The following is a 72089-nucleotide window of genomic DNA, read 5'->3' as shown; positions in this document are numbered from 1 at the left end:
ATGAACACTAGTCATACTAGGGTGCAATAGGGTGCCCTGAGCCTACGCTTGATTCGGTGGAATACGAACCATACCCCCCAAACCGCCCTAAGTAACAAAAAGACCCGGAAACACATAATTCGTAAAGCAACTAAGTATAAGTCGACTTGCCGGCCAATTTGAACTTTATGCTTGTTGCGGACGTACGGCGCAACCGGACCGTAACCCTACAGCACATAAGCGGACGTGCGGACGGTACCATAGGAATTCCCCTATGTAAACAAATTGCACGTGAGAACAGAAAAATCCGGAGTTCGCATATATGTAAATTTGGCAGCCATCTTGACTGATATCTATTAGGTAAGTTCGGTATTCGACACGTTGAAGTTTTACGGCATTGGTATGACGGAATGTAAACAAAGTAGCCAATAGCATTTTGGCAAGTGGAAACGTGGTGCATTAATGACGGTTATTTGGTTTGAGTAAACAAACTGTTTGCTCGGCTCAGTATAAAAGCGGCTTACACTATAAGCGCAGCGCAGAAGTTGCAAATCGTGAACGAGTTAATTATCGATTGCTTGGCATGGTTTGCCGATATTATTGAGCGAGAGGCTCTGGTTAATCGTTATTAAGCGTCGTTGCGTTTAACTTTGCCGGAGCGATTGAGCGAGAAGCTCTGAATAGTCGCTGTTACAGAATTAGAGTTATTTGGCTAAGTTTTGCCTGATTTGATTGAGCGAGAAGCTCTGAGTAGTCTTTGCGGTTCGGTTACGTTACTGATCACCGATCGCTGTGGCAAGTGAGCGAGAGGCTCTGGAACTTGCGTTATTCGATCGAGCAAGCGGCTCGGATTAGTTATAGTTGGCAGAGTTGCCTGTACCGTTGAGCATTGAGCTCGGATTGGGGTCTAGCGCGTTTAAAATCGCTAGACGGTTAGTTAGGTAATAGAGCAATCGCTCTGATAGTTTGCGGGATTACCGACGTTTATAGCGGGTAGATAAGCGTGTAGAATCGTATCGTTCCGCTGGAATTTGGTTAAACGTAGAGTTTGTTGTGCTTAAGGATTACCAGTCAGTACACTGAGTAGTTCTTAAGTGTATTCTAGTTAGTGCTGTAAACTGGTACTATAGTTGGATTACCATTGTATAGTTTGATTTTTTGTTGTTATATTTACTATTATTCCGTTAGTTACTTCGTATTTGGTTTATTAATTGAATCGTTGCACTAACTGTTTTGATCGAGCCGGAAGAGCAAATAAACGGGCAAATAACAAGAACGAACCACCAAATAAAAATACCTTTCGAATTGTGAGATCTGGGCGCTAGTTCCCGTTCTAGGCTGCCTAATAAAGTTCAGAATCTTACAGTTAATAAAAATGAAATTCAATACGAATTACTCTTAAGCGACCGAACTTACGAAGCTGAGGCTTTGGAAGAAATTATCTTCCACTATGGTTCGAGAACTCAGCGCTCAGTGATCTGTCTATGGTTCTTTGCAGGTGAATTTCAAAATTTTTTTGGTTTGTTAATTGTCTTACCATATTATAATAGGAATGTTTTTACATGTCTGCTAAAAAAATCAGGTTTTCCTGCGATCAGTTTTCTCACTTTTATGTGCTTAGAAACACAAACATTCTTTTTTTGAGTTGACACAATTTTTTTGCCTTTTTAGAGATTTTCAAAAGCTCTCATTTAAGCTTCATCTAAAGAACATTGTTTAGAGCAAAAAGCTATGATCTTATTGGGTCTACTTGAATTGTGAGTGCAAAAACAGCAAAAATATCATCCGATTCACTGTCACAGTACACTTGCGATCTGAATAGTTTCACTGTGCTTTGCCAAAAGCGATAGAGCAAAAACTGCATGATAAGGCTCAAACGGGTGAAACGCTTTTTTCGCGGTTCAAAAGTAAAATATACGAAATAGAAACGCTGTTAAAATCTGCGTACCCGAAGCCTGCCTTTTTGGGGGGATTCACGTAATGTCAATTCTCGCCTACGGATTTCCCGTTTCCTGTGCCCCAAAATCAATTTACAGGTTGCCAAAATCAGCAGTTTTCTCATCTTTAGCTTAGTTGAAATAATTTGAAGCAGTTGCGCATCATAACGCTTATGAAACCTCAAAAGTATAGATTTTTTCATTAAAAGCTGTGACGATGAAAATCCGAACATTACGTCAATTCTGAGACCTATCCTTTAGTCCTCACTAGTTAGCGACAAATTATGTCGATTTTTCCCTAATTAGCCCAAAATCAGCTTTCTAAGCGCTGCTAATCTGCAGTAACCAAGAAACTAGAAGACATCCGAGTAATCCAAATTTTTGTTAGGAATTGTTCTCGGTTGATTTTGCATTTCTCGGACCATTTTGCATTAAATTTAAAAAAAACAAACAATGATACATGATTTGTAGGGCTAAAAAACAGTGATACTATCAAACAAGCTATGACCTTGTAATTTCATTTTTTTTTGCTCTGAAAGTACCTTCTCCCTTTCACTTGAAGTGCAAAGAACTTGATAATTCGTTTCTGCTCCATTTTTTTTCAAAGTTTTAGAAGTCCTGGATTAGACATTCGCAATTATGTAAAAATTTTCTCCTTGTGAAGTTCTGTTATGGACAAAAATGTAGTGCTTCCTATTAATCGGCAGCTCACTTTGTTTGCCAAACTCACTCTCCGTTTTTTGCATAATAATATTTTTTTCATTTATTTCACTCTTCGCTGCGTCAACATTTTATGAGTTTATCGAAATTAGTTATTCCGAAGATTAAAAATTTTATGTTTTCGGGAATCAGTGCATTTAAGTCCTAAAATCTAGAAACACAGTTTGCCCAAAATTGATCCAACTGTTTTAACAAAAATTTTGTAAATGCTATTTCAATCTTTACATTAGTAAAACCATCGAATCTTGAATGCAATAAAAGTGAATAAACCAAGTTTAGCCAATTTCTCTCAATACGTATTATTGAATCCGGTAGCTTACAGCTAGACACAACGCAAAAATATTATGTGAAGAGCAACCAGCTCAACTAAATATTTCTAATTTTTCGGCGGTGGTGTGTTTTTGAATTTGAGCTCTTAATTGTTACTTGGCAATGGATGACAATTAAAATTAACAACTGATATAAAACACTATATTGATTTGGTAGTAATCGATGAGATCGATGCCTGCACATTTAAGATATCGATGCCTGCACAAAAAGTTTTTAATATAAAATTCACAAAACATCGCTTTGTCTGTAATTGACAATGCAAGGCATGTATAACTGTTCGATAAACAAAGGGTTTAATCTTTTTATTTGGACATCAATATAGGTCATTGAGAGTGGTGTTGCCTGGACGTGTTTTGATTGAACTTATGAAGATACAAAAATATTATCGTTTTCCAATGAAAGAGAGCCTTCAAAAACAAATCTGGAAAGATTAAACCATTTTGCAAATTCGGAAGAAATTATCGTCCACTGCGGTTCGAGAACTCAAGGCTCAATGCTCTGCCTATGGTTCTTTTCAGGTGAATTTCGGTTTTTTTGCCAACTGTGTCGAAGGATTATACCAGTTCATATTAGGTATGTTTTTACCTGTCTTCACAAGCAATTAGGTTTGCGTGCAGTCCGTTGTCTCAATTTTGTGCGCGTAGAAATACAAACATTCTTTGTTTTGAGCTTACACAATTTTTGGCCTCTTTAGAGATTTTCGCTCGAAAACTGTCATTTCAGCCTGATCTAAAAACTATTGTTTAGAGCAAAAAACTATGATATTGTTTGGTCTACTTGAAGTGTGAGTGCAAAAACAGAAAAATTTTCAACCGACTCACTGTCACAGGACACTTCCCATATGAATAGGTTCACTGTGTTTTGTGTAAAGAGATAGAGCATATAATGCATGATAAGTCTCAAACGTGCACAAAAAATTTTCGTGGTTTGAAAGTATAATGTCCGAAATAAAAACTATTGTTATATGGGTACCCGAAGCCAGTTTTGTTGAGGTATTCACGGAATATCAGTTCTCTTCTCGCCTACCGGTTTTGTTTTTTTTTGCGCCAAAAACAATGTATACGTCGTCAAAGTAAGCAGTTTTCTCATCTTTAGCTTAGTTGAAAAATTTTGATGCAGTTATGCATCTCAACGCTTCTGATACCTCAAATAATGGATAAACTTTTTGATTAAAGGCCGTGCAGATGAACAGCCGAAAATCACGTCAAATAAATTGAATGAGTTTTAAGGGATCTATCCTTTATATTATTGTCCTTACTAACTATGAACAAATTTGATCGATTCTTCCCTGATGAGCCCAAAATCAGTTCTCTCACGCTGCTTATCTGCAATTGCCAAAAAGTTTGAAGACAGCCGAGAGTTTCAAATTTTTCGTTGGAAATTGTTCTCTGTTGATAATGCATTTTCGGACTGTTTTGGGCCGTTTTTGCATTATATGTAAAAAAATGAACATTGGTACATAATTTGTAAGGTTAAAGACTGGGATACTCTTAAATCAATTTCCCGATCAATTTCATGTTCTGCGGTATTATTTCGTTATCTTCAATTTAGTTCGGCGGTAAAATTTCGTTATTTCGTTTGAAATCATTGTTAGATATTTTTTTCTCTCGATCTGTTATTCAATTCAACTTGGTCAATACAATTCTCAACGTTATCAAAATTTGAATAGATTTGTCTATTTACGTCTCATTTTCAGGATTACACTGTGTTCTTGAATTCTTTTTTTCTCGTTAAATCGTTTTCCAAATACCTTTGCACAGATATTTTGAAGTCCGCAATTATTACTATTCTAACTGCTGCACTTGTAAGTTTGTGAATAGATACCCAGTTCTGACTACAATTTCTACACTGGTTATTCACCCAGCGACTGTGGTCACTTCTAGTTTGCTGCCTTGGATATATATAATCGCTCCGCAATATCGATTGTTGAATTGAAAATGCTGCTCGAATTATTCGATGATAACCGTTGCTGGTTTAACTTCCCATCGTCATGTTTACCGCAATGGTTAGAGCCTGATCTGATTCTTCTGTTTCGAGAAAAATTGCACTTTGGATATCGTTGTCCAACAAATTTGTGATGAAAATCTCTCTAGCCACTTCATTTTCGCCGTTTGAAAAATTTGCATTTTTCGACTGATTGTTTAAAAATATTGTAAAATTTTTCCATGTTATCACATTTTCTGCTTTTGTGAACTTTTATCGATAAAAACTTACGCTTCTTGGGCATTTGAAAAAGCATTCCAACCTTTGCCAGGTTTTTCTCGTGGTCTAGTTGTAAATGTCATTGTGTGGAAATATTTGAGAAAGTAGTCGCCTTACTTTTGTCCCAAGACTTAGGTAGAACAGAGCAACTCAATCTTGGTCATTCTTAGCCAAGAGTCAATCACTGGAGAGGATTGTGACTACCATGTTTTTTGGCATTTTAGTTTCCCATAGTAACTTTAGTTAAATGTTCCTTATTTGAAATTCTCTGTAAAAAATTTCAGTCGGATCTTCTGTTGGACCGTCATTTGACGGTTCTGTTGGGAGTTTGACTGCCGTAAGTTTGTGATTTATAAGAAGATCTACGGCAAAGTTTCCCTCACCAGAAGTTCAAAATTTATTTTGTTTCTCCATTTTTCGACCTTAATGGTGGCTCTCTTGTTGCAGCTTTACGCGTGGTTCCTGGTCTGTTGTCATCAACAAACGATAACGCACAACTTTGATTTCCAGAGCGGAATTTGAAATGATTTAGAAAAAATACCGATTAGATTGCACGTTGCAAAATCGCATTTTACTTTGTCTCAGAAATTGTTGAGAATTTGTTTATCCAAGTAGTGGATTTTGTGCTGCAAATTTTCTAGCTAAATTGGGTTAGCAAAATCGCTCTGCGATTGGCCTCCATTTTTTCTAGCTCTTCTATGCCTGATTTTGCTGGTCTAAACTGATTTTAAATTGAAACAACAGAATAATAAATTGTTAAAATTGAAAATGAAACTTCAAGGCAATTAAGAATTGAAAATTAATTCACCAGGTCATTTAAATAGAATTGTAAACCTTTCTAGACGTTTGAACAGACCACAGATAGTTGAGCAACAGAGAGTGAGTCTTATGAACAAGCTTTAAAATTAAGTTGAAACTTTTACAACGGAAGTATGAACTATTTGGGTTTTGGCATACCAAATTGGGAATTTAATGAGTAGTAACTAAACAGAAGAATGAACGATTGGAATTAAATTTAAGGTAAATGTACATCAGAACAATCTTAAGGTTGATGGTACTGTCTAGTACACCACAGAGACGTCTGTATTGACGAGCGACAAGAATTGGAGCAAATTCGTGCTAGCCTACACTGATTAGAGGAAATCTAGGTATTATTATGTATAATACCAATTTCTTGCAGTTGAATTGCAGTCCACGCGGTATATTATCCAAATCTCGCCATCAAAGGTAATTCGACAGTCACTTGATATCATCTTCATTCCTCCTGTCATGCTTTTCCGTCGTAAATCTGTTACTAGTGTCATTTGCTGTATTTTGTGCAGCTGCAAGCAATAAAGGTGACCTTTTTCCTTGGGTATCAAAAACACCCTGAGCTGTAACGGTCTTGTATTTTTTTTATAATTCTTTGTCTGTTACAGCAACAAAAGGACTTTCCGATCTTTGCAGATGCATGACAATTTAGAAAAAAAGTTCTGTAATTCCGAGTTCTTGGCCGAGTGCTAGCTATCCAAGTGATAAAACAGACAGACTCCAGTTGATGATGCTGCTGATCTCTGAACGATAATACCTGGCTCATCTTGTATTAAAAAGTAAAAGAAGGCAATATTGGTACAATTGCATTTCAAACTGTCGTTCGCTTTCTTCCTGCATCGGTTCTTGCTCATCTTCTTTTAAATCAGCTAAAAGGTGTAAAATAGTTGTTACTTTTTGGCGGCATTCAACTCTCGGAAACTTGCTGTCCAGATCTGCCTCGTTGCAAATTTGTCCCGTAGTTTTGAAGGAATGGGATACCCAGATACTGCTGAAATTTGCATCCCGAAAAACACACCACCATAACGTTAAAATTCGTAATGTAGATGGGCACATGCAATTTCAAAACATGATTTTGCTGTGTCACAAACCTGTCAGCTGAAATCCAAAATGCCATGAAATATAATAGTATTAAAAGCGAAAATCAAACATTTTTCCCTGATGAAATTTTTTTATCGTGAACTGTATTACCGTAAAAGATCATATGAAACCAAACTAAAAAAAAACAGTCTATAGGCTTGGAAAAAAATTGTAGGCCGATAGACTTAGATTTACTTTGGTCTCTTAGCTAAAAGTGAATTGGAAAGACTCAATTATAGAATTGCAAAAACGGTAACTTTGCCACTTCAGTTCAAATTATCCGACATTCTACCTTCAGATCACATGACAAATTGTTATTTAACACGTTCAATTTTGGTATCTTTACCTGATTTATGCAAATTCATTGCTAATTTAGCTATTTTGTGTCAACCATTTAGAACATTTTCGGGATGTCCAATATTCAGTTGGACATCTGAATATGACACAAGTTTAGAAGTAATGAATTCTCAAAAAGCATAAGCAATGGGAAACACACAGAATAAATCTAATATTTGGTGGCCCGAGTTGATTGTGATGCGTCTAGAGCTACATTGGAAGTGGGATTCGAAAAATGAGCACACAAAGGTTGGAAAACAATTCTAACTGCATTACGATTCCTCAACTCAAATGAAGGCGGCCATTGAATAATCCCGAAATATTAAGATTTACCTGTTTAACCAAATGATTCAAATACTTTCGTAAAAATTTTTTACAAAGTCATTTCTTGTCAATCCACATTCATTGAATCAGCTCACAAGGAAATTTGAAATCTTAAGTAAGTGCCCTTAAAAATTGACCTTAATTTTGATCATTTATGGTTTGCAAAAAAGCACCTCACAATAACACTTACCGCCAACAAAACTATAATAAAAGCGACAAAAATAAAGATCTTCACACATACTACTCGTTCAACTCTAAATTTTTCCGGATGTGTCTCGTCAGGAAATGTTCGAGAAAACCCTAAATCAACTCTCCGGAAAGCATTTTCTGGCCCAAAAATTTGTGAGAAATTGAACCAACTTGAACATCGTTGCAATTGCAACCTCATAGAAGGTGCATAGAGCCAAAACAAGTTAAGTTTCATTGTCAAACAAGGTAAAATCGCTGTACGAAAAAGAATATCAACATGATTGTTGGTCCCGCCAAAAATGAGAAAGCATTTGATTAGCGGATAAAATGATACGAGCTATAAGACGATACCTTTCCAGCATTTAAAATTGCTAATTAAACCTTACCTTGGTCTAAAAATCTCACAAACTAATTAGATGAAGAAACAGTTACTCTCTCAGGAGTCCTCGATGACAACAGTTATATAGCACTCGAAAACCTTGATAACAAATTAGAAACAACAACGTGCAAAGTGCTAAGAAATTTAGACGCCAGCTTCTAGATGCTAGAGACAAGGAATAGTAGACATTCTGTATCCTAAGATGAGGAACCTGTCCTCGCAGAACAAATGCCCACTGTAAGTAAAACTAGCACGAAAGTTCTCGGTATCCAAAAGACCTGAACGTCAGCTCGAAGTCTTAACCAAAAATCTGACTCCAAGCTTCACTGTGATAAACACTTCAGCAACAACAACAACAACAACAACAACAACAACAACAACAACAACAACAACAACATAAACTAACACGAACCCGTCAAATCTGCCTTTTATGTAAGAACGTGATAATAGAAAATTCAGTGGCAAATCACAGAGATTGATACTTTTCATGTTTTATTCGTAGCAATTGCCCTTTGATTACAAAAAGCAGCAGAGAACAAATATGTTAAAAATATTTTGGACATCAACAACAAAAGAGCGTAAAGGTAGTGGTTACCTTTTAGCGGCATTCAACTCTTGGGAACTTGCTGTCCAGAACTGCCTCGTTTCATCTTTGTCGCACAGCTTTGAAGGAATAGTAAACCGAGATAAGGCTGAAATTTGCATCCCAAAAAAACATGCCACGATAACATTAAAGTTCTTAATGTAGATGGGCACATGCAATTTCGAAACTTTATTTGGCTGTGTCACAATCATGCCAGCTGAAATCTTAAATGCCTTGAAATACATAGTAATAAAAACAAAAACAAGCATTTTTTTCGTGATGACATCTTTATCGGGAACTGTAGTACTGTTAAAGATCATATGAGACTTTAAAAAACAGTCTATAGGCGTGCGAAAAATTGTGGGCGAATAATTTTAGATTTACTTTGGTTACTTTGCTAAAAGTGAGTTGGATAGAGTCGTTTAAAGAATTACAAAAACGGTAATTTTGCCACTTGAGTTCGAAATAGCCGATATTCTACTATTAGGTCCCATGACAAATCGTTATATAATACGTCCATTCTTAGAATCTTCACATAATTTTGGTAAATTCATTGCTAATTAAGCTATATTGTGTGACATATTTAGAACCTGGTCGGGGAAAAACCAATATTCATTTGGTCATTTGAATACGACAAAAGTTTTTAAAATATGAAAACTCAAAAAGCACATGCAATGGAAAACACGCAGCATAAATCTAATTTGGTTGCACGAGTTGGTTGTCATGCGTCTAGAGCTACATTGGAAGTGGGATTCGAAAAATGATCACACGAAGGGCGGAAACAATTCTGGCTGCGTTGCAATTTCTCAACTCAAATGAAGACGGCCAGTGAATGAGCCCGAAATGTTAAGATTAATCAGTTTAAACAAATGATTCAAATATTTTTCGTTAAAATCTTTTATAAAATCTTTTATTTTTATTCCACAGTCATTGAATCAATTTTAAAAGAAATTCAGAGGGCTCAAAGATAAATCCTCAGCTTCATATAACTCTATTATTGCTTGTACCCTAACATCACACAAATTGCTCGCGAACTCACTTCGACACCGATATAGCACCAACGAGACCAAATCCACGGAAAAACATTCAGTCTGAATTTGATGAGCTGAAATTGTCAACATCTATCGGTAAACGAAAACATATTTCACAAATGACCAACATACAACATCGAAGACAAGCAAACGATCTGAACAGCAAGCGAAAGAAACTTGGAACGCTGATATCTGAAAAGTTGAGAAGTAACATTAACCTTGAATCTGCCTGAAAATTCACATCTTGGATAAAACTAGCCTCAATTAAAGAAAAAGAAACAACAAGGTCAATTCAGACATCAAAATCACAACGATTGGTTGTTTATAATCTGAACCAATGAGACAAGTTGACTACGAAAAACGGGAGAATATATATATATATATATATATATATATATATATATATATATAATCACCCCGTAATTGCATTATAATCACATTCACCCCGTAGTGGCATTACAATCGATTCATTTTTCATTTGTTTCTGAATCCAATATTTTTCAGAAACTCAATCAGAGTATTCTTAATTTGTTCAATTTTTTCGGGGATTAAAATCCCTAAACAATCATTCTCTTCATTTGACGTCTTTGTGATAACCTGTGTAACTCTAATTTTTTAATTAAGGCAACTAATTTGCTGAGCGATTGTAGCTGAGTATTTTTTATTGGGGATTCTCACCGGAAATTCTTTTTAAGTTAGCCACCTCAGTTTTTTAGCCTTCTAAGTTGATCTTACTCTCCGTAATTATTTGAAAACCTTAAACACGTGTCACCCAATTGGAAAATCATGGTACGTTTTTCAAACGCTTCACGTATAAAAAATCTGTTTTCAAAATTTCCAGCCTTTTTCAAACCTTTTTGACAAAAAAAGAACGGAAACTGTAACCAAATGTTAAGAAGTGTTAAATTTCTCAAACTGTAATGCGGTAACCGGGTTATGAAAAATGAATACGTCGAACAAAATAGTTATAGAGTCACAGTTCGTAAAAGTTTTGTTAATATCAGAGAAAAAATTGAACTATCAGAAAATTATATTTTCAGTTAATCCAAACTGACAATATGTTGAAATAGGTTTGGTTTTCAAAAGGCTTTCCCTTGAAACTTTTTCAAACTGTAATAGTTTAGAGCAGTGATCTGAATTCAGAAAAAAAGGAGGCTTGATAATGTGCTTTTGTACATAAGGTTCCGACCCCGCTCATCCATTTCTTGACTTAATTCGCTACCAATTGAGGAAGAGATAGAAAACGCTTAAAAACCAACATATCGGTCAAAAAATCACTAATGAAAAAATAATGCCAAGTTAGAGAGCCCACAAAGCTTGTTGCTAATATGATTATTAGAAAAGACAATCGTAATAATCAAAGAACAAACAATAATGACGACCAAAATAACAAATTCAAACTAGCATCAGATAAAACCTATACAAAAAAATGACCTATAAATCATTAGAAACGATATGCGACGTGTCCCCAATGCGACATATATTGCGTTCAATAAACAACTAACAATAATTACGAACAAAAATCGATGTCTTGATATAAAAAAACATAACAAAACAAAACTTGCGTCAGCTAAAACCATTAAAAAATCAAATTAAACTATATCTCATTGGAATAGATATGGGACCTATCATCAATGCGACTGGGTGACAAGTTGACAAACAAGGTGACAAAAAGGGCGAAGACGAAAAGGTTTCCATTTCTGGAAACAATTAACATAAAAGTGTTTAACATCATTAGTAATCAATTAAAATCACTCAAATGTTCGTTTATATCTCCAAACAAACCAATTGAGACCTGTCATAGTCCAGTTTACGTCATACGACTGTAAAGAAAGGAGAAATAATGGCAAAATTGGGAAGTTTAAAAAAACGTTGTGCGAAAACGGCAGTGAAGCCATAAAAATCATAAACTTGGTACTATGAGCAATAAAAAAAGATTCAATTGCAAAGTATGTCAAAGCCAATGGGACATACCTTTAATGTTGTAATTTTAAAAGGAAACCAAAAAACCTTTAAAACTTAAAGTTTTGTAAAATCTGAAACCGTTTATCGTAGTAACAGTTGAAACAGCCTAGAAACAAATGGTTGAAACTAAAATTGATATAAAGATTAAACTATACCCCACTGGAAACGGGTTGTGACCTGTCTTTACAGAGACTAATCTACAGATCGACAAAAACTGATTATAAAAGAATGGCGTAGCTCAAAATTCACAAATATTTTCCAAAATCATAGCAGACTTAAAATTTCACGAACAAAATTAAGTAAATTGCAACACCTCAGGAAACCAATTGCGCTTGGTATAGATGAGACTAAGTCAGGCGACTCCAAATTGAAAACAATTACAGGCAGAGTTCGAGACTCCACAAACAATTTTATGGCAACACAGTGTTCAAGGCACCATAATTATGCGATGCTATCTGCAAAAACTGCAAATCACTAATTGGTTCTCATCTTAACATCAGCGGATGTTCGTTATAAAAGGAGTACGCAGAAAGAACAACATAATGAAGCCCAAGAATTGAACAGCATAGAAGTCTCGAAATTTTTTCATATGAAACTAAATGGTCGAAGCCATCAGTCAAGCCTTATAAGCACCCAAGAACGTAAAGTTTGAATTAACAAAAGTAGTTAGAACTTCATGTGACTGAAATTTAGTTACAAGGTGACCGAAAAAAGAGCTAAAAAAAGCATTTGAAAAATTGTTGAAATGTGAATTTGAAAGTCTCTAAAAATAATAGCTGTAAATGGACATCTTCAAATAGAATCAGTTATACGTCCTGGGGAAGCAGTTAAGACCTATCGCAATCGAAAATATGTCGTAAAAAAGACAACTATCTACTGAATTTTGCGAGAGAGCAGTGTTTTAGCCCAAAAGAACAAAATACAAAACAAAAACCTTTAGCATGTTCAAATAGGCCTTTTTTCCAAGTGTTGAGTTTTCTAACTATACTCTGCTTCGATTGGACATGTCATTTATGAGATAATTTGTCAGGGATACAAAATGAATTGAAAAATTTTGCTCAAAAATAAAAAAAATACTGAGAAATCAAAGTATCAAAACCAAGAAAGCATTAGAAAATTTAAAAACGGTTACAGGAATTGATGTATAACTCACAAAATGAGATTCTGCCTGTTTGTACTAAAACTAAGCAAAAAGATGAGAGAAATAAAATAAAATAGTGGCAAAGTTCAAAACTTCACTGACAATTTTTTAAATTAAAAGATTTCAAAGTCATTAGAGACATTGGATAACAACTGAATGAGTTGTCGAGATTCAGTTACACCTCTGAAAATGTCAATATAATCTTTTTCTGAGGAGACTAATTTATTGGAATACAAAGTATAACAAATGAAAGCAAAACATAATAAGTCCGTGAAAATTGACGAAAACAATTGTTCAGGGCCATAAACCATAAGCTTAAATCTGCAACCATTATATATGGTAGTTGGATATCAATTGTTGTAAATAACATCTGTCAATAATTGAGCTCCAATTTGAAATTCATGCCAGTAGTTTTTATTAAATTTTTAAATGCGGCAATAATTTTTTAAAAAAGCTCGCCCAATTAAAATCTGAAAAATTTTTTTTACCGTAAGACCCTAAGGATCCATAGTAAAATAAAGAGCAGCCCTGATGTTGCTGCACGGCTAGAAAAAAAAGCAATTGTTCAAATGTTTGCTAAAAAGATTATATTTTAATTAAAATTCTTCAGAATATTAAAAAAAAGGCTTTTTTTAACTATTGAGTTGAAATTTGCAATTAAACAAAGTTGTATTTCTAGAAGAATCTACAGCTAGAGGGAGTGCAAATAGCTCAATTTTTGAGCTTAAAAAGAACATGACAGCAGTTTTAATTCTCCAATTCCAGAAACTTTAAAGAAACTGGGCTAAAGAAAAGCTTGTTTTGTCCCTTTTTTGACAAAAAGATTCTAAATTTTGAAATAATTAGCATAACTTCACCCGGAAAAAACTCGTATCAAACAATTTAACAGCTCTACTCTATCATCAAAGATAAAAATCAGTGACACTACCGTTAACAGTTGTAATATATTTTTACAAAAATAACGTTAACTTGGGTCAAAGATACGGAAAATGTGAACAAAAAAACAACGGAATATTGCCGCAACTGAAACAAATAGCTGTAAACGGACATCTTCAAATAGAATCAGTTATTTATCCTGGAGAAGTAGTTGAGACCTATCTCTATCAAAAATCAACGTTTTTTGTAAAACATCAAAAAAAACTAAAGGCAAAAAAATCTACTGAATTATGCGAGAGAGCTGTATATTAGCCCAAAAGAATAAACTACTAAACAAAAACCATTAATATATTCGGATACGCCATTTTTCCAATAGTTGAATTTTCCAACTATCCTCTTTTTCGATTGGACATGTCAATTATGTGATAATTTTTCAGGTAAACAAAATGAACTTAAAAATTTTGCTCAAAAATAAAAAATATATTTTGAGAAATCAAAGTATCAAAACCAAGAAACAATTAGAAAAATTAAAAACTCTTACAACGAGTAATTTATAACTCACAAAAATGGGTTTCTGCCTAATTGTACTGAAACTACGCAAAAACATGAGATAAATAAGATAAAATAGTGGCAAAGTTCAAAACTTCACTAACATATTCTTAAAACAAAAGATTTCAAAGTCATTAGAGACATTAAATAACAACTGAATGCGTTGCCGAGATTCAATTATACCTCTGAAAAAGTTCAATTTAATCTTTTTTGAGGAGACTAAGTTATTGGAATACAAAGTATAACAAATGAAAGCAAAACATAATAAGTCCGTAAAATTTGACGAAAACAATTGTTCAGGGCCGTAAAACATAGGGTTAAATCTGAAACCATGATATAAGGTAGTTGGATCTCAATTATTGTAAATAATATCTGTCATTAATTGAGCTCCAATTTGAAATTTATGCCAGTTTTTTTCATGAAATTTTTAAATGCGGAAATATTTTTAAAAAAAGCGCAACTAGCTCAATTGTTGAGCTTAAAAAGAATATGACAGCAGTTTTAAGCTGTCCAATTCCGGAAATTTTCGAGAAAAGGGACTAAAAAAACATAGTTGGTCCCATTCTTGACGAAAAGTGTCTGAATTTTGAAAAACTTCTCCCCAAAAAATCTCGAATCGAACAATTCAACAGCTCTACTCTATCTTCAAAGATAAAATCAATGACACTACCGTTAACAGTTGTAATATATTTTTGCAAAAATATCAAAAAATTGGGTCAAAATTACGGAAAATGTGAAAAAAAAACAACGGAATATTGTCGCAATTAACAAATTTTAAACCTTGGTAACTACTGGTAAAAATTGAAAATCAAAGAGTTTTTATAATTCCATATTTTACGCTGAACGGGCTTTCTAATGATATCACTTGCAACTCTCTACGATGATTATATTGATCGGCCAAAATCGCCTGAACAAAAACCCATTTGAGTACATAGTTCCTCCCCCCACTAAAGTGGTGCGAAACAACAAACAATGCAATCATTGAGAGATAAAGTGTTTCTTTTTTGTATTTAACAATCTTTTCTTTTTTGGCGAAAAATCTTTTAGTCTAGAAGTATTGAAAACAAGCTGACGTGTAAGTTTTTTGGCGTGAAATAACAAAATTGGGGAAAATTGAAGACACCTGCTTTCCCGATTATTTTCTGTTCCAGTAGTTCAACTTTTTTTATGGTCAAATCTAGCTGGTGATTGAGGTCGCTGTTGATTCTACAGTCTGCGGGTTTCGAATAATTCAAATCTTCTGGTACCAAGATCCGCTAACTCACTTTTCAAAGACAGTGGATCTAACTGATCTTTGGGACTAAATTTTAAAGTTTATCAGTTGAGTTTTTCCCAACAAACGAGTACATTGATACTCCTAAATTTTGTTTTCAAAATAAACTTGAAAAACGTTTTCCCCGACAATTAGGTTTTAACGATATTTAAGAGACCGAGTTGTAAAATCGTCTTAATTGATGTCATTTACACTAATCTACACTCGTGACTTGAATTCTTCTTTCTATCAATGTTTTTGAAACATTTATCCAAAAACGGCTGTTTAATCCTACCGCGCCATGCACAGACTCGAATGCGCCTTCTTGCAACTCTTATGATTGTTGTTTCATTTGCTGAATTCCAAAAGAATGCAAAATCAATCAGTAGATAGAAATGAATTAAGTAATTAAAACTAACATAAAACTTTTCAACAAAGCAATTTATTAAGTTTGTACAAAATATTTTCTATTGCTTTATAATTGTGTAAGAACATTTTTAAGGTCACGAGTTTATTATGGGAAATGCTCTAGATCTGTCATTCTGCATCTGTCGTCAACAAAATGTCACCGCATTTCGTTAATTGCTTGATTGTTGGCTGCCTATCTCTTAGAAAAAAATTCTGAAATTAAATTTGAAGAATTAATCTGGGCATCAAAAGTTTTTGTTGAGTTTTTCTGCAATAAATTACATCAGGACACCAATATCCCAATGCTGTTTTGGGTCTGCATCCGGAAGGGCGGATTTGGGTTCTGATGCTTCTGGGGTTGTTAGAACGGACGAGGGGAGGGTAATAGAGGGAATTAATTTGGGTAGTTTGGGAAGAATTGGAGCATCGTCAATTTCAATTTAGCAAACATCATTGGCCGCGTATGGTGGTAGGGAAGCGACACTTCGTCCTAAAGCTGAGGGCACAGTCGAGGAGATTCCCATGCGTGGGCGAGAGTGGTTCTGTTGTTGCTGCTGGGAGTTAGAGGCGGATGTTGGCACGGATCCACTGCACGATGTTGTACCAACACCACCACCAGTGCTTGATGCTACGTCCGCTACCCTGGAAGACACCGGGTGGCCAATACTGGCTCCACTTCCAGACACCCCAGGGTTATTGTACATCAGTGTGTTGGGTATGTCTTGGTTGTTATACGCATTTCCCGGGAACTCGGCGCTGTAGTTGGCCTTGCTCGACTTGGGATTGTGGGTACCCCCGTTGTTGTTGTTGGGAAGTGTACCCCCGGATAAAAAAGACGCTGAAGTGGGTAGGGTGGCTCCTTGGCTATGGGGGTGTTGGTGATGGTGCTGTGAGTTGATAAATGAATGACGGTTAGCGGACCCCTTGATGTTGTCGGGGCCATTGGGAGGGGGGTAACTGCAGTTGTATTGATTGACCCCTCCGGCTGACACTGACTGTTGAGGGGGAGGGGTGTTGCTTTCAGGCTCTGAGTCTAAAGCACACATTTTCCAAGATTAATAAATGCACACTTAAGAAAGGTAAAGAACAAACTAAAGGTGTCAAATTGGCAAAAACTGAAGTGGTTTTTCTCAATCAAAGCCGTGAAAACAGTATTCGAAATAGCGTAACCAAGTTAATATTTAAATCAAGTTAAATGAGCCGCCGCGGCGCCAGGGAAAAGTTCAATTAAGCCACAAACGTTAAATGCCTTCTATTATTCCTCATCAGAAAACTTAGAACAAACTTTAATCAAATCATGCGGTTAGCTTCGAGAAAACTCAGAGAGCATAAAACACATGTAACGCAAATTGAACATTCGTTTGTCATTAGTACATATAGACGACTTCTAATCATGAGCTAGCGAGAGCCATAGAGTAAATCAGTTGGTCCTTTTCTCATCTCTTTTTTCTATTTACACTCATGGGCTAATTCAAAGCACAAGGGATCAAAGCAAATCTTCACACCTCCCCACCCCCACCTTCGCGCCTCCTTCATGGTCCAAATATTATTATATGCCAATTTTTCTTTGCACATTTTGCACAAACTTCGTATCGGGTATGGATTGACAAAAAGTCAGTCTTGAAATGCCACTCTAATTGTGTAATCAATATGACTAATTATAAGTGAATAATTCTGATCAAAAGGTGATGAATGAAACCTAATTTTTGTTTGATTGATTGGTTGATTGTTGTTGTTGTTGTTGTTGGATTAGCCAATGATAAATTTGAGCACAAAACAGTCTAAAGGATCAACGTTTAAACCTACGTCTTGGAAGAGGTTAACCCTGAAATATGTTGACCAAATTGTTCACACTCATAGTTATCTGTTCATCATTCAACATTTCATCCCAACTCAATATCCTTTCAACAATAATGTACAATGTTTGCCATAAAAGGGTGCAAATTGATATACAGCATTACAGTGAATGCTTCATAACCTAGTCTCGGTAATGATCTACATTACACTTGATGATCAACCTTAGCAAACTGGTGGTGGATTAAGTTCTACATCTATTCACTCTTCTCAAACTCTACCTACGTTGAATAAATCATGTCACAATAAATCTAGTCAGTCGACTCAGTTGATTAGTGGTGCTATTATTAGAGTGCAGCAATTACCTGATATGGATTCGTCTAATTTGGTGTAGTCGTTATTAGCCAGCTGGTGGTATTGGGTGTTATTCGCAACGGGAGGACAAACACCTCCACCACCACCCATCATTTGTTGCTGTTGTTGTTGTTGATTGTGATTGTTGTTCACATGGTCCGCAAAATGTGCTGGTGCATTGGGGTGCATGGTTGCTACTGGGTTGTTGGGTTGGCCGCCTGCGCTCATTGGACTGTTGGAGCTTCCACTTTGATTCCCACTCATCATTGCGCCTCTTAAAGCGTGCATGTTGGGAGCACCTCCCGGTCCACCCATTGCTGCTGAGTGGGGAATCCCGCCGTAAAATCCTGGTAACACCACACCCGACGGTGTCCCAGATACGTTCGAGTGATTGTCGAGGTTCGAACTCATACTCATAATAGTGGACGTTGCAGGAGTCAAGGCTCCACTTGAGACACCTCCCATGCCCACCCCAGAATGGGACACCAAGCATGTGTCTCCTACCATTCCTGGCTGCTGCGCTTGTCTGTTGTGGTGTGACTGATACTGAGCGTTTAAAACAGGACCTCCCGTATGTTGGCCCAAAGCGGCTGCAGCCGCCAATGCTGCTCTCTCCCTCTGGCATTCAACACAATTGTCTGAGCTCATGCTGCTGGGGGCGGCTAGTTCATATACGCCTCCTTAAACAATTAAATTCCAGGTTTTCACATCTACCATACTGAGATGAACACAATTACATTCAATGATGCAATCAAATCTAATAGCAAACAACTCTGACAATCACTGAGCATTCATCTCACCTGGTATTTCAGCATACTCCGGATTGCCAGGGTTCAGTTGGTTCCCATGTGGAGGACTTGGCACCCGAATGACGTCAGGTGCAGCGGACACCACAGCACCGTTGCCTGCGGATACGGCCGCATTTCTAGCCAATACGGCAGCTGTCATGGAGTGGGGGATGTGGTGCGGGTTGTTATACAGGAGTGCATTGGGGTGGTTGGGGCCACCTCCATGGTGAGCAGCTGATCCTGGCGCTTCAATGTGAACGGGGGTGCTCATAGAGGTCACCACGCTACAGGGCGAGTTGGTATTGTGATGATATTTATACACTAAACATGTGAAAAGGGACTATTTAACAAAAGATACACTAAATAAACAACTATTTGAAATGAAACAACCCTAACAACTTGCAACAATTGAAGGCTTTTCAAATTACTCCGCCTAGTTTGTGAGTGATTGAAGGGTTTTCAGACGAAATTAGTTCGAGATTAATTTAGTTCAAATTGCAACATTTCAAGTTTGCTTGGTCATAAAATTTTACGATTATTAGGAAATATAAGATGCTTCAGCTTTTTCATGACATTACCCAGTCTACACTCATGACTTTGCGCATCAAAGGGTGCGCACAACAATGAGCTAAGTCAAAATTCAACGGTCCCAATTCAGTGTGATAAAAATATGGGCCACGACCCAATTCCTCGGACCTTGTTAGCATCAAGCCATCAGGCCTGTTCAAAGGAAACTAGTGACCTATTTCCAACATATTGCGCGCTTTCGTCATTTGCACGCAGTTAAATCGCACTGAACACGTCTGTGTAGCGAGGCTCTCTCTCTCTCTTCTTAATTTATATGGCTTCTAGCTAAGACTGTTTGGTTTCTTAGGATTTAGCACCAATCTCCTAAGCATATATGGTAGCTATAATTTCTGAGAGCAATATATAAAAGGCAGGCGAAATCTAGCGATAGTTTTGGGCTCAAAACAAGCTCTGAAGAATAAAAGTGCGCATGTTTGTGTACGCGTATGTATGTATGTATGTATGTATGTATGTGTGTGATTCGATTATTGATATAGTTGTAAAACTCGATCGCACATTAGTGCTAGATGTTATCTCAATGCTTAGCTGCAAATTGCTGTGTCAATGTGTCTGCTTGCATTAACATACCATGTGCTGACAAGCACCACGGGAGCCCTAGGTTAATACCCCCTCCCCCACCTTCCCTCCCCCAAACGATTGCTCTCTCATGCGCCTGGCAAATCCAGAGCTAGTTCCGCTTCTTAATCCGGTCTAACACCTCCATTTCCCAAATTGCTAACAAGCATATAAAGCACGAGTCATTTGCACCCTAGCGCAAACCACACCGTCAAATGGCGACTTTGTTTATATTCACTACGCGAGATCAAACAAAACGGCGTGAAGGGGGCGCTTTGTTCAACACCCTTCGCAACTTTCAGACAACTTCCGCTATTCACTATCAAATGATCTAGCCAAGGGCCACAAAGAGGTTTCAATAATCTCATAAGCAATAGCGAAAATTGTGAAATAAAACAATGAACCGTAGCTAGAGTGTCCGGAAAAATACCCTTTGATTTTTCACTTTTCTTCAAATATGCCCAATCATTGACAATATATCCCGACAATTAATGGCTTTATCGGAATAAATTGATACATGAGTTTCCTTGTAGCTAATCAACAACTTTTCTACAAACCAGCATACTTAAATGAATGGTTTAAACAACGCTCCCCGTTTATTTCGCTAGGCTGTAGCCCATATCACTATAACAACTCAATATATCTACAGGTGAAGGCAACTAAGATAGACTAGAGAAGTGCATCTGACTTACGAGTCGCTGGGTTCAGTCCCATCTCGGGTGACATGTGGTACTGCATGTTGAAGTAGTTATTGGTCATCAACTTGGACTGCGGACTTAGACTGTCAATGTCCACTTCCGTATTCTGCATCCCGTTACCTGCACAACAAACATATCAACATTTATACCAAGTTAAGAATAATGACACCATATCATGACTAGAGAACAATTTATACGTGCAAAGCATCTGCCCACATCGATAACATTCAGATCCGCGAATTGCCCCTCTCTAAGGTAAATAAGAATGAATAATTTTTTAGTTAAATTTGCCACCTTTAAAGCAATTCTTGCACTGAACGTTACCGAGCACATCGTACATTGTTGAGACACAACTTAGTCAAAGTTTGAGAATTAGTCATGACATTTTAACACTGAAAGGACGGCTTAAAATTTTGTAAGGAGATAATAGATGGACATCCTTCGAGTGGTGTGGGTATTGTTTAGGCAGTTTAGCAAAAACAACTGAAAAGAAACTGAACATAAGGGTCTGGTTGGCACTGATAACGAAAAGGCTTGAAAGGCTTATTTGGTCTTTTGGTTACTATGCATGTGTACGCCCTTTCTTACCTAAAGCGAAACCTGAAATCATCACTTGTTCATAACACATTCAACAGTTAGTCCATCACTTATAAATTTTGGGATATTTTCGTGGGGCTGATAACAAAAACTATCACCCCAAGGCTGCTATCATCATATTAACCAAAAGACCTACAACTTAAAAAGCGAGATCTGTTTGAGCGAGAAGTTAGACTGAAACGTTAGCTGATGTAACTTTGTGTCCATAAATAGACTTCTATTACGCAAAAGATAACTGTAAATTTAAATATCAAAGCTGGCGCATACTTGTATATACTCTACAATGGCTACATAAATATGCACTGAATTTCGGATTGGAAGCATCTAAAGTCTAATGCAGTCCATCAATTTAATCGATGAAGCGTTCCACCAAAACGATCATTCATTCTGACTGATTGTCGAAACGAGAAACTTCTATGGAAATCGGCAGCATTGGTCGAAATGTTGAACAGTTCTCACACCTAACCCCCCCCCCCCCATGTCATTATAAATCCCATATATTATCGTACAACAGCCCATTTTAGACAGACATCGATGGCAATGCAATTTCCTCGAGCGTTAAAAAACGACATTAAGAATTTCTGTGCTCGAGATCCACATTCTAATGCGTGATGCTAGTAAGGATGTTAAGCTCAGTTCGACCAATGCTACGTTTCCTTATACATTTCGCCTAGTGTGTGATTTAACAACCGACAACACCAAATAGTAAATTGATAACGAATTGTTTATTGATTAGCACGTAACTTATAATGAAACCATTACGAGTACTTAATACGCAATTCATGACTGTGCAACCCTTTGATACAACTGAGTGACACACTCGCTGACATAAAGTCACTTAAGGTCAAAACTTGTATTTGGAGGATGGGGTGGACGGGGGGGGGGGGGGGTTGAACCCATATACTTCGTGGGTTGCCACGAAGGATGGCCCGGTGGTCATATACACACTTACTGCGAGGAGAGCGCGGACTACTTAGTAACTCCTCGGGATTTGTGTAGAAGTAGTAATAATACGCTGAAAAGTAGTCGCACAATTACAACAGCAGCAACAACATAAGGCAACATTTTTTTATAAAAAGAAAAGCCGCACAATTTATTCTTCTTCTTCATGCTTGTTTTTTTTAATGCAGGATGCTTTCAGCGTCATCGAGTAATCAATTTAGCTATGAAGTGATACAGGACAATTGTACCAAAGCTAGTTCCATTTAGTTGGTTTTATGATTGACTAATGTTTCTAAAGTGTAAGCTTAGAAATTGATGGTACATAACTTTAGATCAAGCAAGCGTTCATGTACCACACAATTTTTGAATGCCATGAGTTTTGAGTTGAGCCGATGATATCGGTGGTAGAACGTGTTCAGAGCACATGTACATAATCAACGCGTGAGTGGTCAATTAGTTTTTCATAAAATGATGTTTTAACACCTTTTCTGTGTAAAGAGTGCGACGTTGCGGTGTTTGTGAATAAACAAAGACAACTTTTTCTGCGCTTTTTGTAGTTCGAGAGACGATAGAAAGCGTTAATCTCGAAAGTTGAGCATTTACGGCTAGAGAGTTGATCAGAAAAAGTTGAAAAAAAAGACTTTTTATATTCACAGGTTAATTAATGTTGTTGTTTATGATTGAATTGGCGTCAGTCTATTGAAGCTATACTTCTCAAGTCAAACGACACGTCTCACGAGTTATAATTAAAAATATTACAACCAAAAACACATTACTAATTAAACTAGTTTTAAATGAGCTCATTAAGACCAAGTCATAAATGAATCAAGAAACAGTAAATAGCATCCTGGCAAAAATAACAAAACTGCTAAATGCTACTATGCCTGGAATAGCAATTTTCATTTTATCAACAAGTAAATTTAATAGATTGACAGCTAAAGATGAAAAGAGGGGATCCTTTTAATAGTTGGCATTTGTGCTAGTAATTAAGTAGCACCATTTGTGCCATAGTTATCCAAACAAACATTGACAGTTACATTCCCTACTCGTTGGGAGGCCCTATTCTATTCTATTACTTCTACTATCTGTCAAAGCCATACTATTCTTTTCACCACACATACACAACCTAGCTGCTATTATTTTTATGAGTTCACTTGTCAAAAGGCTATTATGTAGTTAAAAAAACACCACTTGGAAACAAAACTATCGAGATCAAATTCTATCAGCTTTTCAACCATTAAAATATTGACAAAGATTTAAAAACTATGGCCATCATCAGCTTTTGAAGGAACACACGCCATTGACCTTCAAATCTAACATATTTTGCGTTTAATTGAATGCTTCCAAGTCGAACATGTAAAACATTACTAACTGCAAAGGTTCAAAAAATAATACTATTACAGGCATTCATGATTAGCAAATGACGTATTATTTGCTACTTCTCTACAATACTATTTTTAAAACCTCACACCTCAAAAAGAAAACAGCAAACTGGCTCAGCACGTGAAAATGATACGAATTTAATGAGCAAAGGAAAGATGTTCCCTTTTAATCTAATTTTATTTAAAAAAAAACTAACACGGCCATTCCCATCATTAAAGCAGCTTCATTTTCATCAGAATTCAGTGGATGTTAACTCTCATGTTTGACTCATTGCATCGAATTATAGCAAGACTTCCCGTTTAAGCATCCAATGATTCACGTGATTTGTGTCATATGTATTGAAATGCAAATGTTTAACATGTGGTTATAGCCGTAAAATTTACATGTTTGAATTTAAGAACTAATCTGGGATCATCGCAAATTCAAATATTGCATCATTAAAACATCTTGGCCAACAGCTAAGGCTTCTGCTATATACAAGCGGTTTTAACAGCAAAGTATGAAGTGAATGAATACTTACTTCCCATACTGCCATTGCCATACGTCTTCTCATCCCCACAGTTCACAGGTCGCAGCCGAGTGCCGTGTCCAGACTTGCGACTAGGGCAGGAACTGCGGAGGAGCAGGAAGACCACAGCACCCACCAGTACTATAGTGAGGAGACCGAGGCCGACGTACAACAAGATGCTATAGTCGAAAGAGGATCCACCGTTCCCGCCTGGGATGGGACTCTTGTTTTCTCCTGTAATAAACACCAAATTCGGTTATGAATTAATTACCCGAGCTCTTCCGATCTCTTTCGACTTTACTGAAGCGATTTCATAATGATTATACAATTTGAATATCCACGAATGCGTTGACCTTTTCGCATCTTCACTATATTAGCATTGAAAAGGTTCCTCCCAGAATTGAAATTAGTCCTCAATTTTTATTAAATAGAAAAACAGAAGCCTATATTTAATCGCGAAATTCATCGGGATTTACAGACTAAATTTCAGAGAATTTTTAAGAAAGAGCATTACTTTGTATCATTCACAGAAAAAAGCTGACCTCTAAGAACAAATTGGGGTTCAGAGTACTGTCCGATGCCGGCTTTGTTGAAGGCAGCCAGTTGTATCTGGACATCTTTGTTGTCAAACGAGGAAACATTCAATGCCACTGTGTATGCACGTGCGCTCACATTCTGGTTAATTAAGATCTCTGGGTTGTCCGTCTTATAAGTCATCACACGCAGGTTATATCCCAACAGAGGTCCGTTCCAGCTCTTGGTCGGAGGCAGCGACCAGGAAATGTTGACAGTCCCGCTATAATATAATAGAAAACATGATACCCTATGTGTTGATCGTTGCTCAGTATTTTGCTTAATTATGCTTTCTTAGTTCCCTTATTACACAAACCACTGATTTTCAACATTCGACTGAAATAAATTTTGAATTTGTTCAAGCTCTTAAGCAACTGTTTCCAATTCAAACTATCTTTCAACGCCAAACTTTCCTGGACTGTTAAAACAATCGCTTTTCAATTGTTGATAACTCCTTACTTTATTCCTTCAATTTATTCACAATAACACTCGAAACTGTTTCCTTTTCCCAAACACTGTACAGGAATCTATAATAGATAGCTTTACACCTTTAGAATAGTATATACTACATTCACAGGCTAATGCTACGTGAAATATATTTAAATTTGGATGAAACAACTCATAAATTGACAGTAGCTTCATTAAGATAATACTTTGAGGGGAATGTTAATTCACAGCTTTTATATTCCCAGAATTTGTTCCCAGAAGTTGCCAGAGTATGTTGATCTAATTGCTGTTGATAGATTTCTTGACCCATATAACCAGCTCAGGTGAAGGGCGTTATCCACCGGTCACGAGTTTGGCTTATTTATTTTAGTTCATTAAGGAAGCTGAAAAGTAAAACGGAAAGTTAATCGTAAAAGTAAGGTCACGATATAAAGACAATCATGTGTATACAAAAACAATTATAGATACAATCATTTGTAGATGTAGCGTTATTCACAGAGGAAAAAAAAGTTTGACAAAAAACTAACTGCTCATTGTCCGTGGTCTTTTCGACAGAAGTGGGAGGTGCACTGGGTGCCACCTGGGGCATGAAAGCCAGTCTCCAAGTGGCCTTCTTTCCGTAATACTTTCCATTGAATGGCTGCACAGACACATTGTATGTAGTCCAGGGTTGCAGGTTGGTCAGCACGTGAGTCCTCTCGTTTGGACTTGTGATCAACACAAAGTCAGACTCGCTACTCTCCAAGTAGTGGGTTGAACTTGCAAAGTGCAGCCGAAATCCTTTGATCAAGCTGGGATACCTCAACACCTAAAATAGGAAAAGTATACATCATACAAGGTTTCATTTTGACAAGGTTTGGGCAATTTCGTTTAAAACTGCAAAAACAATTGTTTTTCGGACAAAATTTGAGTATTAAACTTATTAGGCCAAAGCATTTGCGTAACTACTTAAATAAAATAATGCCAATACACAAATTTAATCCCAAATTTGTCTCGTGTGAAAAGATCTTCAAGCGTATTTTGACCCCTCGCACAATTCTTCTCGCATTAAATAATGAGCATGTAAATCATTGCAAGATATCCAGAAGTAAACTATAAATCTAGAGCTGGGCTGTATTGGGGCTTCGGTTCAGCAGGAGGCTTTGAATGTGTTGAGGCTTTGAGACCTTGACACAGTTTAGTGCTGCCAGAATCAATTAAGTTGATTCACTTTTTAGAATCTAGGAAAGGAAGCACAGTGGTCACGTGTGTGCTGTGTTTGATGGCTGACAGGAGAGCAGCTCAATGGTAGTGTTTGTCAATCTGAGCTCCTTCTCCCATGCAATCTAGGTTTACATGTCTGGGATTAACACAAAGGGTACTCGAGTGTGGCGGCGAGCTTGTTAGATAGGAATAAAATTTATATTGTCAAAATCTAGCATACATTAAATCCTGATCAGATGTTTTCTATAACTTTGTCATACTTTGGACATTTATTGGCCCTCTCTCAGAAGCTCTGGTGTGCATTTTTACAACGCGTGCCACGCACCCGCGGGCAACACATATTTGGACTGGTTGTGTTATTGTTAAGCAAAAACATATTGTGGTTTATTCACACAAAGTGCCATTTGGCCCCATTTTTGTACTTGCACCAACACCTCGTTCCCTCTCTTTCGCTCCCAATTAATTCACACGGACGGACCATTTATTGCAGACCTACTTAACAGCTGTGCTGTGAAATTAAACCAAAGTGTACTTCTCGCTCTCAAATTGCGCCTGCCTTGATTGTTTGAATAAGCGTCTCCTCCAGTTGAAACTATTTCAGAGTTGAAACTGTTTGAGGAGAGAATTGCGCAATTCAAACAAAACACGAAACTTGCTTAACAACTCCAACCTAGAGGTCCCTACATTTCTTTTAATAACACGCCGCGACATATTTGTTCAACCCATTCAGGAGAAAATTATAAAAATTAAACACACTCTCTCCAATGTCAGTGAAGCATTCTCCGGTGAGCTGAGGCCGGGTGAAGATAATTAAAAGGGAGCACAAACTAATAACACTTAGCCAGTGACCACGGGGTCCAATTGTTCAAAGGAACCGGGTCTCCTTAAAAGGTGTGAAGTGTTGTTGTTATAGTTGTGAACAAGAAATTGGATATTGAACTATTGCGACCATGACTACTAACTACTCTATTGCGCTCACTATTACCTCTACTGCTACTATTCTACAACTAAGGGCTATTACTATTACTATTATTAATATTGCTACCGCCACTCTGGTAGTAAACAGTGGTCGTGGCCGAGTGTGTGATTTCTAAGGAGAATATTTGGGAATATTTGCTAGTCCAGTCAGGATATTGTAAATAACTAAGTTATAAATATTAATATTATATCACACGTTGCAATCACTCGGTCACGCTTTGTCGCTTCCCTAATGGAATGTGATCACGTCTAGTATATCAGAGGAGCAACACGGCATTGCTTCCTGACACCATTTCCCTAGCTGAGCCAACCTCATAGTTTTGGGAAAAATTAAGGGGGCAGGCCTACCCTTCTAATTAGCTCCCAGCTTCATTCATGCCTCTGGTCATAGGAAGAGGAAGGGGAGGGGAGGGGTGAGAATCTGGTCGAGTTGTTAGTGGTTAAGATGGCGGTGGCGGCGGTGGTGGTGGCACTCAGATGATTAAAAACCAGAGCATAAAATAGCAACTGTTCAATCCAATCCAATCAAATTTTGTTCAATCCAATCACGCGAAAACACCTGGCCGGCCAACTTCATTTCACGCCTCCTAGATACTACATTAATGTGTTCACGTCTGTGCTATGCATGCGCGCGCGGACAGGATACAAAAGAATGCATAAAGTGTCTTTTATAGAAAGAAATGAAAAAGTTATAGCGTCAAAAGTTCAATATTTTGCTCATATCTTTTTAATAGCGCCTATTAAAAGCAGCAGGCCATCAGCTAATCTGTCACCTTCACAAACCAACAATGAGTCGTAAAAAGTATCGATTGCTTAGCAAGACTGCACATTTAATATTCAGCATCACCTTGCCTATTATATAAATTCAAAGTTGGCAGCTGAGCCAACTCCAGTCGCATCGGAGGAGGAGTGAAAAATGCTCAATTATGCATCAACTGCAGTCACTGAGAAAAACAACGAGAAGGAGAAGAAAGAGAAAAACAGTTGTACATTTTAACTTGACTTAACAAGCGTTTCGCCACTGTTCTGAGAATTGCGTCTGAATAAAAAATAGCTCAGCACTGTCTCTGATGTTTGAGAAATCCTACCTGATAAAAGTGATCAATAGATCAAATATACAATAGATTTATCCAGGTAAACGTTTGAACTTGTCCCAGTAAAATCAAAGCCGGAGCTCAATTAAACACCGACCACTAGCTCTAGATATCATCTTTGTTCACGAGTTCCGTTTAAGGAAGCAGGTGCCAAATGATACCGTTTAAAATTGCCAAATACTGCAAATTAGAGAAAATTGCGCTTTTTCATGACCAATTACGGGTATCGCCTTAGACTGTCCCTACTCAATCTTTTATCTCGTTTTTAGATAAATTTGTGAATATGCGAAACTGATTAACTGCTTTTACACCTCTTTATCATTTGATGGAATTAAGCAAACTTGATTCAAACTTAAACAATCGTTTCAAAGTGCTTGTCTTAAAACTGAAAGAGAAAAGATGATTTCAGTCAAAAACAACTACTAACCGCAACCAAAAAAAAAATAAACACAGAGCCGGAAGATCCCCTGTCAGGGTGTTAAAACGCACAAAGAAAACTAATTGTTCACAATCTTAGCCCACTTATTGAGCTTCAAGTTTACATGTTCGAATCCTGAAAGAATTAGTGATAGCCAAAAACATAACAAAAACTTACAGTCCATGATACACGCAGACTGGTGGGGCTAATGGGGACTGGTTCGAGCACTCTGACGTCACTTTTGTCCAGTCTGCCCTGGACCAAAGTGGACAGTGTAGGAATTGCACTCTCGTCCAACTCAGGGAACAGATCTAAAAAGACACATTTTTTTAAACTGTCAATTATAAAAGGAGCAATTCTTTAAACTGATTTTTACATCACAGCTAATAACCCGGTTGAATTATATTTTTAAGTTCATAATTAATTTCTGGCCATTCTATGACTAGCCATACGTTAAGAGATAGAAGAAAAATGTCCAGCCACTTGAGAGAGAGAGAGAAGAGCGACAAAAAATTGCATTCATCACTAACCCATGAGAGTGATTTCATGTGAGATCTGACTGGCATGACCGTAGCCGTAGTCGTTCATAGCTCTCGCCACAAACAAGTAAGTTCTGCCAGGTCTCAAATTGCATATCATGGATTCCGTGTTCTTGATGTGACTTTGCACTGTTGTCCAGCTTTGAAGTCCATATCTGAAACATTAACATGCTTACCTAAATCAATGCAATGCATAATATCTCATGCAATAAACTTTGCTTTTTGATTGCGCACAAGGATTCATTTGACTATCGAAAACAAAACTACAAAATCCAGGAATTGCATATTTTTCTTCGCAAATTTCACTTTGTCCTTTCCATTTATTTTAACAATGAATGCTAAACTTCTCGACAATTTCTGACAATTTTGATAAAAATTGGGTTTTTGAGAATAGGGCTTACATGTAATGTTCAATTCTGTAATATCTGATCAGGTGTTTGTTCAGGACAGGGGGAGCCCAGTGGAGGAACACACAAGTTGTGTTGACGAAAGAGGCGTAGGGTGCGGTTGCGGGAGGTCCAGGAAGATTCTCCACAGGGTAGCTCTCTGTGATTCCATTCTGGGCACTCACTTCCAGACTCGAGCTCTGGTTTGTAGTTCCAGATGGGCTTTTAGCCGTGCATGTGTAATCACCAGAGTCACTCTCTATTGCGTTCTTGATTATCAATGTTCCCGAATCCTCCAGAATGTACCTGAAACGCAGCATTTAACCACGTTACCTAACAACATACATCTTCACTAATTTTAAAACTTCGAGTTCATCTTCTAGAAACGAAAAAACCTTGTTCATAATTGCGTTGTTTTCACTAAAACGCGTGTTCAGCTTGCTCAGACAAGGCAATTTTGTTTTTGCGAGAAGAATTAATGAAAAATTAATTTTCCTCTCATAACAGAAATCGTATCTGACTCAACACAACATTCAGTCCTGTTCATTTCAGGCGAAATACAACTTTCAAGACAGGAATATCAAATTTTGAAGTATCTGTTTTCTGAGTAATAACACGTCTTAATTAATTCTCAAGTTGCTCTAAATGTCCAGATGTTGAAATACAACACCTCTTCGCTTTGGTGCAGTTTCCTTGCTTTCATTTATGAGTGGCAGTGTGCTATTAAGTTCTTAAGGGGATGCTAATTTTCATCAAAAATTTGCCGCAAAAATTGCGCAAGTGTGAAAGAACTCGTGGTTATTACAAGTTATATAGGAAAGCACCGTGGAAGTTAGCTGAGGTAGTTAGGGGGTAGGTAGGCAGGGTGGTAGCTTGGTAACTTGTAAAGCGTATACCTCGTGGGAATTGTTATAAGAGGGGTTCTTTATTAGGAAAAGTGTGAATGCTTGTTCTTTTGAATGGCGCTCAAACCGCTAAATTGTTAAGCGATGCGCTGAATTAGAATTGCATTAAGTCTCTCTTGACTCAGCATAGTAAGGCATATAGTAAAAAAAATTATCAGGTAGCAAAAATGTGAAAAAGTTTTTTCACTCCTTTTGAAGCACCAACGCATTATTTGGGAGCTATAATAGAGCAAGCAGCTACTTTAAGTGGAAAAATTCCACTACTGCATTTTAGTACAGTACTCATTTTTTCAGGGTCATGTCAGGAAATAGAGCGCACTCTACACATTTTGAGGGTGCGTGGATTAATCCGGAATGATTGCCAAAATTTCCCTCAGTCCAAATTGATTCCAAATTTATATCACTCTCAACCCGGTCAATACAACAACAACCCATGCAATGCTATGTTTTGATGGAAACACGTCATGATTGCATACCTACATAATCTGTACACATTACATCAAAGAAGCACGAATAAGAGCGTACAATATTTGGTGTGTACATTATTTCATGGAATAATAAAAATGGCGTGAAATAGTACACGGAGGAAAAAGTTAATCGATTCGCATGCCTTCTAATAGAACTTATTCCAATTCCCATTGACCTGAAGTCATTCATATCACTCCGTTTTTAGCACTCCTTTTTCATAATTTTAAACGAGACATGAAAAAGGATAGATACACTTCCAGAAGCAAGATAAATTTTCCTGAATTTGACCCATATGCACGATGATGTGAATAAAAATGATGTCTTTGACAAAAGGCCTGCAGTTGACACGAAAATCATTAGCTCCTCTCTCCAGAACCAAGACGGGTCTTAATTCACGCACTACGCTTTTAACCTTTTTTTTGTTACGTTACATCTCAAAAATCGTAAAAAAGCGCGCCCATTTTTTCAAGGGTTGTCACGGTGGAATGACTTTATCGTTAATCATAAACCCTAATAGTAATGAGATATTTGCCTCCACATTTTCCTTTTCATTTTCCAGGTAGTACACTTTTAACAAGACTGCAGCTGATAATCCTCTGAACCAAACTTGTCATGATGCGTTAAATACGGTACATTAGCATTTAAGGCTGCAGTTATCATTGCATGGTGTTTTGCTGTCTGAAAGAAACAAAAAAAACAATAAAAGAAAAATTGCAAAAAGATTTGTTAAATGCCGTATAGTATATCAGTGCAAATACAATTTGACATTCGTAATTAGCTTCTAGCTCAGAGATATTACAAAAATTTAATTATGAGCAAATAATTGATTTAACCTTTAACCAAATTGGAATAGTTTCACCTATCCGACATTCAATTTTAATATTCCAACAAGTTTAGGGCCAAATAAGAGACTGCACCACCAAAAAACTTTCAAAAACCGACCTCTTGGCTATACAAAATTGCATTTTTTACAATACAAATATTAGGATGTTAAGTTGGCAGTTTCGCAAACAAACGTATCAGTAAATTTCGATAGATATTATCACTCAAAACCCTTGCCAGTCTGCACCTGCGCCAGAGCATCCTATGTGTATGTGTGTACATGGCTACTACCCTTCGACATATGGAATTCTTAATCAAAAGAAACCACTAAAGAATCATGAGAAAAATAGTCAGGTACAAAAACCTCGAAGCAGCTTAACTTAGTCAATAATTTTGTAGTTAACTCGTGGAAATGCACGCGGAAAATCACAAAATCAATGAAAATATACTTTTTACCTCACATTTGTCCACTTTTCTTGCTACTTTGTAGAGCTCATCAATCTAAGTTTACTGCCCTACTTAGTGCAAGTTGCTTGTCCTACTTAGTCACTGTCTTGCACTACAAATAAGTCCGAACAAAAATCCAAGTTCCCTTCGGTCCTTGAGCTTCATCGCTGCTTTTGTTGAAACCAAAAAGCCGAACTTTAGATGATTCTATTTTTCCAAATGATATTGAAATCCAAAAGTAATTAATTTTCCGTAGAAAATCCTGTCATCACTGAACTGCAGTCATGGCAATTGGAAAGTTTTAAGGGATCTATCGGAATAACTAAAGTTAAGTGTTGGATGAAATTTAATTTAATTCATTAATATCGACAACCCGGAGAGAGATTAGCTTTCTAGACATCATCAACTTACATCAATAAATTATTGTAAATATTATAGATATCCGAAATTTAAAAAAAAATTAGCAAAAAAACTTGTCTATTTTTTCTCGGTTTTCGGCTGTTCTTAAAACATGTTCAAGATGTCGGATCCATGCTCCCTATTAGATGTAAAAAATGCCGCGATGCTAATTTTACGTGGATACAACTGAAGATATTTCTGCTATTCCTCTTTATAAAGGGTTAGCTCATTTTTACTGTCTCTGCTTTTAGAAGAGAATATAGGACAAAAATTGATTTTTTAAATATGGCGGTTCTGGTGTCTATCTCGATCAAAAACTTCAGATCTGTTAATCCTCAGAAAAAACGGTAAAACCTCCAAATGGAGAAAAGTTCAGGATAATTCGATCTTTCAATTTCTTTCATTGCAACTTAACAAAAGAGAACAATCATTGTGACAACAACCAGATTTTCATATTAAAATATTATGATTGGTCGTGTTTCTTTATCAGAAGAAAAAACGCTATTAAAAAAATTGAGGATCTGCACTCAAGATTCACAGTTTTACCGTTTTGGATTTTGTCAAATCTTTTGGTATTTGACAGGTTTGAATTTGTTGGGCAAATGCATATTATCGATCTTATCAGTTTCATTCCAACTTAGTATTTAAGAATCTTGGAGTAAAACTGAATGTCGGTTGGGTTTATTTAGGATCATAAAGGTTGCATGTAAAGTAGACTGACCTTGAGGACTCGCTGGCTCTGAACGGGTGTCCATCTTTACTCCAAGATATAGTGACCTTCTCAGTAGAGCTGCCTTCACACAACAGTCTAATACTGCCCCCTGGCACTATTCTTTGGTCAGATGAGCCTAGCTGGATCAAAGGCGCTGGATTGCCAAGTTGCTCTGAAAAAGGTTAAGTATCATACCCAAGTATCATACAACACAAGTCAGATTTAATTTAATTAAAATTGTTCTATATACATTTTCAAGTTTGAGAAACAATTTAAAAATTGTGTATTCCAATGTTTCAGAGCTCTCACATAAGAACTGATACTTGAATATAGATTACGTAACTGTTTTTTTGTCACCAACACAATTATTATTCCTTGAACTGCGGAAAAGGTTACAGAAAAGATAACTGGGTAAAAGATGTGAAGCAACTTACGTTCAACTACAATTTTGGCAGTTCTCGCTGAGCTTTTGTCGGCAGCTGAGATTCCATTTTTGCACGTGTATGTTCCTCTATCGTCGGCATGGACGTCATACACGAATAAGGTACCATCACTCGTGACGTAATATTTGCCCTCGCTTGAAAACTGCCCAGCCACCAATTCCTAAATAGAGAGCGACCTGTTAATCAAGGCAAGCTAAACCTTCAAATTGATTGGCTAAACTTTCAAACTGGCAGTCCAAAACCTTCACAATTTTAGCCGAAATATTTTTTAGAGGTTAGTCTGATAATCGGAAACATTAGGCAACGCTTTTACGCTTCATTTTCCACTTTTTACAGATTAGACTTTCAAACCCAGAGCCTGGAAAAGGTCACTATCGAGTAGAAAATTGCTTTTGAATTTTTGATCATCTAATGATTCTTCAGGTATTAGGAATGAAGCTGAGCTATATTTGTGGTAGTTTTGGGTGAGGAGTGCGAGAGATTTGGTTTGTTGTTGTTGTTTGCGTGATATTGTTTGTTTGTTGTGACGTGTGAGGCTGGAGCTGGTGCGGCTGTGTTTGTTTTTGCTCAAGCGGCTGGAAGTGGCCATCTAGAAAAGCTTTTGTATTATTGATGGGTGATTCCTTTCAAGCCTAGCGGCTGCATTGTGAACGCGTGATGTGTCCGATCGGCGGTTTATTTGGGATCAGCACAATACACCCACAGGGCCTTTTTGTTCTTTGTGTGAAGTGTGAAACGTTTAAAGAAAGAGAGAAAGAAAAAAACTGAGAGATCTTTTCATTCATTCACTCATCCGTCCTAAGATGGTTTAAAAATGCAACACATCCAGCTACACAAAAAAGAAACAGGTAGCCACTGGTCCCAAACCAAGGCTGCTGAAAACGAGCAAAAGATGGATGGAGAGGAAGAGAAAGAAAGAAAAAGAAAACAGGGATCATTTATCGCTTTTCTATTTCTCATTTAGTTTTGGCTTGCTTTCCCTTATTGTTCGACTGATGATTGTGTTTATGTGTGTGTGTGTGTGTGTGTTTGGTCCAGTGGCTGTTTTTGTTGCGCTCTCGCTTTTCAAGCGGCGCAGAGTTTTGATTGTTTGCGATTTTGACACCTGTACAATTAAGGCTATTCATCAAGACGGTTTTATACCCATTAAGATTTCAATAGCGCCAGGTGCTGTAACGGCTTTCAAAGGAATTATTGTTATTGCTGTTTTCTTTCGCCTTATCTTCAATTCTATTCAAATTTAGCTCTTTCTTTCAATCCCCACTTTTATTTCACTCCTTCTTCCGTCCCCGAAAAATCACACGCATCCCCCCGCCCCTCCCCGACACCCCGTACACCTCACGCACTTAAGTGAAGGCTCTCAGTTGAGAAGAAGCCCCTCCCCTTCACACCCAGCCTCAGTTTATTCTACCTCTCACCCACAGCCAAGCAATATAGCTGCCGTGGCGATACATAATACATGTTGTGTTTATATGTGCCTCTCTGTATGTACAGGAGAGTGGACTTCTCCAGTTGTCCCTCCCATTTTCCTCCAATTTGTTCAGCCAACACCAGCGGCAGAACCAGCACCGTCTCTCACTTTCCAGCCGCTTTCTGTCTCAACGTTAAACTAACAGCTCTTTCCCTCTCAGCTCCTCTCAGCCTCCCTTGCTCTCAGTGTCCCAGGCTACTCTGGCTACGACTATGACCAGTGAAAAAAGAGCAGCTTGGCTTGTGCTAGATTTGAGTTTTTGGCTTTTAATATAGCTTATTGTGTTGTTATATGGCAGCAGCTATAAGCTTCCAAACAACGAACGTTTGTGCATTGGAATGTGTGTGTATGTGTTTGTTGGCTTTATGGCACAAGAAAATCACTCGGCGTATCAACATGCCACACCAAAGCTTCCCTTTCCTAAAATTCACTCTTTGTTCAGCGCAAATAACCAATGGACAGGCTTTATCACAATTTAAATGAAAAACCAAACTGCGAAAACCAATATGCCAAAACAACAAATTAATTCCTATCCTCTCCTCTCTCTCCCTATTTCCCCACCAGTCTTTTTCAACTTAATCCTCCCACTTTTTTCACTTTTTCACATTTCAAACAAAGAAACTAATGCGGCAGTTAGTTAAGCACCATCGAAACCACATCCACCACCAAATACCACCACGACCACTACTATTACAAGTCCCAGCTTCAGTTTCAGTACCAGCTATATATCCTGATAGCTATATTTTAACTTTACAAATATACACTTATCAAAATGAAGCTAATGGCTAATAAATTGTTTTAAAAAATGGGTTTTAGACCAACATCGATTGGTTTAAATCAAAATGACAGAAAAACTCACTCTTTAAACATGAAAACACTGACACCGCTATCAAGATTTACTCGACAACGAAAAGCTAAAATTGTTAAAAAATCAGCCAAATTAAGATTTGAAAAAAAGAGCGATAATCAAACTTCAGATGCCACAGAAGTTTTAGGGTATCAGCAGCTGAACTGATAATGATTCGTTAGTTCACCTCTTTGATATCAGAAGTCAATAAAATAAGAGATGAATTGACCAGATGGCATTAATAACCATACCCATAATTAAAACGTTGGAAGTGCAATAGATAGTTAAATTGTCATGCGGGAATCTTCTATAGAATTTCCATCTTTGTTCCCTCACTCACATATGATTCATTGGACATTAGCAATTTTTTAACTGAGAAAAATTACATTAAATAGACTGGTTGCTCAACCAGCTAAAGGAGTCAATTATCCTTTTTTAAATTGAACAGCTTCAAAATTTAGCTACGCAGAAAAATTTAATAAATTATGAATGGATTATTTGCTTAAAAAGTAAATCAATAACCGCGGGGGGTATTTAATAGTAATTCTATTTCCAGTAGTCTTAGATGTTGTGTTTATATAGGAAATTAGATTGATGTTTTTATTATGCTAGCGGAACTGGGAGGCAGAGAAAGAAGGGGTGAGGTTAAAAAGACTCAAGTACTTCGTACAGAGGGTCTTAATTTATCAGATTAGGCCCAAAATCATCCATCCCGAGTCCCTCTCCGTGCCTTAAGGTGTGAAAGACTTCCTTACACACGCCGCGCATTTGTTCAGAGTAAAATTGAAGTGTTCTCTCCTACTAGTTGTATTTTACACCCCCGTTATGTATGTTATTTTCCCCAAAATGCATTATGTTAATTGAAACAGATGCGTTGACGCTTTAATCTAACAACATAGCTAACTGACCCTGTTAGCATTTTAGCTATAGTCAATCGTGTGTAAGAGCCCTAGGGCATAGCACGTGCGGTGCATAAATAATATTGCGGGGAAATTTTAGTCCAGGTATTTTGAGCGAAGGACTATCAAAACAGAACCGGACATTTGTCAGTCAAAAATATTTCACTTGAGAAGCAAAAAAGAAAAGGCTCAGCACAGGTACTCAAATACTTCAATGCTCTCTTAAGCGTCTGAGATCATGCTTGATGTCAAAATTCATAAATTTGAAACAAAGTTTTGAAGTTCAAGTTTGCCAGTATGATTAGATAGATGAAAAAAGAGTCCAAATTTAAATTTAGACGAGGAGCAATTTGTGAATTAAGAAGTGCTAAATTGAATTCAAACATTGGGAGTTGACTGGGTAAACTTTGGGTGTTTATCTGATTAGGACTGTTTGCTCAAGTTCAACTCAATTTTTCTCTTTCCTCAGTTTGCTTTATCAAAAACAAACACTCGCTCTTGTGCCTAAGCTTTAATGCAAAGTCAATTATGAAACTGTAGTTGAGACAGAACATCAAATGACACCTTTGAATTATTCCAACTATTAAGGACTGAAGCTAGACATGGTAATACACAAATGAAGATAACCAGATCTCTTTTAGTCACTTTCCCTGCAAAATTCCTTAACATGTACCTGCTGCTGCTTACTTATGTGATGGAATTTAATTAAAATTAATCCACAGCAAACACTGTATACTTTAACATGGCCATTTTATAAGATGCATTATCTTAAGATGACCAGCATTGGCCATTTGGTAATCAGTTAAGCAAGCATCCAACTCAAGTGGTTGCTCCACCACATTTTGATCTGTTAATATTTGAACAAAGTCACAGGTTGAAAGGTGGGCGGAGCATTTCCGTTTTGGTTTTGAGGCATTCTGGTTTGGGATAGGATTAATTTAGAAGATTAGACCACATAATTTATGATAATAACTATAAAGCTCTTGTGGTATGAAAGGAAGCAAACCTCGTTTCTGTCGGTTCGCGGGGTCGTCCAGGTGATTATTTGATCTTTGGTCCTGCAGTCCAAGGTTCCAGTGAATCCATTGTACCAGGTCTGTGGCTCAGGTGCTACCAAGATGTTGGTGTCAACAGCGGCTGAAACAAAAGCATAATCCTCATTAGCATAAACACCTCCCTCCCTCCCTGCTTGCCTTCCTTGTTTTTCTGTTATCCCTGCTTGATAGTCCCAACCCAGCAGCACTAAGACATGACAGACTTAATCAATTTCAAAGGAAAACAAACCTATTTGAGCATTAGCACTCTTTCATGAGGCACCTTTCAAAACAAAACGAGCCTAATCCCCCCATAATTTATTAAGCAAGTCTTCAAACATGATTTTTGTGGGCTTTGAGTTATGATAAAAAATATTTTGGTTGATTAAGTTGGTCCTTTTGATTCCGGGGTAGAAATTAGACGCTCCCTGCAATTAGAGCCAGATGCCCGGATTAGGCACCTCATGTCTCCGCATCTGGTTTCAATGTGGCCCAACGCGTGTGAACTGAACGTGTTATGACTCGCGTTTAATAAATGCCTGATCCTGGAGGGAATTAATTCCATTTGATAGAAGTATGGCCCAAGCATGGCCACAGCCGCTACCACAGCAACAACCGCCACCACCACCAACCATTATGCACACGTGCGATCTCAGATTTAACAATGCGTTGAGAGAAGTTTGCAGTTAACAGCTGATTCAAGTGATATGTATAATTGAAAATCCTTTGAACAAAGGGCACCTTGGGCTATATCATATGCTAATAGAGAAAACGATAAGGGGAGGGGGCTGGAACGAGCTCTACTCCTTTGTTTGCGTAACTATCTATCCAGTTCTTTGAATCTCTGTGGCCTTAATATTACAGGTTAGGGGCAGCAACAGCGAAATTGTTGTTGTAGGTAGCAAGCAATAGAAGTGATTGGTGTTATTGAGAGTGAAACCAAGTGAAAAGGAGCTGCCGATATGTTTGTTGTTGTTGCTGTGCTGGCTACAGCAGTATCACGTCAATGGTAGGAAACAAGCGGGCGAGAGAAAGTGAGCAAGTGGTGTTGCCCTGTTTGCAGGGTGATAATAGTGTAGAATAGTTGATAAGCATTCCCCGGATTAGCGCCATCGAATGCTAATTATGTATGCAGTGTGCCACACGCGAGCCAGTTAACTATTAACACCTTTCTCATTATTTGTTCTCACAGATCCTTTGATGGCCGGGAGCCCGTGTTTAATCGGAAACAGTTGGGCAATATTAGCGAGTGTTTAACTGTTTAAGCCCTCCTTTTATCGCCCCCGTCTTGCTGTTTGAATTCGCACCACATGTCAAGGTGTAAACAAAACCTATCTAATCAAATCTCCTACCCACCGGGGCACCTCTCCAAACACAAGCTGCCCCTGTTTAGTAGCACAGCAAAGATGGTACCAATTGTTCAATCTAACACCCCACAACCCCCCGTCCCATACTTCTCAATCTCATACTTCTCATTTGATGCCATAAACCCAGTTTGGTCTCAAATAATAGTATTTCACATTTTACTGTCAGTTAACAACCAGAGAACACGAGGCACACAAAAATCTCGATATTGACTATTTTAATTTCAAGCAACCTTTGATCGTTTCTTTTGTTGCAGGTGAAAACTTTATTCGCTCTTTGGCTTATGTGGCAGTTTTAAAGTGATAAGTTGAAAATTGACAGGAAGCGAATAGAATTCGTGTGATATGAGTCTCTTACGTTGTATGATGATTCTGGAAGTAGCCTCTGCCTGTCCAACGTCATTCTTGGCCGTGCATGTGTACTCGCCAGAGTAGGCCACTTTGGCAAACAGCACCACCAGTGAATCATCCTCTTGGTTCTCAAACACCCTGAAACAAAATTACCCATTGATGTATAATTTTTCGATTTCTAATTCTTTTCGAAATCTATCAAGTTTTTTCCATGGAACCTTAAAAATTTCGCAAGAAATGCCCTCAAACTAATTATTCGCTGTAGCTCATACGATTGGTATTGTGGTTACCCACGTTAAAAAATCAACTCCATAATGGCAAAACTTGAAGAAAATGCATGGATTAGTTGACTTGAGCAAAAAATGATGAATTTGAACGAAATGCGTACTTTTATATCGCAGTACAAAACAGAACTATCCTGCGGGAAAACGCCTCGATTTAGTCAACTTGGAGTAAATAATCATTTTTTCATCACTAAAGCCATTTATCGCTTTTCCACAATAACCGATGCAGTCTCTTTGAACAGCTTACACTTCAACACCTGTGTGTTATAAAAAATCATGCCAGCATGTTTTGGTAATTTTAAACTTTCTATAAGTGTGAGTCTAATCAGTTTGTGTTGTGTGCGTATTTTTCGTTTTTGTTTTATTGGTAATCGCAAAATCGTATAATAGTTGATTAAATTTGATTTGCAATTTCATTTGTATAGACCTGTCGGCACCACTTTCATCGTTGAACGCGCAAAGTGTGAAACGATGACTCGTGAAGCAGCTTATTAAAGAGAAATATTAATTAACTCAGTAATTTTAAACTTTGAAAAGTGTGAAACTTTTAAACAAATCAACACACGTTACACCTGCAGCATTCATATATCATACGTTTATCTAATGGTATGTGCTTTATAAACGAGAGCAGTATATACACACACATTCATGCCGGCTCAGGTGCCAAAAACTGGCATAACTTGACTTAACTCAAATGATTGTTTAGTAAATTAAATGGCTCCAGTTACCAAAACTTGTAATTAAAATTCAATTCCAATTTTGCACTTCAACGTAAAACGTATTAGAAAGCCAAACCCGCAAACATACTTAAGCTTTTCAGCGTTTCAACCAACGAAGCGATTCAATTCGCAAATTCAATCATACTTTTATATCTCTGAATCTACCTGTGATTTAATTAGTAAACAAAAAAAACGACGGAGAGCGAGAGAGAAAAACAAAAAGCTATGCAAACAGACAAGATAATTAAATGGCTGTTTGTGTTTGTGACGATGTTAATGTTACTGTTGTTGTTATTGGTTTTGGTGCTGACACATTAGACAAATAGCTGAAGGAGATGAAAAAAATTAATTGAGAAAAGATGAGATAGATGAAACGGAATGCGCTCGATAGATAGGCCTGGAACCTTTGTTGAGTCAAGTTACGCTTCTTTTCTTCCCTTTTTCCCAAACAAGAACGTGTTGTCAGTTGAAAGCACGGTTAACATCACAGCAACTGTGCATCTTCAAACGAAAACCTAATTTTGAAATGAAAATACAAATTGCTTTAATGTATAATAGCTCTCTACAAGAGTGTAGTAGCAGCCAAGACAGTCAATGGGATTGTGTTTGGGGACTAGAGGAAAGTATTCCCTGAAAAATCAGCACAACATCATTATCATCCAAAACAGAAGCGAGTGCGCTCGCGTTGAAAAACATTAAATGTTGTCAATGCAGTACTTAACGCTGCTTGATTAAGGCCCAAAAACACTTTTAATCTTTTGTAACGAAATAATTTTGAAACAAAAGTGCTTACCGAAATCTTTGAAGTAAAAACAAATGAAAATCTCAAAAAGCCGCTAAGTGAATTTGCTAGTTGGGAAATATTAGAAGATATTGCGCCGAGTGGAAAAAGCTTGAAAAGGGATTAGAAATTCCAGCCAGCAGGTCATTTTAGCCCAAATTCCTACCCCAAAAGAAAGCAGCGCCCAAGATTAGGATTTACACAAATTTACTGCTCACTTACATCAAAAAAGTTTAATTTAGAGACCAAGCCCTGATACGCCCCACAGAGGGAATAGCAGCTTAGCTGAATCCCTCAGCCATAAAAATTGAATCACGCGGAACCTTGAACACGTCTAAGTATGTCACGCTCCTTATCACCAGCCGCAGCTGCGTCTTCCCTCATTAGATAACTTCAAAATCATGAAGATTCAATTCTCTCGCTGTTCACGCGCGAATTAATATTGGAAAGCGCACTTCATAATTTCTTGAAGATCTGATGAATCGCTATATAAAGGTCTTTCATTCAAATATTCATACCTGATGGAAGATAAACAACACAATTGATTTACATTTGTTCACCTTTTTTCTTACCCCTATACGCTAGATAGAAATTGAATGAGAATTTCTTGCTCTGAATAACGTTGAACCTAAACCTGAAACTCTTAAATGGTGTTCGGAACGACGGACATTAAATCATCACGGGTCGAGGCGTCAGCACCAAATCAGCACTTAATTAAGCTGGAAGAGCTCTGAAATGCTCAGAAAAAGCTGAGATCTTTTTTTAAATTCCGCGCTAAGTCAGCACAATCCCGCAAAAAATGACCAAATCCTTGAGCGTGATTTAGTGAAGTTGAGAACTAAGTAAACGTCTTAGATATTGAATGTGAGTAGTAATCACCTATCTCGATCTGCAATTGCCTCTTTCACATCTGTCTCCCACATGAGCTGGTTTGCACCCACAACTTCGCACGGAATTGAGAAGTTCTGGCCCTCATTATACGTCAGCTGTTTTGGAGGCAACTTTATGAACATCGGTGGCTCTAAAATCCCATTTTTTTAGTCATTCAAAATCAACCCAAAATTTTTTCCAATAGAAATTGAAAACTAAAGCATTAACAATATCGATATTTTTATATCAATTTTTGATAATGATTAATCCTGTTTATTGACAGCACCGATGGTTGTTTACAATTGTAAGAGATAAACAGCCCTTCATAAATCATGTTTGTCACTGCTGCTCTGTGAACCCACCACCACATGTGTTGACTTAAGTTGGCAACTAATAAATAGTTACATAAAAGCCTCCATTCATCGCTGTATATCAATTTTAGCAGCTATTCGACCAAAGAGGCCAACGAGATAGACAGACCTAGTTAAGGGCTTTTATAGTGCAATAACTATAAAACGAAAGATCAACACAAGTTGTCGATTAGATAAACCCAAATATCACTCGCTCCTCACTAGTTAAAGTTTAGTGTCACAATAAACAAAATGTGCTCTGCTCTTCTCAATTATGACTTTCATATTCTTTCAATTGTTAAGCCACTCTTTGACTGTTTGTTTGCGCAACCTATCTACAGCCGACAAACTGATCCGAAAGGGCGCGGAGCAACTAAGAGCAAGTGTCAAATTGGCAACCAAAATATTTCACAACATATTCATCATACCAAAACTAAAAATTGCTTGGGGAGCTTTGCTCGTGTGAGTTAAGCGAAACGCAGTTCCTATGATCTAGGCAGAACAACAATGATACAACAGAGAATGTGATTTAGTAGTGTTGCAAGAAGTAGTAGTAGTAGTTGCAGTACTGCTATGGTCTAGTTCAATTATACCTTGCCAATTCTCCGCCAACTCTTCGTGGACACTTTCGTCAATAAGAAAGCTCCCATCTAATCGCACAACAAGCTTTTTTCACACACATTATATTACCATACAACCTCATTTTGGATTAAATGACCCAAGTGGAATTTGTTTAAACCGTAAAAATGAGCTCTTTTTAGTACATATAATTATATTTATTGCGCATATATTTGCAAAGAGTGTGAAGGTTCAATGACAGCAGCTGGTGCTGTTAATGACAGTATCGATTAGGCCTTAAGTAAATGATATTATAGCCCGCAGTTAATTAAAGCGACCAGGTGATTGCTTGATCAAGGTTTAAGCATGTGGCACCAATTAGTATCAAGTGGCTTAACGTGTTATATAACTTTTCTATTAATTTACAACCCCACAATTAATGGCTACTTTTTGCACGTTAGCCTTTCGGCTTGAGAAGGCCACTTCTTTTATTTTAATAGCTCTCTAGCCTGACATCAAAACTCACTTGAAGCGCAAATTTAAACGCGTTTGCATAGCAGCCCCATTATCAATATGCCAAGCAGTAAAACACTTAAAACCAGTTTAATAACCAAACCAACACTTTCAACAATACCGCCAGCATTCTGGCTGAAAACTATATGCAAATAGAACACAGTTTGATATATCTATCTTTGCTGCGGCTAAAGCGTCGCTTTTTTGTTTAATTTCTTTTTGCATGAAGAATGTAGCAGCTTAAAATTTAGCGGCTAAGTTAACGAAATTAAAAGAGAACCTCTCAAATCTCTCAGAGGCTTTTTACGATATTAAACCATTAACCAGTTAATTACAGTCTTCTAATATCATTCTCTCAAAACTGCTCGCTACAGTGGTGTTAAAACCAACAGCTAGAAAAGTTATATACGATAATAAGCAGCTGTAATAAAAGCAGCTCAGCTGTTATTGGCACTAACTTTCAATCACAAGCTTGATTGGGGCGCTGACGCGTGAAGCAACAATATTGGTCGCCACACAGGTGTACAGGCCTTGATGAGTTGAAACATTGGCTTTCCTGATTGTGAGTTTGGCTCCGTTCTCGCTAGTCCACATGTTCACACCGTCAATGGGCAGTGCTTTCCCACCCTTTTGCCACGATATTGTGGGTGGGGGAAATCCTCTCGGGGGCACACATTCTAGCTCAGGCTGGGTCAGGTCGGCCACGTGAACTAGAGTTTTCATGTCTCCGAATCTTGTATCCAGAACTAAAATCAGATCGTGGTTAAAAATTTCCCTAGATAGAATTTCGTCAAAAATAAAAATTTGAAGAAAAGTTAAATTGTTTGGAGCTGTCACATTATAGCCCCCCTCGGTTAGTGGTCAAATAAATCGTAGTGGCTATAATTCCTGGCAGTTCGTCGAGAGGGGGGGGATGGGAAAGACCCAATTCTTTGCATGAAAACCTCGAGGCTTGTGAATTAAAATAGGTCGGTAGTTTAGTTTAAATGTTCCTATTCCTTCGCCTTTGTTTCACCATTTTCACTTCAATCCAAAATCGCCTCTATCAACAAAAGCATCAATTAAAGACTGTTCATTTGTGTCACAAATTTGTCGCACGCTGTGACAGAGGCTTAAATAGCCGCTGTGATTGTTGTGTTTGAATGTGAACAATGTACGCCACAAGCACATTTCTGTTAATCGATTCCTGTAAAAACTTGTAAACATAAAAATCGATTGTGCTCTTTCAAGAGACCATTTCACTCTCTCACTTGAAGACTAATCGGTGGCTAATTTCAAAGCGAATTCTCAAGTGTTGACAAACTAAATGAACGCTAATGGCTCTACAAACTGGAAGAGGACTTGGCTCAACCCAGCAGCAAACATTTTCAAAGAGTTACTCACAAAATAGGGCCCGCTTCATTAACTCAGCACTTTCAAGTGGCCTTTATTTAATAATTGAGTTAATGATTAGCTAACAAAATTAACTAACTCTTAAGTACCGTACGCCCGAAGAAAACCGAACATGTCCGATTTGCAAAAATCTGAATGAATTGGAACAAGAACTCATTCTATTTTTAGAGCAGAAGTGAGTTGAAAACGCGGGAAATCACTTCATTTGCACACGTCAATCAACTGATTTGGTACACATTGGATGAATTTGCGCCCCAAAATTGCTTATTTTTAGAAACTGGTTGCTAATTTCAGATCACAGTGCTATTTTTGGATCTAAGAATTAGACCCACAATTTTTCTGGTGAGCAGACACAATTAACTGACTCGATGTATTGAAACTGTGTCTGATTTCGGCTTTGGTACCTGTTTATATAAAATTGCCCTCTAAACTTAAGAGATATAAAACGAATAAAATCTTTACTCACAAGGAATGGAGACTTTTGTGCCAATGCTCTTGGCTGACCCCAGAGGGTTCTCTGCTTTGCAGTAGTATATGCCTTCCATTGTTGTGTCAAAGCCATTGAATGTCAATCGAGAGTCGCTGCTTCCTGAGTGGACAATTGTTATCTTGTCTCCGTAGAAATCCAGATCAACTAAAACAAAAACTGCAACAATTAGATTCAAAATCTAAGCAACGCTTTTCATTTGCTCGCATTGTTGTTGTTTCAAAAATTGGCCCAAATTTTGGAATTTATATGATCTTTTGCCATTAAACTAAAGCCGCTCTAAGCGGGGGTATGGGAGGCTAAAATAAAGAGGAAAGATCCAAAAGTTGACAAACAAATTGTTGACAGAGAGGGTCCGTCAGTCATAAACACATTGAGCCCGACTTCAGCTATCACAAAATTCTATATGACAGATGAATTTCCTGTAGTATTTAATCAAATCATATGAGAGCATGCATCATTTGGCACGTGACAAAGTATGGAAGATAGTCACAAATGAAGGAACTGCAATCTGGAAAATTTGGAAGTTGAGCTGAGGAGGTGTGATTAGCCTTTGAAAAGCGGGCAGTAAGGGCCACTTAATTTGGGCGGCTGTGAGAACAATTAAGTCACTTAATAAACCGCGATCACTTGAGCAATTACAAAGGTGTGAAAATGACAGGAAAATTCCAAAATCTATTTTTTCAATTGAGGGGAGAGGGTGGGTGCTCGCCGCAATGCAGATATAACTCTACGTGGACTAAAATGTTGTCTCATATATGCAATTATTTTGGTGAGAGAGGATTTACAGTTATCGCAATCAGTGGCCACGTAATCGAAGGGATATTAGTAGTTCTGGGTGATAATAGAGGACTATGTTATCATACATGTACAAATAGTGGGTGCGTGGGTTGATAGTGAGTTGAAAAGAGGAGAATTGGGAGAACTGGAGAGAGAACTGAGGGAGCGAACTGGTTAGGGGAAGGGAGGGTAGGGAATGTCAATAATTTGTTCACAGTTTAGCTTCCTATCATTTATTCAAACTCACCCCTCTTGAGAAGTTAAGTATTCCCTAATTCCATCTACCCATATCCGTTGTGCTGTTTGGAGTGGGGGGCCGGAGCGCGACAGGTGAACAATCTACAATTTGATTTGATCCGCTCATCTTTCCAACATCAAAACCTCGTTACTTATTATAATCACCACCCCCAAATTTCTAACTCAAGCGCTTCTTCACTCGCATTATCTCCTCTTTTTCCGCTTACCTCTAATCAAATTATGAATCACCTAACCTAGCCTATGCATGGACAAACAAACGTTCGTTCACTCCATAAACACAGCCAAATTGACCTAAATCTCAAGCCTTTGTCCATTTTAATCAGTCTTGAATAAACACTCGCAAGGAATAAATTATGCAGCAATAAACTTTATAAACAAAACAAAATGACCTGTTTTTTCCTCCAGAACACAAACCGCTTCACTCACAATTTTCTATGTATGAAAAGTTTAAAAGTACAGAGATGTGAAAGACGTGAAATGTAAATGACGAATTGAAACAATAAACAAATGTTTTTGCATTAATATCAAGTTTTAAATTGAGTGGCATCAGAGAGCGGGGCATGCATCGAAATAAAGTGCACATCCTATATTTAAACTAGGAATGAGATGAAATTGACACATATACACAGAATGCCTCCATTCTATGTACAGCTACACAATGTCCAAGTTCCTCCAATACACTTAACATTTCACAACAGACAAGCAAGTAGAACATCTGATTAAAAACTGCAAGTGTTCAAAAACAATGGATTCCTTGGATTATCTCAACCAGTATCCGATAAGAAACAATTCTACAAGAAAGATGTCATCAAAGATGCTAATCAATCCAAATTTCACACTCACACATGCATCATTTGTAATAACAGTAATTTTCAGCTAGTTCAAGATTTTATAACCTGTGGCTGTAAAATTTATAGCAGGTATATGGAGAAAATGAACAAAAACAAGCAAAATTTTCAAAATTCTGCTTACAAGCTAATATGCCCTCTAAAGATCACTTCAGGAAATAGCATCACAGTCGGTTGAATCTTTGATCATTGCTCACGGAAAATTAAAATTTTAAACAAATCGAAAACACCGGAAATCTATGCGAAGGTAAATCGGTGAATTATTTGTCACTTTATGGACCAATTTCCTGCTGTAATAGTCTTTGTTTGCTTCCCCTAAGTCACGCTGAGGTCTACATTAAGTGTTCAAGACTGAAGAAATTTACTAAAAACTATTGATCACACTTTTAACCCGAATTGGGGTTCATTTACACAGGATAAAAATCGATTTGATTTCTAAACTTCAATTTGTATTGTCGAGAAGTTTCCAATTTAACAACTTTGGTCGATTTGCAAACTTTTTTCGTTCCATATGAGCAATAACAACTTTAACTGTTCATGCTTTTATTAAATTAATTCATGCATCACCTAAAACACTAATCTTAAGGATAATCCTGTACTTGGGAAATGAACAAATTTGTTTTTCAACCTAACGGAAATCGGGACGGATTAAACTTATTTTCTGACACCTTCACTATGGAGTTGTGATTTTTTACAGGCAATATAATTTAGCAAAGCCTTCCCATTCCTTTTCCCATGTAAATACAAAGATTAGTTTTTATAGGTCACTGATATATAAAAATAGTTTTATTGCGTTGTTGGCTTGCTTGTTTTTGAAAATTTGTTTTCTCAGCAAATATATAAATTGAAATGAGCTGATTCCATAATATTGTGTGTTTGAGACATCAAGTGCTAAAACGTCCATCCCCTTTTTATCTAATTTGGATCGGTTACGGAGCTCAAGCATAGCAAAAAGTGTTGTTTGTGAAGCTTTAAGCATCGATCTATAACTCACTCTGTTTTCTCTCTCTCAGAGCAGACCTAACTGTCGCTCAATACTTGACAGCCATAAAGTATCATCTCACAAACACACATAACACGCTTCTTTTACTGTCACGTCTCTTTTACTATCTTGGACATGATTTAGATACGTTTTACATTACAACTGGTGCTTTTTAACGCAAAAAACATTTATTTATAATTCTATCAATGCATTAATGGAACAAAGCTAGTACATTATGTCTTGTACGCTTACTGTACTATTATGTATATGTATGTATGCATAATGTACACTTGAATAGAAGGCCAGAGTGAATGTTTTAGACAGCATTGGAAAAATTGGAGCACATTTTTCTCTCTCTTTCTATTCCAGCGTTGTTCTTTTTCCAGCTTAAATCGGCCTGTGTGTCACAACATGATTAAGGTTCCGCTATGTGACTTCCTATTTCACCCAAAAACTGTCAAAATCCATTACGGCGGCCCCAATCAATGGCACAGCACAAAACACAAGCCCACTCACACACACAGCATACGGCCAGTCAACACTAAGATTAAGGGATCAATGCGTCTTAAAGGCACGCACGCTTTTAAACATACGTGAACAAAATGTCCCAGGCTAAATAGAAAATCTCGATCAATCGATTTTTATTGAAAAAGTAACAACTTTAAAAACGTAGTTTGACACAACAATGAAACCAATGGGCGACTTTGATGCTTCACGCGTTTGATGTGAACACAATTCGGCTTTCATCTGCTTCAAAATCGCGTCACAATTTCATCAAAAACTCCAAAGCCCAAAAGTTGCTTGCCTCAACTCGTTAGGATTTTATTTAATGTGTGTGAGAAAGAGGAGATAAGCATAGGTCAGTGGGTGTTGGGGAAGCCATGTTGTTGACATGTTCTTTGTTGGGTGTAAGGACAGTAATGATTGGAAAGAACAGCTGCCTAGGGCCACAAAGCGACAGGAGGCCTAAGAGATAAAGATGTTTTAAACTCATAATTCACAAGGATTGATAGACGAGAACCTTTTCATGTCTATGGGTGCATGCTTTTGTTTAATCATTTGACAGCTATGTCATTGTTTTGTACCCTGCACCCCTCCCCCATTGCGTGTAGCCTGCTCCGATCAGGGCTAATAATGAATGCGCCTTAGTTAATATATGGATAGTTAATAAACGGGCAATTTCAACACATTCTTTCATTAATTCAATCGCATAGTCAGTCAGTCAGGTAGGTGGCTGTTGTGAATAGGATTTGGTTCTCATTTGTCTGTTTGAGCTCGAGTCTCATATCGTAACTGCTTATTATTAGCATTAAGCTATATCAGTTGGCGCAGTTTGTTCAATTCATTAGTTGGTGGCATGTTTAAGCTTAACTGACAAGGCTATGCACAAGGACCACTGTTTGTAATCCATTGTTAAGGCCACGTTTGATTGATTCTGTGCTATGGTACAGAGAGAGAGAGATGATAAACTACACCCAACTCATTCTGTGAAACTACAGTAAAAGGTTCGAGCACAGCCACAATCAAACTTCACTACTTTGATGTGACCTCAATCGCAAAGCTTTCATCCAAGATATCAACGCTCGTTTCAATCAGCATTATGAATACATTTCTCTCTCCGGTTTCTTCTCAAGGTCCGTTAACGATCACGCTTCAGACAACAATATATGGTTCGTTTGATCATCAATTGGAAAAATCCTGTCTGGAAAAACATCCACAATAACAATGCAGATTTCTTATTTAAGACACCTGGACGCCATATCAAATTGTCAAGCTTCCCCTAACAACAGTTAAATAGCACTTCGCTCTATTTATAACATGCATTGTGCATGGAACCGACACACACACACGCCGAGCATAGAATTTGGTTTCAATTTCTGATCTTTAGACTGGTAGCTGATCTTTAAGGATAGGATTTTAAACAAAAAGTCGCAACAGAAATAATTAAACTGCACGAAATTCCAATAGACAGAAAAATAGCTGGATTTAATACAATTTTTTATTAGTTTATTTTAAAGCTACCGAACCTTAGGTTGTTTTAATTTAAGAAAATAATGATGTTCGATTCGTAAATTTCTTGCATGTTACATTAACCAAGTGGTTATGTTAATTTTTTTTTTGAAAAAAGTAGTTGTAACAATCACACAAAACAATGCTCATGATATGATATACGGTATTAAATCAGCAATCAATTAAGTATAGAACGTACCTGGTGTTTTCTCCTTGTACCAGGTGAAGCGAGGAGCCGGCTCCCCTCTCGCGTGGCACTTCATTGTGTAGTTGTCGCCCTTGTTCAGAGTAATCTGGCTCTTTGGCTCGTCTATTAGCACCGGGGGCGCAAAGTCCGCCATCATGTCATCAGTCAGACCTGCAACATAAAACACACAATCATTAAAAAAAATTAAAATAAAGTTATAAGTATTGGGTATATTATCAGACAGCTACCATTGTATAAAACAACTTCAATTTAATTAATATTCAGAATTAACAAACAGGAAAAACTTGAATAGTGACATTATGCTCTTCATTTTTGGAAGTCCGCAACCCCAACAGCATACTTTTTCTCTGCAATATTTTGAAACGTAGCTTTTGAGGTTTGTAAGCCGCGCTTTGCGAGAAAAATAGAACTGGGCCGAGATTTTGAGAATGGAAATGAGAGCATGTATTTGTTTACAATTTAGTCACTAAATTGTATATTTAAAGCCTTTTGGCTTCGGGCAGATCTGAAAGCCAGTGCGCTACTTTCACACAGTGAGGCAAGAAAGGCAACTATTTAGGCCACTCTGTGAAAGAGAGCTTTTCCTCACATTTTGACACCATTTCTTATCGTTGTTAATCTATTTTGTTCAGTGAGAACCACTGCTGAAACATTACTTTGTTCACACAAATCTCACGTGATTTACTCTACTAACAGTACCATGCTCAGTTCTATGCATAGCCAGCATAGCATCTGCTGGTACGTGTCTTCAAATGGGAGAGAGAAATAAATTTGAAGTACGGGGAAGCTAAGAGTTGGAAATGTTGTTTTCATTTTGCTCTGCAGTGGTGGGAATAAGCTGGAGAAAGGTGGTGGCGCTTGGCGCATCTGGTTTTGATTTTGGGCAGTGAGTTTCACTGCAAAGTTGATTGGGTTTGAGTTTGGTTGACAAGCGGGTTTTATAGGAGGCAGTGGTAGCTAGGCGTCTCAAGGGGCACAGGCAAGGCGATCCCATTAGAGTAAGACGTACTACTCTCTGTTGGAGTTGGACAGTGCTCCTTAGTTATACGGATGGTGTCGCATTTATGTACGTACAGAGGGGGATTAAGTTATAAACTCAAAATTATATCTCAAATCAGCACTGCACAGCCCCAAACATATAATAACAAGCACCCCCAGATCTGCTTCACTGCCAAAATACCCCAATCGGCAAAAGCACCAAAAGCCTTAAACTTATCCTAGCAGACATTAACATTGTCTCTTCACTATGACGCATATGAGATCAGGACCCCCCTCAAAACATTACGCAATTAACGCCAGTCTTAAAAACGTGAACACTTCGGAACACCCACTTTATCAAAAAAGCCAAAGGAGGTGTGAAACTAAAACAGGCATCAGAAACCGAGCTGCCATAAATAATAAGCTGCCGTTTATTTGTTTATTGTTTATTTGTTATTTATCAAAGCTCCATATTTTGTTGACGCAGGCGGAAGCATAAAGTGAAAGTTGTGAAAAATTAATCCAGCGTGAAATTTGAAATTGCACACAAGAACAATTGAAGAGCGGCTTAAAAGCGGAGGGAAGGGGGAGGATTTGAGGGGGCTCGCATTAAAAATGAAAGTTTAAGCGGAACAAAAATGGTGATTATGAAAAGAAAAGGAATTATTTCACGATCCTCGCGTGTGATTTCACGTTTGCTCAGCAAAAGCACATCAGTCGTCACATAGTTGGGAGTGTGCTATTTTGGAGACTGTGCAAAAAGTATAGTATTATTGTGCCTTGTTACAAAGAGAGAGAGAGAGAGAGAGAGAGAGAGAGAGAGAGAGAGAAAAGGAGGGGAAGCGGTAGAGAACAGCTGCAAAAAAGAGGACAGTGAAATGAAGAAAAGAAGCTGCTTATATTTTATGAATTGCATTAATCATTTACTCTTTTTCTTCACATTTCAGCCAAAACTCATCAGAATAGAAGGAATAGAGAACAAAACAGCAAAGGATCCCAAACAATGAACAGTTGAACAGTTTCACTGCTCCTATCAACAAAACCTCACTCGGAGCAACCTCCATTCTTCACTGCTCCTATATCCTACTTTTCTATTTTTACTCCTCTATTTCTATCTCTCGCTCGCTTTACTTTTACTACCACACTTTATGCCTATCCTCCAAGACAGCCAAACTCCCAACATCAATCATTTATCCGGCATCAATAAACGTGTGCGCGAAATGCGGAGGAAAAATTAGGATGAAATACGGGGGAATATTAAGACTCCTCTCTCTTTTCACACTGCTTAGTGTTGTGTGTGAGAGAGCGGTGTTGCCTATATTAGTAGTAGCAGAAGTAGTAGTAGTGATAGTAGTAGTGGTGGTAGTAGTAGTGGGAGTGAAGGTGTTGTGGCAGTGACAGAAGCTGTGGCGTGAAATGGGATTGAGCTATAAAATCTGTGAAAGATGACGGCAATAAATAGCCACACACGGCATCGCATCCGCTGCCAAATTAATTTTCAAAACTAATTTCCACCCCACCAAATGGGTAAAAATAGGCCACGAGGGGCGACAGAAATAACACCTCCACGTACCATACCATCTTCAATCAAAATAATACACATTATAACTTTGTGTCGTCGTAATTTGGTCACAAAGCTCTTTACAAAGTTTTTAATGAATTTTGGTCAACAGTTCCAGCACTTCAAAACATGCCTTCCTGATAAATTTTCACCTTGCGGTAGAAAATTGCTGTCGCATTGTATAAAAAAACAGGTTTCCTCCATTGTGGGTTAAATGAGTGGTACATAGGTTTCAACTAAATTCAATGGGAGCGACTTTGATGTCATTGCGGTGAATTTGCCCCTCTTTTCTAATATCATATCAGAAATATTAGACGCAATAGCAAAGTTAGAGAAAATATGAAAATAGAAAGATAACCACCTTGACAAGAAGCAAATAACTAAACACTTCTGACGCTTAGACAAAAAGCGATGAATAATTGATACCAAAAAACACAATTCTCCTACGTGGAATGACAAGTCAACGATTGAAAATATTAATATTACAAAAAGCAGCTGAAAATGCAAAACAGTTCCGAATAAAATTCAAAGTTACCCTCCCCAGCAAAACTGAGCTGTCATATTAGAAAATAGATAATGAGTACCAAATTTCTTTCAACTATTTTCTAGCAAAAACTATCAGCTGATAATTTGCTTTTTGATTCTCTTCGATGAGAAGTAATTGCGAATTAACAGGAAAGACATTTTTTGAAGTAATTTTAAAAAATTTTCTCCCCACAAAATGTACAAAAAAAATCTGATGATAATTACACAAAAAATGAATTCAAATCTTTTGAATTACTTGAAATAACTCTCTAGAATATAACTTAAAAATAAGATAAAAAATAAGACCTCTTATAACACAGCGATAACAACAGATGGGAACAGTATACCAATGAATTAAATTTTTTTCTGTGCCAAAATTCTTTTGAAACTAAATTCTTGTTTCTTTGATTTGCAGGTAACAGGCACACATGTTCAAAATCCACCAATTTTTCTTACTCGTGGCCACCAAGAGTCACAATTGGAATACATCATTGAAGTCAAATTAAAAAACCCGTTAGAATCCCTGATTTCACCCAATTCTCTGGTATATGAAACTCAAAATTGATAGTCAATGTAAGCGATTCGAAATTCAAAAAAGGTACACTTATTTTCCAAAACACCAAAGTTCATTTAATTTACTAACAGTACTTTCTGAGCTTAACCAATTTGCAAATGACAAATTTGCTTTGCGGTGTCGCTGTATCCAGACAGTCATCTCTCAAAATCTATTCAAATGAGAAACCAAGCAATCCAAATTCTATATAATTTAATGCATCTTCAGTGTATTTTTAAATCTGTGTGAATTTAAAAATACACTGAATTTTAATAAAAACAAAAAGTAGATACAAAAATGACATGTTTTATTCCTTATTAATTTTTCTTTAATGCTACCCTTCTAAATGAATACAGTCAACAAGCATCTGAGCTTTGAGAAGTTGAGTTTACAGATAACAAAAAACACAACTTTATTACCCTGAACCAATATAGTTGTTCACATGCTGCAAAGGAGAGTACATACAGAATAAAGAATACAGTTAATTTTGTTCTACGAATAATGTTCAAATTAAAAATGTTTAATCATATCTCAACCAAACTTCTAATTCTGGTTGAAGTTTTTAAATTTAACGAAGTTTTTTAGCAATAACTTTTTTAGTAGTATGTTAGCCCATAAAAATTTTTCTTTTGCGATAAGGGTTTTTCAAATAGCGGATGAAGTTTTCTCAGCTACAGACGTTGAAATTTAAGTTACGATTATTGTCACAATTATTGTAATTATAGTTTCAAGGGCTAAAAATAATTCTAATGGATACAATTCTGTTGTTTGAACCAGTTCAATAAGACGAAGATTGTGATTTTTTCACCGATTTTAGAATGTACTCAGTTATGAGACATGAGTTGTGAAAACATTAGCGATTAAGGATATTCAGTGTATCATTATTCAATTAAAATTGGATTTTTCCGATGACTATTGCTCCTTGTCCAAACACCTGACGTGATTGATTTAAGGGATAGATAAGTACACGGAGACAGGTGAACAACATGATATACGTGAAAGAGGAGGAGAAGAGTAGAAATGCATAATTAGGACAGAATAATAACTCGGAGACTTTCATGTTACACGCGTTGAATTGAAGGACATTCATCAACACCCCTTAGGTTCAGATACTTTAATGATAGCGTATAAAACATTCGTTTATTCACAGACGGAGGTTCGACCATTCCGATCGTTGTAACCCAAAACGGAACCAAAATTTCCTTATTTTATTCCACTCTTACTGCTTTTGTATCCTTGAATAAATGAAAATAACGCAAAATATCGATAATTTTTCATTTTTTTTCTTAGATTTCCCTAGAATTGGATGAATCTTAGCCAGGTATGTTGGCCACTATACATCACTTGCATTGGGTTCCAATTTTTGGTTTGGCGTGTGCTAGAGTTGAAGTCAAAAGTGAACAGATAGTCAATATCACGAAATGCAAACCTTATGGAGACCTACTTTTTATTTTCCAAATTTGCATACATAATCTTTCCTGAAATTGCCTAACGCATTGGGGTGGGGGGTGGGGTGTGGGGGGGGGGGGGGGGGGGTTGAAATGGGTGGATCTAAGAGAACTGCGAAATGCAATGGTTATTTAAAAAAAGGTACTTGCCTTGTGTGCAGGAAACGAAACATCCACACAAAATAATTGTCAGAAATAAGCCAGATTGCCGATTAGTAATGAAGGAACGAGCAATAGACATTATTGCCAAATACACTCTGGGGATTAGCTAGAATGGCTAAAATTAAAAGTAATATTTTAGATTGCGGACAATTTTGGTAATAATCAAATCAAACTATAAAGCTGGCCGTGAAATGGCTCATTTTAACTGCTGTTCATTTTCTCAAAGCAGAAACTAAAAATGGACAACAAAGTGTTTAACAAATGCGCATGAAAATGTTGACAAGAATTCGGTGAACAGCTTTTATTTAACTGGAGGAGGAAAGGTAATGAATTTAACGAGTGATTAATTCTGGGCGAGGTAGTAAAATTTTTAAGGCCACTGATAAAACCGAAGGTATAATGGTGAATAGAATTCCTGATTGAAAGAGACTAGCCAGTAATAGAGAAATGATACATCAATAAAAAGTAACAAGTTTAGCAAGTATCAGGCGCGATGTTTAAGCGAGCGGAGCTGTAAAAATAAAAGTAATTGTAAAATGTGACTGTTTGTGCTCAGTTTTTTTAACCGTGTTGCTTTTGTACGTTTGAGGTTCTTAATTTCTTTTTATTGTTGTGTTTGTGATTTTGTATATTGTAGAGCTGGAATTAGTATTTAGTATTACTTTTGTTGTTCAGTTTCGATCTTATAAAATAAATCTAATAGGCCTCGCACCTCACGCCGCTGCTTGTCTTTTTACACAATCAAATAGTTTGAGTTTTATCAGCGGATTTCACACTTTCAGCAGCTAAAATTAATATCGTCCAATAAAGAATAGACCGGCTAAAACAGCCAGAGCAATATATACTCAAACGCAATTAAGATTAATTCTGCGCACACAGCGCTACTCGCTCCACCACTACTACTACTACTACAACTACTAGCGATTTAATTCCACCGCCGTCACTATTCATATTCTTCAATACAGAATTGTGTATTCTTCTACAAGAGCAGGCCACGATAAATTGTAAAAGAATTCAGTCAGACACTTTAAATTTGCAGCCACCTGATTGGCTAACAATTCATTAACAAAAAAATCCACAAGGATCAATTTTTCGTCTATCAAAATTTTCACACCTCGAAGGGAGCACAATTAAGTATTATTAAATTCTTTCATGATACAATCGTGCGATAAACGAAAGGCAAAATTAAGGTGGACCAATTATCAAATTAGCCGAAAGCCTCGTAACGATTGAACAAGATCACCACCCTGCCCTCAAAACAAATAGGCGTCTGAAAGTTGAGTAACTTATTACAAGCAAAAATTAAATTTTATTATTCCAATCTTTACAGCGAAGGTTTAAAAATTCAAACATCATTTCGGAAAAGGAATCGATCTCATTGGCCAAAGAACTCTTGCAGAAAAAAGTGACTCAGCCAATGAACTCCTGCAGAAAATATAATTACCATAGTGCTCATGTTTTTAAATGATTACAATATATACGGGAAGCAGGTTTCATCACATTTGAAGCAAAGATAAAATTCAGGAAAACCCCTGAAAAACTACAAATTTTCAAAAACCTGTACGCAGTTTTGCCTTAAGCAAACATCATACATTAAATTGCCCCTCATTTTACTTAAAAATAACCAGAAAATGTAAGTGGGTAGCACCTCCTCCAATTTCAGATTTGAAGAAAAAATTACTTACGTGAAAAAGTTCTCTTCCTTAGGAATTCAGGCATCAATAGCTTATAAGTTAACTGAAAAACTACTCAATTTAAAAATTGAACACTAGCAATTCTCTCAGCTTTAAAGATATCCAACAAAACGACGGCAAAACTTCATTTTTATTAAAATGTTAAGGTAAAATGAATACAATTTTCAGTTCCCCAGCATCCTCTAAGAGACAAAAGAGCATTATTAGCGGGATGGTATTTTTCTCCTTTTCTCCAATTTGCAGTGCCAAAAAATTGAATTTGCAGCTGAGTCTCCAAAACGTGCATTAAAGACAGAAACTGAAAAAAATAGTATAATCTAGCAAACTGACAAAAATCTGATACTTGAAATTAATCAATGTTCCTTGAAGTTGTTATATATTATCTGCTAAACTTAGTTGTAGAATAAAAACTTGAAATCGAAGCCCAGTTCAAAGCATGAAAAATTTCAAAAATTATTATTATTTTTGAGCAAAAAATTTAGAAACCAAAAACTTCGTGTTCTTACGGCAGAAATATGGTGATATGATTATATAGTCTGGTTTCAAATAACGAGTAATTTAAAAAAGAACCAAAAAGCATTGTCTTCTAAACTGAGAACACCATCAAGATCTGATAACAGCACACCATCTTGAGAGTACCAAATTTGTTATCTCCCTCCAAAAGCACCTCAAAGAGCACGAGTCCGCAATAATAGAGGGAAGTTTCACGTTCAACCACCATCATCACCACCTCTCTGTTCTTAATAACATCAGAATTAAATCAAACAAAGGAATCGTTCCTTTAATTTCTTATTCCTCAAATATTCGAGATTTTATTTTAAGCTATAACATTTTGTGACAATTTCTTAACCATGACCTTTCTAAATAATAAAGTTTTCACCATTCAGAACTCTAACTATCTAACGTATCATGGTTTCTAAATTAGAAAAAAAAACAAACATTATTTCAATTTTTGCTATCTTAATTTTGTTTACCTCGCTCATAAGAATAACGGTATACCTTTGTGCTCGCTTAATATTTGATAGTAATTAACATAAAATTCTCAATTTATATTTGCATTTAACTACCTTCAACATTTTAACTATAGACAAGAGTGGAACTAGTGGTTGAACTCTCAATTTATTCATGTGGTCCCGCAATTAACCCAGTCTATTAGGTATCTTTAGAAAAGACAACCAGTTTAAAACAATCAGAGCTTGGAGAATGATAAATTTCATTTGCATCAAAAACTTTATTTTAAAAGTGGCACAGCGAGGATCGCTGGAACAGTTTAGAGATGAATTCCCTCTATTCTTACTTAAATTGCCATATTAAAGTAAAAAATTGACGCATGGACCATGTGGCAATACGAAAAGCAAATATGACGCCACTAGTTATTCAAAAGCTAATTGAAAAGTTCCACACCAACTCTGATCTCATCTCTTATAAACTATAGTATTCGGTTTTTTGTTTTTGAAACCGAGTCTTTTCCTCTTGTTTCGCTTTGACTCAATGTTTGGCCAAAAAGTTGATCCGTCCAAATCTGTGTCTTTATAACTTCGCGCTTCACGTTCTTTATGCTTCACGATTTTGCTTTGTCCGAATGCACTCTCTGTGATTAAAGCTATTTGACGTATGATATGTATGCATGATATCATTTTGTGTTCTGTGTAATTATTTTTGAGGGAGATTATTTGATGTATGCTTTGAAGTTATTTGGAGTGTTATTAAAAAGCCCTATTATAAAATGTGTAATCATGTGAAATGTTGATGTTTCAATTGAAATCTTTCGGTCATTTCAAACTGCGAAAAGAACGAAATTTTGTTTGATTAGGGACGGATCTATGAGTATAATAAGTGGAAAAGATTAATCAAGTTGTTTATTGAAATTTGTTTGCGAGCCCAAAAAAATTAACTGTCTGAACGTTTTTTAAAAATTCCACTATATAGGTACAAAATAACAGATACTAATTCTACGTATATTAAATACAATGAAAAACACACAAAAACATTCAAGAAAAAAGCAGTTGCTACTAAATTTGCATGTTCAGTGGTACGGTATTAATTGCATCAGGTAATCTTTAATTTCTCGAGAAAATTTTAAATCCCTTTTCGTTTTTTCAGATGTAGCTGATTCAGACAGTCATCAAAAAATTGAATCCCTCTTATTGTTTATAATACAATTAGATTCCATAAAATATTGACTCCATTTCCATTGAAGTAACGCATTAATCCCGATTTACGTTTATTCTGTCATTTGGCTACTGAACATGTGCTTGTACATTTTTGAATCAGAGCAACGGATGACTTTGTCGCTAAAAATGAGATAAGTGCATTTTTGAGTCCAATACTATGTTTTTTTTGCTGATCACAGATTCAGGTGAAAACAATTTGGACAGCGTCAGCTTTTACATACGCCATCAAAACCAAGACTTCATAAAGTGTTCTGGGTAATTATTTTGATGATAAGTATCTATTATATGCTTGTAGTTGAAGTTAATTGCAGTGTTTTTTAACAACCCAAACAATAGTTTTGTAACTTTGTGAAAAGTTTACTTTTGTTTTGAAATTTTTGAGTAACCTCAAATTGCGGAACAAAAGAATTTTTGTTTCATTAGGGACGGATATACGAATACCATAAGCGGAAAAGATCAATCAAATTAATTATTGAAAATTTGTTTGTAAGCCCAAAATATATAACTGTCACATTTTAAAAAAAAATCCCACTATATAGGTACAAAATAACAGATAATAAATCGAAGTAAATTATATACAATGTTGAACACACAAAAAGTACACACAAAAAAGCAGTCACAACTGATTTTGTCAACCACTGATTAACATCTCCAGCAGTACGGTATACATTGCATCAGATAATGCTTAATCTCTTGATAAAACATTAAATCCCATTTTTTTTGTTGAAGAAACGGATTCAGATAATAATTGAAAAATTAAATACCTCTAATTGTCTATAACACCCATAAATTCCACAAACTGTTGACTGCTTTTCCATTTATGTAACCGATTTATCCCACATTCTGTTTATTCTGTCATTTGGCTACTGAATATGTTCCTTTGCATTTTGGAATCAGAGCAACGGAAGAGTTTGTCACAAAAAGTGGTTTAAGTTCATTAGAGTTCAAAACTGTGTTTATTTTGCTCATCACAAGTTCTGGCGAAAACAATTATTACAGCGTCAGCTCTAACAGGCGCCATCATCTCCCAGAGTTTATTAAAGGTTCAAGGTAATTATTTTGGGGGTAACTTTCTGATGTATGGTTTGAAGTTGGAATCAGAGCAACGGAAGATTTTGTCACAAAAAAAGTTTCAGTGCATTGGAGTTCAATACTGCAATAGCATTTTAATTGAAGCTTCTCGATCACTTCAATTTGCGTAAAGAAGAAAGTTTTTTTGATTAGGGACAGATCTATGAATACCATAAGGGGAAGAGATTAATCAATTTATTTATTTAAAATTTGTTTGCGAGCCCAAAAAAAAACAATCTGCACTTTATTCAGAGTTTTTCATTATATAGGCACAAAAATAAGAGAAATTGAAATCTAAATAAACTATTTACAATGTTGAACACACACAAGAATCCTGAAAAATATTAGTCACCACTGATTTTGTGCACCACTGCTTTACAAGTTCAGTGCTACAGTATAAATTGCATCAGATAATACTTTATCTCTAGAGAATATTTTAAATCTTTGTTTTTTCAGATCCAGCTGACTCAGATAGCAATTGAAAAATTGAATTCCTCTAATTGTTTATTACACCAATAAATTTAATAAAGAGTTGGCTCCTTTTCCATTAGTGTAATCCATTTATCCCAATTTCTGTTTTGTCTGTCATTTGGTTGCTGAATATGTGCTTATGCATTTTGAAATCAGAGCAACGGAAGCCTCTGTCACAAAAAGTGGTTCCCGTCCGTTAGAGTTCAGGCAAAAAACTATTTGTTTGGAATCAGCTCTAACGGACGCTATCAGTTCCCAGAGTAAAAGAATTGTTCTGGGTAATTATTTTGGGCTAATTATTTGAAGTATGATTTGAAGTTAATCGGAGTGTTTTTTAGCAGCCCAAACAATAATTTGGTAACTTTGTGATATGTTGGTGTTTATTTGAAATTTTTTTGGTCACTTCAAAAATTGCTAAAAGAAGAAACGTTTGTTTGATTAGGTATGGATTTAAGAAAATCATAAGTGGAAAAGATCAACAAATTGGTTTATTGACGAATTGTTTGCAAGCATAAAAAATATTAGTTTCTGATTTTTTCAACAGAAATTTTTCACTATATAAAATGTTGAACACTCAGAAAACACTGAAGAAAGAAGCCTTCACCACTGATTTTGTCAAACACTGATTTACATGCTCCGTAGTTCGGTATAAATTGCATCAGATAATGCTTATTCTCTTGAGAAATTACCAAATCGCTTTTTTTATTTTTTCAGATGTAGCTGATTCAGATAATAATTGATAAATTAAATCCCTGTAATTGTTATAATATCAATAAATTCCATAAACTCCTTTTCCAATAGTGTAACCCATTTAAACAAATTGCAGTTTGTTCTGTCAATTGGCTACTGAATATCTGCTTGTGCAATTTGGAATCAGAGCCACGGAAGACTTTGTCACAAAAAATGTTTCAGTGCATTAGAGTTCAATACTGCATTAGAATTATAATTGAAGTTTTTCGTTCACTTCAAATTGCAAAAGAGCAAAAAATTTATTTGATTAGGGACAGATCTATAAATTCTTTCAGCGGAAAATATCAATCAATTTTTTCAACAATAATTTGTTTGCGAGCCCAAAAAATAACGGTCTGATTTTTTTCAATGGTTTTCAATATATAGGCACAAAAATAACAGAAATTAAAATCTAATAAACTACATACAATGTTGAAAACACACAAAAATCCTGAAAAATATTAGTCACCACTGATTTTGTGCACCACTGCTTTACAAGTTCAGTGCTACAGTATAAATTGCATCAGATAATACTTTATCTCTAGAGAATATTTTAAATCTTGTTTTTTCAGATCAAGCTGACTCAGATAGCAATTGAAAAATTGAATTCCTCTAATTGTTTATTACACCAATTAATTTCATAAACAGTTGGCTCCTTTTCCATTAGTGTAGCCCCTTTATACCATCTTCTGTTTTTTCTGTCATTTGGTTGCTGAATATGTGCTTATGCATTTTGAAATCAGAGCAACGGAAGACTTTGTCACAAAAAATGGTTCCCGTCCGTTAGAGTTCAGGCGAAAAACCATTTGTATAGAGTCAGCTCTAACGGACGCTATCAGTTCCCAGAGTAAAAAAAATGTTCTGGTTAATTATTTTGGGCTAATTATCTGAAGTACGATTTGAAGTTAATCGGAGTGTTTTTTAACAGCCCAAACAATAATTTTGTAACTTTGTGATATGTTGGTGTTTTATTTGAAATTTTTTCGGTCACTTCAAAAATTGCTAAAAGAAGAAAAGTTTGTTTGAATAGGTATGGAATTAAGAAAATCATAAGTGGAAAAGATCAACCAATTGATTTATTGACGAATTGTTTGCAAGCCTCCAATATATATTACTTTCTGATTTTATCAACAGAAATTTCTCACTATATAGTTACAAAATAACAGAAACTAAATCGAAGTAATTTATATACAATGCTGAACACTCAAAAAACACTGAAGAAAGAAGCAGTCACCACTGATTTTGTCAACCACTGATTTAGAACCTCCGTAGTACGGTATAAATTGCATCAGATAATATTTAATCTCTCAGGAAATTGTTAAATCACATTTTTTTTGTTTTCTCAGATGTAGCTCATGCAGATAATAATTGATAAATCAAATCCCAGTAATTTTTTATAATACCAATAATTTCAACAAACTGTTCACTCCTTTTCCAATAATGTAACCCATTTATACAAAATGCCGTTTATTCTGTCAATTGGCTTCTGAATATGTGCTTGTGCGATTTGGAATCAGAGTAACGGAAGACTTTGTCATCAAAAATGGTTCCCGTCCGTTAGAGTTCAGGCAAAAAACTATTTGCATAGAGTCGGCTCTAACAGACACCATCAGCTCCCAGAGTAAAAGAAATGTTCTGGGTAATTATTTTGGGCTAATTATCTGAAGTTTGATTTGAAGTTATGTGGAGTGTTTTTTAGCAGCCCAAACATTAATTTTGTAACTTTGTGTTGGTTTCTATTTGAAATTGTTTCGGTCACTTCAAAAATTGCTAAAAGAAGAAAATTTGTTTGGTTAGGTATGGATTTAAGAAAATCATAAGTGGAAAAGATCAACAAATTGGTTTATTGACGAATTGTTTGCAAGCATAAAAAATATTAGTTTCTGATTTTTTCAACAGAAATTTTTCACTATATAGGTACTAAATAACAGATACTAAATCGATCTAAATTATATACAATGTTGAACACTCAGAAAACACTGAAGAAAGAAGCAGTCACCACTGATTTTGTCAAACACTGATTTACATGCTCCGTAGTTCGGTATAAATTGCATCAGATAATGCTTAATCTCCTGAGAAATTACTAAATCGCTTTTTTTTATTTTCAGATGTAGCTGATTTAGATAATAATTGATAAATTAAATCCCTGTAATTGTTATAATAACAATAAATTCAATAAACTCCTTTTCCAATAATGTAACCCATTTAAACAAATTGCAGTTTGTTCTGTCAATTGGCTACTGAATATCTAATTGTGCAATTTGGAATCAGAGCAACGGAAGACTTTGTCACAAAAAATATTTCAGTGCATTAGAGTTCAATACTGCATTAGAATTTTAATTGAAGTTTTTCAGTCACTTCAAATTGCAAAAAAAAACGAAAATTTGTCTGATTAGGGACAGATCTATAAATTCCTTGAGCGGAAAAGATCAACCAATTTTTTCATCAATAATTTGTTTGCGAGCCCAAAAAATGACGGTCTGACTTTTTTCAAAGGTTTTCACTATATAGGCACAAAAATAACAGAAATTAAAATCTAATAAACTACATACAATGTTGAACACACACATGAATCCTGAAAAATATTAGTCACCACTAATTTTGTGCACCACTGCTTTACAAGTTCAGTGCTACAGTATAAATTGCATCAGATAATATTTTATCTCTAAAGAATATTTTAAATCTTTGTTTTTTCAGATCGAGCTGACTCAGATAGCAATTGAAAAATTGAATTCCTATAATTGTTTATTACACCACTAAATTTCATAAATAGTTGGCTCCTTTTCCATTAGTGTAATCCATTTATCCCAATTTCTGTTTTGTCTGTCATTTGGCTACTGAATATGTGCTTGTGCGATTTGGAATCAGAGCAACGGAAGACTTTGCCACAAAAAATGGTTCCCGTCCGTTAGAGTGCAGGCGAAGAACTATTTGTATAGAGTCAGCTCTAACAGACACCATCAGCTCCCAGAGTAAAAGAAATGTTCTGGGTAATTTTTTTGGGCTAATTATCTGATGTATGATTTGAAGTTAAACGGAGTGTTTTGTAGCAGCCCAAACAATAATTTTGTAACTTTGTGAAATGTTGATTTTTTATTTGAAATTTTTTCAATCACTTCAAAATTGCGAAAAGAAGAAAAGTTTGTCGGATCAAGTAAGGCTCTAAGAACATCCTATGTAGAAAAAATCAATCAATTGATTTATTGACGATTTGTTTGCAAGCCTAAAAAATATAACTGTCTGATTTTTATAAAAAGAAATCTCCAAAATATAGGTACTAAATAATAGATACTAAATCGAAGTAAAATATATACAAAATTGAACACACAAAAAACACCGAAGAAAGAAGCAGTCACCACTGATTTTGTCAACCACTGATTTAGAACCTCCGTAGTACAGTATAATTTGCATCAGATAATACTTAATCTCTCAGGAAATTGTTAAATCACATTTTTTTGTTTTCTCAGATGTAGCTCATGCAGATAATAATTGATAAATCAAATCCCAGTAATTGTTTATAATACCAATAAATTCAACAAACTGTTCACTCTTTTTCTAATAATGTAACCCATTTATACAAAATGCCGTTTATTCTGTCAATTGACTCCTGAATATGCGCTTGTGCGATTTGGAATCAGAGTAAGGGAAGAGTTTGTCACAAAAAATGGTTCCCGTCCGTTAGAGTTCAGGCGAAAAACTATTTGCATAGAGTCAGCTCTAACAGGCGCCATCAGCTCCCAAAGTAAAAAAAATGTTCTGGGTAATGATTTTGGGCTAATTATCTGATGTATGATTTGAAGTTAATCGGAGTGCTTTGTAGCAGCCCAAACAATAATTTTGTAACTTTGTGAAATGTTGATTTTTTATTTGAAATTTTTTCATTCACTTCAAAATTGCGAAAAGAAGAAAATCTTGTCTGATCCGGTAAGAATCTAAGAACATCCTATGTAGAAAAAATCAATCAATTGATCTATTGACGATTTGTTTGCGAGCCTAAAAAATAAAACTGTCTGATTTTTTTAAAAGAAATCTCCAAAATATAGGTACTCAATAATAGATACTAAATCGAAGTAAATTATATACAAAATTGAACACACAAAAAACACCGAAGAAAGAAGCAGTCTTGACTGATTTTGTCAACCACTGATTTAGAACCTCCGTAGCTCGGTATAAATGGCATCAGATAATACTTAATATCTCAAAAAATTGTTAAATCACATTTTTTTTGTTTTTTCAGATTTAGCTCATGCAGATAATAATTGATAAATCAAATCCCGGTAATTGTTTATAATACCAATAAATTCGACAAACGGTTCACTCCTTTTCCAATAATGTAACCCATTTATACAAAGTTGCCGTTTTTCTGTCATATGGCTACTGAAAATGTGCTTGTGCAATTTGGAATTAGAGCAACGGAAGACTTTGTCACAAAAAATGGTTCCAGTCCATTAGAGTTCAAAACTGTTTTTATTTTGGTGACCACAAGTTCAGGCGAAAGCCATTTGTATAGAGTCAGCTCTAACAGACGCCATCAGCTCCCCAACTAAAATAAAATTTCTGGGTAATTTTTTGGGGCTAATTATCTGAAGTATGAATTGAAGTTAATCGGAGTGTTTTTTAGCAGCTCAAACAATAATTTTGTAACTTTGTGAGATGTTGATTTTTTATTTGAAATCTTCTCAGTCATTTCAAATTGCGAAAAGAAGAAAAGTTTGTTTGATCAGGTAAGGATCTAAGAACATCATAAGTAGAAAAAATCAATCAATTGATTTATTGACGATTTGTTTGCGAGCCTAAAAAATACAACTGTCTGTTTTTTTTGAAAAAAATTTCCACTGTATAGTTACTAATTAACAGATACTAAATCGATGTGAATTATAAAAATGTTGAACACACAAAAAACACCGAAGAAAGAAGCAGTCATCACTGATTTTGTCAACCACTGATTTAGAAGCTCCGTGGAACGGTATAAATTGCATCAGATAATACTTAATCTCTCAAGAAATTTTCAAATCCCATTTTTTCGTTTTTTCAGATGTAGCTCATTCAGATAATAATTGATAAATCAAATCCCTGTAATTGTTTATAATACCAATAAATTCAACAAACTGTTCACTCCTTTTCCAATAATGTAACCCATTTATACGAAATGCCGTTTGTTCTGTCAATTGGCTACTGAATATGTGCCTGTGCATTTTGGAATCAGAGCAATGGAAGACTTTGTCACAAAATATGGTTCCAGTCCGTTAGAGTTCAAAACTGTTTATATTTTGCTTACCACAAGTTCAGGCGAAAACCATTTGTATAGAGTAAGCGCTAACAGACGCCATCAGCTCCCAGAGTAAAATAAATGTTCTGAGTAATTATTTTGGGCTAATTATCTGATGTATGATTTGAAGTTGACCGGAGTGTTTTTTAGCAGCCCAAACAATAATTTTGTAACTTTGTGAAATGTTGATTTTTTATATGAAATTTTTCAGTCACTTCAAAATTGCGAAAAGAAGAAAAGTTTGTTTGATCAGGTAGGGATCTAAGAACATCATATGTAGAAAAGATCAATCAATTGATTTATTGTTTGCGAGCCTAAAAAACTAACTGCCTGATTTTTTAAAAAAAAAACTCCAAAATATAGGTACTAAATAACAGATACTAAATTGAAGTATATTTTATACAACGTTGAACAAACAAAAAACACTGAAGAAAGAAGCAGTCATCACTGTTTTTGTCAACCACTGATTTACATATTCCGTAGTACGGTATGAATTGTATCAGATAATACTTAATCTCTCATGAAATTACGTAATCCCATTTTTTTTGTTTTTTTCAGATGTAGCTGATTCAGATAATAATTGATAGGTTAAATGCCTGTAATTGTTATAAAACCAGTAAAATCCATAAATTGTTTACTCCTTTTCCAATGATGTAACCCATTATTACAAAATGCCGTTTATTCTGTCATTTGGCTACTAAAAATGTGCTTGTGCAATTTGGAATTAGAATAAATTTGTCACAAAAAAAGGTTTCAGTGCGTTGGAGTTCAATACTGCTTTAGTGTTTTAATCGAAATTTCTCGGTTACTTCAAATTGCAAAAAAAGGTAAATTTGTTTGATTAGGGACAGATCTATCTTTTGACAATTTGTTTGCGAGCCCAAAAAAATAACAACAGCGCAAACTTTTTTTCGAAAATTTCCATTATATAGGCTCAAAACTACAAATATTAAAATCTAAGGAACTATATACAACGCTGAACACACAAAGAACACTGAAAATAAAATTAGTCACCAGCGATTTCGTGTACCACTGATTTACGTGTTCAGTGCTACAGCACAAATTGCATGCTTTATCTCTTGAGAAAATACTAAATGTTTGGTTTTCCAGATGGAACTGACTCAGATAGTAATCGATAAATTGAATCCCTATAACTGTTTATAACACCAATATATTCCATAAGTGGTTGGCTTTTTTTCCATCAATATAACCTATTTATGCCAATTACTAATTTTTCTCTCATTTGGCTTCTGAATATGTTCGTGTGCATCTTGGAACCAGAGCAACGGAAGACTTTGTCACGAAAAATAATTTAAGTGCATTAGGGTTCAAAACTGTGTCTTATTTTGCTCACTTCGAATTATAGCGGGATTAATTTGTAAAGCGTTAGCTCATTTAGGCGCCATCAGCTCTCAAGGTTTTCAAAACTATTTTGTGGTAGAGCGGATGCAGTTGCACAAGCTACCACTTGCAAAGCTTCGGTGTAGAGATTCCGTAACCTTTTTAACCCCCTCGAACTTTTTTCCATGCGCTATTTTTTTCTTCAATTTTCTTTTACTATTTTATGTTCAAGATGACCATTCTTCAAGTTTACAAGGTCAGCTCTCTATAGTTCTTTCCGTATAATATTCACACTTTTCAAACAGTTATGTTAATAACTTTGTAGTTTTTCCTCATTCAGGAATAATTTTTCAGTATTTTGATAACCTTAAATCCTCCCCCTAACTACTTTTCTAACGACCTTAAAAGCTCCTCCTTCGCAACTACACTTTTCTCTGGACTTTCATCAAAAACTCTCCTATCATCAGTAACCGACTGAAAAAAAATTGTCAAAGCATATAAAAGGACCGTGTTGGAAGAAGCGAGCAAATTTTGCCTACTTGAAATCAAGACCACAAAAAAAATGAGAAAAGGTTTCATAAATATTCCACTCTTTATACCAAAAGCCAAAATCAAATTGCGTTGCCATTGATCAAGCATAGAGAGAGGGGCAAACTTTAAGACTTTAACACTCTGGAGTTTTGAAAATTTTTATCACATCTGAAACTGTTAGATAGGACCAAACGTTATCACGCACTTTTCAAATTCCTTTTTTATTAAAATGAATTGTTTGTTGGAGAAATAACAGGAGTAGGGATCTGTTAGTGTCTTTGGCTGGTATAACAAAATTAGACAATATTAGCTCGCAATATGATCTAAAAAATTTATTTATTGAGACTGTTTGTTGGTTGGTGCGAGGTTTAGTATGTTGACTTGCTTTTCGTCAGATTGATTGACGATGTCATGACATACGTAATTGAGGAAGGCTTCCTATTTGTTTTGCTATTTTTCTTTGGCGACTGAATTTTGTAATGCTTGCTTAGCCGACTATCTTTTGGATAAATGATATCCAATCATCAACGTGATAACCTATGTTCACTTACCACGTCATACAAAATTGATCATAGTTTACAACTAAGTGCATTCATAGCCTCAAATAATATTCAATCAAGTAATATTTCCTTCAGCGAATGAGCACCTAATAATTTTGACGAGATTTGTAGTCGGTTTTAGTTTGTGAAAAAAAAATCCGGCGTCAAACTTGGGAACCAGGCTGTGAATATTTTGTTTGTGTGGTTCACTGGTACAATTTTTTTTCATCAGATAATACTTAATATCTCGAAGAACCATTTAACATATAAAGTTAACATGAAACGTTGCCTTTTTAATCGAAATTTTTCGGTCACTTCGAATTCTGAAAAGAATGAATTTTTGTTTGATTAGGGAAGGATCTAAGAAAACCGTAAGCGGAAAAGATCAATCAAAGTATTTACTAACGATTTGTTTCCGAGCCGAAAAAACAATTGACTGATTTTCTTAAAAAAAGTGAAGTTTTGCAATATATAGGTACAAAATAACAGATACTATAATCTGAGTAAACTAAGTACAATGTGGAACTCACAAAAAACACTCAAGAAAAAATGTGTCACCACTGATTTTGTGTCCCACTGATTCACATGTTCAGTGGTACAGCATAGTTTGCATCAGATAATACTCAACCTCTTGAGAAGATAAATAATCTTAGTTATATCAGATGTAGCTCATTCAGATAGTGATTGACCAAAAGAATCCCTATAATTGTTTATGACACATTAAATTCCATAAAATGTTGACTCCATTTCCTTTAATGTAATCCATATATCACGGTTTCTGCTTATTCGGTCATTTGGCTACTGAACTTGATCTTGTGCAATTTGGAATCAGTGCAACGGAAGACTTTGTCACAAGAAAAAGGTTTCAGTACACTAGTGTTCAATACTGCATTAGAGTTTTAATTGAAATTTTTTGGTCACTTCAAATTGCAAAAACAACGTAAGATTGATTGATTAGGGAGAGATCCATAAAAACCATAAGCGGAAAAGATCAATCAATTTTCTCTTTGACAATTTGTGTGCGAGCCCAAAAAATAACAACGTTTCAAATTTTTCTCAAAAATTTCAATTATATAGGCACAAAACAACAGAAATCAATATCTAAGTAAATATATACAACGATGAACACACAAAGAACACTGAAAAAAAATTCTCCAGCAATTTTGTGTACAACTGGTTTACTTGTTCAGTGATACAGTACAAATTGCACGATTTAGAAGATGATAATTGTTTGTTTTTTCAGATAGAACTGACTCAGATAGTAATTGATAAATTGAATCCCTATAATTGTTTACAACACATTGAGTTCCATAAAATGTTGACTCCAATTCCATTAATGTTATCCATATATCACGGTTTCTGTTTAATCTGACAATTGGCTACTGACTTGTTCTTGTGCAATTTGGAATCAGTGCAACGGAAAACTTTGTCATAAAAATTTTTTAAAAGCAATAGGGTTAGCTCATAAAGTTTGTTAACTTTTTATTTGAAGTGTTTTTAACAACCCAAAAAAAACCTTGTGAAATGCTGATTTTTTATTTGAAATTTTTCGGTCACTTCAATTTGTGAAAAGAACAAAAATGTGTTTGAACAGGTAAGGATCTAAGAACATCATAAGTGGAAAAGATGAATCAATTGATTTATTGACGAATTGTTTGCGAGCCCAAAAATATAACTGACTGTTTTTTTAAAAAGAAGTTTCCACTATATAGGTACAAAACAGCAGAAATTAAATCGAAGTGAATTATATACAATGTTGAACACACAAAAAACACTGAAGATAGAAGCACTCACCACTGATTTTGCCAACCACTGACTTACATGCTCCGTATTACGGTATAAATTGCATCAGATAAAACTTAATCTCTCAAGAAATTATTCAATCCCATTTTTTGTTTTTTCAGA

The 72089-nt window shown here is 36.1% G+C and overlaps 1 protein-coding gene across 3 annotated transcripts; it reads right to left on the bottom strand.

Moving 5' to 3' along the window:
• Nucleotides 1-16065: 16065 nt before the first annotated feature.
• On the bottom strand, nt 16066-57357 carry LOC142358742 (roundabout homolog 2-like). 3 transcript variants are annotated; one of them, XM_075410293.1, is made up of 21 exons: nt 56354-57357; nt 51130-51288; nt 46032-46199; nt 44632-44919; nt 42762-42903; nt 40106-40236; nt 38356-38486; nt 34124-34292; nt 33699-33861; nt 29952-30242; nt 29542-29705; nt 29189-29322; nt 25846-26126; nt 24841-25094; nt 24311-24532; nt 22418-22480; nt 20863-20988; nt 19040-19348; nt 18251-18919; nt 17898-17916; nt 16973-17124 (listed from the first exon to the last, which is right to left on the bottom strand). In XM_075410293.1, exons 1-21 carry the CDS (start codon nt 56442-56444, stop codon nt 17112-17114), a joined length of 3987 nt encoding a protein of 1328 aa, XP_075266408.1. In that variant the 5' UTR covers nt 56445-57357; the 3' UTR covers nt 16973-17111. The 3 variants fall into 3 exon arrangements, with proteins under 3 accessions (XP_075266406.1, XP_075266407.1, XP_075266408.1); XM_075410291.1 differs by lacking the exon at nt 17898-17916 and having other exon boundaries at nt 16066-17124; nt 56354-57352; XM_075410292.1 differs by lacking the exons at nt 17898-17916; nt 22418-22480 and having other exon boundaries at nt 16066-17124; nt 56354-57348.
• Between the last annotated feature and the right edge of the window lie 14732 nt (nt 57358-72089).

Source organism: Convolutriloba macropyga, chromosome 2 (genome assembly GCF_964194025.1).
Source record: "Convolutriloba macropyga chromosome 2, txConMacr16.3, whole genome shotgun sequence".
NCBI lineage: Eukaryota > Metazoa > Xenacoelomorpha > Acoela > Convolutidae > Convolutriloba > Convolutriloba macropyga.
This window is presented reverse-complemented; position numbering and strand designations above follow the sequence as displayed.

Coding starts and splice junctions, on each gene's coding strand:
- LOC142358742 (XM_075410291.1), bottom strand. CDS start 56,444: ATGTCTATTGCTCGTTCCTTCATTACTAATCGGCAATCTGGCTTATTT. Junction 38,487..40,105: donor TTCCAGAATCATCATACAAC/GTAAGAGACTCA, acceptor CTTTTGTTTCAG/CCGCTGTTGACACCAACATC. Junction 17,125..18,250: donor ATTAGACGAATCCATATCAG/GTAATTGCTGCA, acceptor TGTGTGCTTTAG/ACTCAGAGCCTGAAAGCAAC.